Below are 72089 nucleotides of genomic sequence, written 5' to 3'. Positions count from 1 at the left end.
TCATTTCGAAAGTAGTCACACCAAGTGAAGACCCTTTTGCAGCGGTCTGGGACTTTTGACTCACAACGAAATTCTAACTGAACAAAAAAGCTTACTCTGTAAAGCAGTGTGCAATGCAGTGACACAAGGAAGCCACCGCATTTGTGTTTGTTATTTCTTTGAATGGAGACCATGACCACTCGTCTTGAATGAGGTCTGGCCTCTGTGCCGTTCACTATACCTACATCCACAGATGCTGAGAGAGAAATTAGTTCAGTTTGGTTAGATTAGAAATAGATTTGACTAAATGTTCTTTCAGATCAAGTTATTGAGTGTAGTGATAGCAATTCTAAAAACACATAAAATGCACATTAAAAGTGCACATTTATGGTAAATGTAGAAGACATGATGCAATAGAAGTTTGTCATTTTCCATCAGACTTAACTGGAAGGAAGGCTCAGATATGGTAGCAGGGTGAAAGCACAGAGACGATCATGCTGAAGTTCTCTTCAGTGTTGATGATGGCATTTCATGTCCCATACACAAAAGAAAAATATTTGAAATTGGCCCAATAAATATATTTTAGTTAAATATATGTAAATATATTTTTTATTTTTTTGAAAATATATTTTAGTTAAATATGTGAATATAATTATATGTCAATATATTTACTAACAACATATATATTCATATATGTTTTTAACTTTTGCAAATTGTTTCATTTGAAATATATTTAGAAATTTAAAAAGTTAACATTTTCACAAACAAACAACACATTTTCTATTTATTTTTAACATTTTTATTTATTTCATTTTAAATCTGAGTTCAGCTATTTTTGAGTTGACAGCTGTCCTCAGTTGAGTTCTATCTATTGTTTAAGTGTACTTCACTGTTGGAGTGTCACTGTTATACTTGCATCATAAATATTGTGCATATTTTCAATATTTAAATGACTTCAGGAAAGATGTCAATAAAACACAACAATAAATCTAATAATTGCACTTAGTGTTAGGTACGTGCCACCTAATATGGCCTAATAATCCTAGGAAAGCAACTATCTGTCATTTTACATTGCAGTCATTTAATTGTAAGTACAGTATTTATTATAGCTGTGTGTCATAATACAGTAGTGAAATATGGTAGCCGACTGTTGTGTATAGGGGAAAGGGAGAGGAATTACTATGATCAAAATACATTTTCGACCCTTCTTTAGCAAGCTAAACATTTTATGACCATATATTTTGTCATATATTTTACATTACATGTTATAAATGTAAATATATTTCACACTTAACATCATATATTTCAGAATATATTTCAAAATGATAAATATAAGTGAACAACAATGCAAATATATTTCATTGTATTTGGAATATATGCCACATATATTTTTGACATTTTAAAATATATTTCAATATATTCTTTTTCTGTATGGGGGTAAAGTGGGCTTTAATAACATCCCATTTTAGTCTGTAGGGTTTAATATGGAGTTGGCCACACAAAGTTTGGAGGTCTGTTATTGACTCTGAAAGTTGAAAGTTGGTGACTTCTGCGCACTGTGCGCCTCAGCATGCGCTGACCCCGCTCTGTGGTTTTATGTGGCCTACCACTTCATGGCTAAGTTGCTGTTGTTCCCAATTGCTTCCACTTTATTATAATACCACTAACAGTTGACCGTGGAATATATAGTAGTAAGGAAATTTCATGAATGGACTTATTGCACAGGTGGCAACCTATCACGTTACCACGCTTGAATTCACTGAGCTCCTGAGAGCGACCCATACTTTCACAAATGTTTGTAGAAGCGTCTGCATGCCTAGGTGCTTGATTTTATACAACTGTGGCCATGGAAGTGATTGGAACACCTGAATTCAATGATTTGGAGGGGTGTCCCAAAACGTTTGGCAGTATAGTGTAGGGTGTTATGTTTGTGCTGTTAATGGGAGTGGACTAATCTGCCATATGTGTGATGTAATCCATGCCTAATATTTCTTGCAAATTCTGTTATATGTGAGAAAACAGGCGTGAGCTTAGTAAAGTTGACTTGCCAAATTTTTAAATAACTGTTGTAGGAAGATTTCACAAAGCTCTTCATTTTACAACTCAAATCCTGGAGGCTTTTTCGAGACTTATTTTTTTATTTTGACCTGTCTGAATTTTTTTTTCATTTATAATGTTTTTTTTTTAAAGTTAAAGCAGCACAGTTTATGATATCATTCATGTTTTGAAATATGTTTTTTTTTTTCACTGTAATTTAGCAACAGTTTTGATTATTTCAGTTTTTCCCCATTCAATGAGACTGAAAAGTGAGGGTGTGGTTGTGACAATGAGAACACTTTGAGTATAATTGATGCTTGCCATGTGATATTTTTATTGAAAGAAGGTTTATAGAAAAATTAAATATATATATATATATATATATATATATATATATCTTCCTTTTTTATTTTCCATGTAGACACTTAACATGTCATTTGTTCATCGATCCATTGAAGATATTCTGAAATCTTAGTATACACATTAGGACGTTCAGGTGAATTACAGTGTTTAGAGTCACCGAAAGATGTGACACCAACTGCAGTGTTTCCACAAACCAAAGGACCTCCTGAATCCCCCTGTTAAGAAACACAGATCAACACGTCACTAGAAACCAGTCTGTACATTACCATAAAGTCTGTGAATATATATATATATATATATATATATATATATATATATATATATATATATTCTTTTTTTTTTTTTTTTTTACACATACGTTGCAGGATCCACCACTGCCATATGCACAGATCATCTGTGAGGCCAAGAAGCTCGATCCCCATCTGCATTGACAGTCTGCCTGATTTATTGTAGTTGTGTTTGCCTCCATTAGACGATAACTCTGTGGGCCAATAGTCATGGCTCCCCAACCGGCAACACTACAGAGAGTACCTGCTCCCACGTCTTCTCCTTTCTTTGGTAATGATATCCGTTTAACATTTTTGTTAACTTTGACTTTTTTCTCTAGCTGTAATTCAAAAATGCAACAATTTTAATAAACAGTCTTTTATAAGACTGAAGTTCAGTGGATTATACTGTTGTGTTGAGGTTAGTACAGAAGCTGTAAAAGCCTAGTTAATATATATATATATATATATATATATATATTTGCCTCTTCATGTTCTGCTGGGTGTAGCCACAAAAAATGCTTCAATGATTTTTCAGGGTTTCTGCCTTTTTTGCGCCATTAATTTTTCTATTCAGAGAAATTAATTAATAATACAGGGAACAGAGTCAAAGAGACACATGGCCATTTACATAGAAATTATTTAAATCACTTCAGTATTTTTTTAGAGATTATAACATAGTGTTTTGTTCCTGACCTGAGATATTATTTTGAACAACTAAATGTATTACAGGTTGTTACCCTCAAAAGCATGATGTCATTCTGAATAGGACTGGGTATATAGTCTGGATGCGAGATGTAGGACTTCACTCTGATGACACTCTTGCTGTACCTTAAGTCATGAGCACCAACCACAACCAGAATCTCATATCTGTATAAAGAGCATATTGGAAATGTTCATTTATGTCACACGATACACTGTATGGTTGCATTGCAGTCATTAACATTGCAGTTCACACTAAACAAGCTCTTACCCGTTCCTGCAATGTGCAGCAGTCAAGACAAACTCATCAGAAATGAGAAATCCACCGCAGTTATGTTCCCCATACGTCTGTAGAGAAACCATGTAAGGTCTGGAGTGGGGTTTGGCTTTCCTGCCGTTCACTATACCCACATTCACATGAGCTGACAGAGAGAGAGTGCTGTCAGTCAACTTATTCAGCACATACAAATTAAATAGGCTAATCTTTAAAATCCATCATCATAATATGCTGTTATATAATCAATCTCACCAGTGAAGGTCAGGTGTGGCAGCAGAGAGGCCAGCAGGAGCAGAGAGATGATGATGATGGTCATGATGAAGAAGACGATCTGTGAGTGTCTGCAGAAGAAGCTGAGTATTTATTGTTCTTTTCAGTGGGTGGAGACTCAGTTTTTTACTTTATGATGTCAGTAACACTGTGAGTAAATTCTTGCTTTGTGGTCTAATGTCTAAAACCATCATCTGGCAAGCACCAGTGCTGACATTGGTGTGAGGAAAAAAGCGAGGTCCAAAATATACCCTAAAACAATTTTCTATGTATACAATACTACACACAAATGCAAGTTAAGTATGTGAAAGACTTTGCATATGCAATGCTAATACAGGTCACATGACCCTAACTGCATTGATGAATGCAGTGTATACATCTTTTTTTCATATTAAATCTAACACATTTCCTATGATAACATTGCACTGAAGCCATTCAAAGCATTTTTTCCCCTAGATAAATTAGTTTCAGGTTTTGTTCTTTCTTGAAATAGAGTGCAGAGAAAAAAGAGCTAAAGCAATTTCACATCCTTTTGATGGACGCAGTAAAACTTCACACCCTTTGTAGCAAGATCTCTTATTCAGCTCTTCAGTGTCAGAAAAAAAAAAAAAAAAAAAAAATTATAAGATGAAATGTAGTGTCAAAATTAACACTTGCATGCAATATATAAAACACAAGTATGTTTGAATACTTGGACCGACATTAAACAGTTATGAGGCATTTAAACATGATAGGTTTTATATTTTTGTGGTCTTTTTAGAACTAATTTAATTCATTATTAATCACTGTAGGCTACTCCAAATCAAAAATAAGATTCATAATGGATATAAAACTGTAATGTCTACTGTGATATTGTTCTCAAACTGCAGAAGTGAGGCAGAAGTAAACCTCTTGATTAACTTTACGGGAGCTCAGGAAACAAATGCGAGGAATAAAAATTATATTTTGTGTGCGTAAAACATTTAGACAGGATGTTACTGCAGTTTCATGAGGTTGTAACATTGAAAACTATTTGACTTATTGTTAACACATGATACTTTTATGAGACAATTTTTTTTTGTTTACTAGTAATTACTAGTATTTGGGGAAGTTTTTTGACATTTCCACACATAATCCTACGGGGGGCACAATTTCATAGTGTGGTCTTTCTGTTGTAATACACTCTTTCTGTCAGAAGAGGGCTCTATAAACACATCTGATGTCAGTTTTGGCTTTGCCAACCCAAGAAAATGCCACAGAAAGTGACAAATTCAATATGGATGAAAATAAATTAAGAAATTATTTATATTTTATAAAAATATTGAACATTAAACAAAAAAAAAATCCTTTATTTGAACTTATTTGGATAGTTACTGATAATTACTTGGACTGGTAACCTACTGATCCTGATTGATGAAATGTGCTTCTGTGCCGTTCACTATACCTACATCCACAGATGCTGAGAGAGAAATTAGTTTAGGTTGGTTAGATTAGAAATATATTTGACTAAATGTTCCTTCAGATCAAGTTATTGAGTGTAGTGATAGCAATTCTAAAAGTACATAAAATGCACATTAAAAGTGCACATTTATGGTAAATGTAGAAGACATGATGCAATAGAAGTTTGTCATTTTCCATCAGACTTAAAGGGACTCTGTGTAGGAATTTCTCCCATCTAGTGGTGAAATTGTATTTTGCATTCAAACGAATAATGCTCTCCAGTGCCTCACTTTTTCAAATGCGCGTTGCATCTACGGTAGCCGTTATGTACCAAAAAGCTATGACAGGAAGTCTTATAATAGCACTTCGAGTTTTTCTTTGGGTGAACAGGTTTGTTATTTAAAACAAACTGAAACTTGAAACAACGAAATAAAGAATGTTACAGTATGAATTACTGACTGTGAAAAACATTAACTATGGTAATTAGTAGTAATGCCTTCTTTACTCGTTATATTTTTTGAAGTACGTGCATTGTTAGATATCATCATCATCAGAGCCTTCTCTAACGTTACTTTACTCAATAGCTGCTATTCATCAAAGAGTCTGTTTAACTTTTAACTATAAATGTTCTACTGTCTATATAATAAAGCTTGCAATTAAGACCGTAACATTGACTTACCTGTCGAGAAGAAACCAGGCAACTTCAGGGTCTCTTTTGAAAGCTTTCTCCTGCATTAGCTATCCCGACATTAACCCTTGTTTTTGTAATCTCCGGTCACGTTTCCTTTTTTAGTCTGTTTTGGACTTTTTCGATGACGAGGACTCCTTATCCTGTGACTCAGCATATGTGTGAATGGACGGTGTATAAATAACTGTGCAGTGTGCATCCTTTTAAACTTGCCGGGGCAGTGACAAGCGCCTCTCACTGCTCTGCACCTCCGCTTCTGCTGGTCTCAGTCACGTGACGCTGGCTCTGAACGAAAACGCGTTGGCCTAGTACTTTTTGTCCCTCTCTGCTATTATAGTTTTTCAAGATGGCGGAACTACATGGAAGCCTCCTTGGACCTACCCGTCCCATGTATATAAAGATAATAAATTCTTAGTTTACGAGGATTAGTCTGATCATTGGCATAGGTATTTGTACACCATTGAGGGCATATTTATTAATAAAAATATTGATTTTAGATAATAAAATATCTAAAAAGCTACACATAGTCCCTTTAACTGGAAGGCTCAGATATCGTAGCAGGGTGACTATCAAAAGCACAGAGACGATCATGCTGAAGTTCTCTTCAGTGTTGATGATGGTATTTCATGTCCCATACACAAAATAAATATATTTGAAATATATTTTCAGAATATATTTTTGGAATATATGCAAATATTTTAAATTGGCCCAATAAATATATTTTAGTTAAATATATGTAAATATAAGTTTTATTTTTTTTAAATATATTTTAGTTAAATATGTGAATATAATTATATGTCAATATATTTACTAACAACATATCATATATGTTTTAACTTTTGCAAATTGTTTCATTTGAAATATATTTTGAAATTTAAAAAGTTAACATTTTCACAAACAAACAACACATTTTCAATTTATTTTTTACATTTTTATTTATTTCATTTTAAATCTGAGTTCAGCTATTTTTGAGTTGACAGTGTAAGGCCCGTGAAATTGGTCCAATCTGCCGGTTCGCCAATACACGGGGAAGGTCTCACGTGTTCTGTCCTCAGTCATGCAAAGTATTGGTTGGTTAAATTTGTAATATATAAATCATATATTTACTTGTTTATTTCATCTGACTCCATAAATGAAAGGTTTTAATAATATCTGTGCCTCACTAAAAGTGAGCGAATGTTTGACTATTCCGTTTAACTCTTCAATGAAAATAATATCAAAGTCAGTTAGAATAATCAAATATAACAATTTATTATGTCAGGTAAATGTATCATGCCAATTTCATATTCAATTCAAAGATAATCGATACAAAACATCAAATGCTCTGGAATAGAGAGAAGATGCAAACCCAACTTTAAGAAATACATTAGGCTGAGAGATCTATATCTCCCAGCCTAACGGACCGATCTGAAGTACAGAAAAAGGCCCCGAACTCTCTGCTGCATCTCATTAAATAGTCAGATCTCTTTCACATGGAAACATGAGCTAACTAAAGAAATTTGCATGCAGTGGTCACACCTTCATGGGGGTGGGTGACCATTTGCTTGAGAGACCACCTTCCTTTGTAAGTCAGTTATCCATAAACTCTTAAAACCTTATTACCTTTTATTTTATCTATCTGGATATGAGATATCTGTACCACTCACTTTGAGACATTTCAAATGACACCAAAAACATAACAGTCAATGATAAACATTCACATTAAACCATATTTTTGTGTGAGTTCTTAGTAGTTTGCGGAAGTGAGGTCGTATGGGGGAGGTCAAATGGTAATTAGCCCTTTGTCTCAGACCAGGGCCTCAACCAGTATTTTCAGTCTTACAACAGCTGTCCCCAGTTGAGTTCTATCTATTGTTTAAAGGGTTAGTTCACCCAAAAATGAAAATTCTGTCAGTAATTACTCACCCTCATGTTGTTCCAACCCCATAAGACCTTCGTTCATCTTCGGAACACAAATTAAGATATTTTTGATTAAATCTGAGAATCACACTCCTCCATAGGCTTCTAAGTGATTGAAACTTGCTGGCCCGGAAAAGTTATTAAAGAGATCGTTAATATAGCCCAAGTGACTACAGTGGCTCAATCTTAAGTTTATCAAGCGACGAGAATACTTTTTGTGCGCAAAAACAAACAAAAATAACGACTTTATTCCACTATTCATTTCCTTCTCTTTGGGCCCGTAGTGTTTTTGCGTAGCACGTCTGTGTTGCACGTCATCACGCATCACACACATGACAAGCGTCGACCAATAGTGAGCCTACGTGGTGACGTGCAACACAGACGCGCAGCGCAAAAACACTACGTAAACTAACTCGAGGCTCAGAGAGAAGGAAATGAATAGTAGAATAAAGTCGTTATTTTTGTTTGTTTTTGCGCACAAAAAGTATTCTCGTCTCGGCACAATTTCATAGTGTGGTCTTTCTGTTGTAATACACTCTTTCTGTCAGAAGAGGGCTCTATAAACACATCTGATGTCAGTTTTGGCTTTGCCAACCCAAGAAAATGCCACAGAAAGTGACAAATTCAATATGGATGAAAATAAATAAATAATTTTTTTTTATTTGATAAAAATATTGAACATTAAACAAAAAAAAATGTTTCCTTTATTTGAACTTATTTGGATAGTTACTGATAATTACTTGGACTGGTAGCCTACTGATCCTGATTGATGAAATGTGCTTCTGTGCCGTTCACTATACCTACATCCACAGATGCTGAGAGAGAAATTAGTTTAGGTTGGTTAGATTAGAAATATATTTGACTAAATGTTCCTTCAGATCAAGTTATTGAGTGTAGTGATAGCAATTCTAAAAGTACATAAAATGCACATTAAAAGTGCACATTAATGGTAAATGTAGAAGACATGATGCAATAGAAGTTTGTCATTTTCCATCAGACTTAAAGGGACTCTGTGTAGGAATTTCTCCCATCTAGTGGTGAAATTGTATTTTGCATTCAAACGAATAATGCTCTCCAGTGCCTCACTTTTTCAAATGCGCGTTGCATCTACGGTAGCCGTTATGTACCAAAAAGCTATGACAGGAAGTCTTATAATAGCACTTCGAGTTTTTCTTTGGGTGAACAGGTTTGTTATTTAAAACAAACTGAAACTTGAAACAACGAAATAAAGAATGTTACAGTATGAATTACTGACTGTGAAAAACATTAACTATGGTAATTAGTAGTAATGCCTTCTTTACTCGTTATATTTTTTGAAGTACGTGCATTGTTAGATATCATCATTTACATTTACATTTACATTTAGTCATTTAGCAGACGCTTTTATCCAAAGCGACTTACAAATCAGGACTAAATTAAGCGAGTCATCATGAAGAGGCAAAAGACAACAACAACGCAAGAAGTGCTCAGAATACGAAGTTCATGCATTATTCAGAGTAGCATAAGCATGATAAGTGGGATTTTAAGGGAAAGGTTTTTTTTTTTTTTTAATTTTTTTTTTTTAATGAGTTTAGGTGCTCATGGAAGAGATGGGTTTTCAGCTGTTTTTTGAATGTTGTCAGGGATTCTGCATTCCGGATGAGGGTGGGGAGAGTGTTCCACCAGCATGGAACTGTGAATGAGAATGATCATCAGAGAAATGATCATCATCATCATCAGAGCCTTCTCTAACGTTACTTTACTCAATAGCTGCTATTCATCAAAGAGTCTGTTTAACTTTTAACTATAAATGTTCTACTGTCTATATAATAAAGCTTGTAATTAAGACCGTAACATTGACTTACCTGTCGAGAAGAAACCAGGCAACTTCAGGGTCTCTTTTGAAAGCTTTCTCCTGCATTAGCTATCCCGACATTAACCCTTGTTTTTGTAATCTCCGGTCACGTTTCCTTTTACAGTCTATTTTGAACTTTTTCGATGACGAGGACTCCTTATCCTGTGACTCAGCATATGTGTGAATGGACGGTGTATAAATAACTGTGCAGTGTGCATCCTTTTAAACTTGCCGGGGCAGTGACAAGCGCCTCTCACTGCTCTGCACCTCCGCTTCTGCTGGTCTCAGTCACGTGACGCTGGCTCTGAACGAAAACGCGTTGGCCTAGTACTTTTTGTCCCTCTCTGCTATTATAGTTTTTCAAGATGGCGGAACTACATGGAAGCCTCCTTGGACCTACCCGTCCCATGTATATAAAGATAATAAATTCTTAGTTTACGAGGATTAGTCTGATCATTGGCATAGGTATTTGTACACCATTGAGGGCATATTTATTAATAAAAATATTGATTTTAGATAATAAAATATCTAAAAAGCTACACATAGTCCCTTTAACTGGAAGGCTCAGATATCGTAGCAGGGTGACTATCAAAAGCACAGAGACGATCATGCTGAAGTTCTCTTCAGTGTTGATGATGGTATTTCATGTCCCATACACAAAATAAATATATTTGAAATATATTTTCAGAATATATTTTTGGAATATATGCAAATATTTTAAATTGGCCCAATAAATATATTTTAGTTAAATATATGTAAATATATGTTTTATTTTTTTTAAATATATTTTAGTTAAATATGTGAATATAATTATATGTCAATATATTTACTAACAACATATATGTTCATATATGTTTTAACTTTTGCAAATTGTTTCATTTGAAATATATTTTGAAATTTAAAAAGTTAACATTTTCACAAACAAACAACACATTTTCAATTTATTTTTTTACATTTTTATTTATTTCATTTTAAATCTGAGTTCAGCTATTTTTGAGTTGACAGTGTAAGGCCCGTGAAATTGGTCCAATCTGCCGGTTCGCCAATACACGGGGAAGGTCTCACGTGTTCTGTCCTCACTCATGCAAAGTATTGGTTGGTTAAATTTGTAATATATAAATCATATATTTACTTGTTTATTTCATCTGACTCCATAAATGAAAGGTTTTAATAATATCTGTGCCTCACTAAAAGTGAGCGAATGTTTGACTATTCCGTTTAACTCTTCAATGAAAATAATATCAAAGTCAGTTAGAATAATCAAATATAACAATTTATTATGTCAGGTAAATGTATCATGCCAATTTCATATTCAATTCAAAGATAATCGATACAAAACATCAAATGCTCTGGAATAGAGAGAAGATGCAAACCCAACTTTAAGAAATACATTAGGCTGAGAGATCTATATCTCCCAGCCTAACGGACCGATCTGAAGTACAGAAAAAGGCCCCGAACTCTCTGCTGCATCTCATTAAATAGTCAGATCTCTTTCACATGGAAACATGAGCTAACTAAAGAAATTTGCATGCAGTGGTCACACCTTCATGGGGGTGGGTGACCATTTGCTTGAGAGACCACCTTCCTTTGTAAGTCAGTTATCCATAAACTCTTAAAACCTTATTACCTTTTATTTTATCTATCTGGATATGAGATATCTGTACCACTCACTTTGAGACATTTCAAATGACACCAAAAACATAACAGTCAATGATAAACATTCACATTAAACCATATTTTTGTGTGAGTTCTTAGTAGTTTGCGGAAGTGAGGTCGTATGGGGGAGGTCAAATGGTAATTAGCCCTTTGTCTCAGACCAGGGCCTCAACCAGTATTTTCAGTCTTACAACAGCTGTCCCCAGTTGAGTTCTAACTTCTATCTATTGTTTAAAGGGTTAGTTCACCCAAAAATGAAAATTCTGTCAGTAATTACTCACCCTCATGTTGTTCCAACCCCATAAGACCTTCGTTCATCTTCGGAACACAAATTAAGATATTTTTGATTAAATCTGAGAATCTCACTCCTCCATAGGCTTCTAATGGCGCTTTTCCACTACACAGTACCAGCTCGCCTCGGCTCGGCTCGGCTCGACTCGACTCGGCTCTGTTTGGTTTTCCACTGTGTAAAAGTTGTACCTGTACCTGCTTCCAGGTACTTTTTTTCGTACCACCTCCGGCGAGGTTCTAAGCGGGCTGAGGCGAGCTGAGGCGATACTAAAATGTGACGTGAAATCATGGCAGACTGCTGATTGGTCAGAGAGAATCGTCACTATTCACTGCGTCATCATTGCACGCGCCAGACGCAGTATCCTGAATAAAAAACAGCAAAAACAAAAACAAAAACATCCAAAAACAGCATACACTCGATTTCCTCCATTGTCCTGTGTGTGTAGGTAGCGGGTGTGTCTCGCGCATCTCGCGTAAAAGATTAAGTCACGGCAGTTTCCTGCGGCGTCGCTATGACGACCAGGTACTATTGTGGAGGTACTATCTGCAATGGAAAACGGAGCGAAAAGCGAGCCGAGCCGAGCTGAGTCGAGGCGAGGCGAGCCGAGTCGAGCTGGTACTGGTAATGGAAAAGCGCCATAAGTGATTGAAACTTGCTGGCCCGGAAAAGTTATTAAAGAGATCGTTAATATAGCCCAAGTGACTACAGTGGCTCAATCTTAAGTTTATCAAGCGACGAGAATACTTTTTGTGCGCAAAAACAAACAAAAATAACGACTTTATTCTACTATTCATTTCCTTCTCTCTGAGCCTCGAGTTAGTTTACGTAGTGTTTTTGCGCTGCGCGTCTGTGTTGCACGTCACCACGTAGGCTCACTATTGGTCGACGCTTGTCATGTGTGTGATGCGTGATGACGTGCAACACAGACGTGCTACGCAAAAACACTACGGGCCCAAAGAGAAGGAAATGAATAGTGGAATAAAGTCGTTATTTTTGTTTGTTTTTGCGCACAAAAAGTATTCTCGTCGCTTGATAAACTTAAGATTGAGCCACTGTAGTCACTTGGGCTATATTAACGATCTCTTTAATAACTTTTCCGGGCCAGCAAGTTTCAATCACTTAGAAGCCTATAGAGGAGTGATCAGCTCTCAGATTTCATCAAAAATATATTAATTTGTGTTCCGAAGATGAACGAAGGTCTTACGGGGTTGGAACAACATGAGGGTGAGTAATTACTGACAGAATTTTCATTTTTGGGTGAACTAACCCTTTAAGCGTACTTCACTGTTGGAGTGTCACTGTTATACTTGCATCATAAATATTGTGCATATTTTCAATATTTAAATGACTTCAGGAAAGATGTCAATAAAACACAACAATAAATCTAATAATTGCACTTAGTGTTAGGTACGTGCCACCTAATATGGCCTAATAGTCCTAGGAAAGCAACTATCTGTCATTTTACATTTCAGTCATTTAAATGTAAGTACAGTATTTATTATAGCTGTGTGTCATAATACAGTAGTGAAATATGGTAGCCTACTGTTGTGTATAGGGGAAAGGGAGAGGAATTACTATGATCAAAATACATTTTCGACCCTTCTTTAGCAAGCTAAAAATTTTATAGCATACAATTTGTCATATATTTTACATTACATGTTATAAATGTAAATATATTTCACACTTAACATCATATATTTGTGTTATATTTCAGAATATATTTCAAAATGATAAATATAAGTGAACAACAATGCAAATATATTTCTATGTATTTGGAATATATGCCACATATATTTTTTACACTTCAAAATATATTTCAATATATTCTTTTTCTGTATGGGGGTAAAGTGGGCTTTAATAACATCCCATTTTAGTCTGTAGGGTTTAATATGGAGTTGGCCACACACAGTTTGGAGGTCTGTTATTGACTCTGAAAGTTGAAAGTTGGTGACTTCTGCGCACTGTGCGCCTCAGCATGCGCTGACCCCGCTCTGTGGTTTTATGTGGCCTACCACTTCATGGCTAAGTTGCTGTTGTTCCCAATTGCTTCCACTTTATTATAATACCACTAACAGTTGACCGTGGAATATATAGTAGTAAGGAAATTTCACGAATGGACTTATTGCACAGGTGGCAACCTATCACGTTACCACGCTTGAATTCACTGAGCTCCTGAGAGCGACCCATACTTTCACAAATGTTTGTAGAAGCGTCTGCATGCCTAGGTGCTTGATTTTATACAACTGTGGCCATGGAAGTGATTGGAACACCTGAATTCAATGATTTGGAGGGGTGTCCCAATACGTTTGGCAGTATAGTGTAGGTGTTATGTTTGTGCTGTTAATGGGAGTTGACTAATCTGCCATATGTGTGATGTAATCCATGCCTAATATTTCTTGCAAATTCTGTTAGATGTGAGAAAACAGGCGTGAGTTTAGTAAAGCTGACTTGCCAAATTTTTAAATAACTGTTGTAGGAAGATTTCACAAAGCTCTTCATTTTACAACTTTTTTCATTTAAAGTTAAAGCAGCACAGTTTATGATATCATTCCTGTTTTGAAATATGTTTTTGTTTTCACTGTAATTTAGCAACAGTTTTGAGTATTTCAGTTTTTCCCCATTCAATGAGATCTACAGTCATGACTGAAAAGTGAGGGTGTGTTTGTGACAGTGAGAACACTTTGAGTATAATTGATGCTTGCCATGTGATATTTTTATTGAAAGGTTTATAGAAAAATGAAATACACACACACACACACACACACACACACTACTGTGTGTGTGTGTATATATATTTCTTCCTTTTATATTTTCCATGTAGACACTTAACATGTCATTTGTTCATCGATCCATTGAAGATATGCTGAAATCTTAGTATACACATTAGGACGTTCAGGTGAATTGCAGAGATATCGATATACGAAAGATGTGACACCAACTGCAGTGTTTCCACAAACCAAAGGACCTCCTGAATCCCCCTGTTAAGAAACACAGATCAACACGTCACTAGTGAAACCAGTCTGTACAGACTGGAGTGCTACATATTTGATTGCTGCACGGCGAAATTTTGGAGTTTTTGTAAACTAGTCCTAGGTTTTTGGCCCGATCTTGCAGCAAGATTCTCTGGAGTCAGATTGTCAATAATTATATCAAAAAGTTTAAATTTCGATTAATGGTCTCTAAAATGGATAACTCGTGAACGGAATGAGATATTTTCACCAAACTCGGTGAAAGCACATGTGTATGGGCTCAATCTTTGGTCAAGTGAAAATAATCGTGGCGATCGGATGCTTGGTGGTGCTATAAACAGAAAAAAATACAAAAACCACAAACCAAAAGTGTCATGCAGTATCTTGGTCCAAGGTGCCATGGTTGTTTATGAGGACATTCGCGTATCTCGAAAAACATGGCCGCCATCGGCCAATGAAGTTTGAGCACCTATTAGATGAGGTTAATGTTGGCCGATCAGAACGAAACTTGGTGGGCATGTACGACTCATGGCCCTAGAGGCCTGTAAGAATTCTGAAAGAAATCACCACTAGCTGGTGCAAACGAGTTTTACGCCTCTGTAATCACATGGTGTTTCACATATCCCCACAATATTTATATCATTTGATAGATCTCCTCATACTGAACAACTTTTCCTCATTAAAATATTGCTGTCAATCAATTTTCTCATTAAATATTCACAATTTTGTTAAAAACTTATATTTGCTAACTAGTCTAGGTTTTTTGCTCAACCTCAATAAAACCAACGCAGTGAAATACTCTGGACTCTCTAGATCAATAATTATCAAAAAATGTTTAACTTTAACCTTTGAGGAGCTATAACAGGGTCATAAATAAAAATGGGCCAGGCAAAATATTCTCAAAAGCCTATAAATCCTATAGGAAAACTCAAAACTAGGTGCTTTTATAGAGATCGGACCATAGGTGGCGTTATAACTGTTAAAAAGCTTTAAAAACCATATATTTCCTATGGTAAATTGAATGTATTGGCTGTAAATGGTCTTTTCCATCTATGATCATATGATAATATTCATATAATTTGTTAGATCTGCTCATTTTGAACGACTTTGCCTCAAGAAACACTGCTGTCAAACAAATCGTTCATTAAATATTTTAGAATAATTTAAACAGCTATTGTAAACGGAGCGTTCTTTGATCGTTGACACATTCACATTGTTGAAAATAAATATCCACATGGGGATCCTTTGGAAGGTAATGTTATTTTTAGTTCTAGCAGAGAGACTCGGGAGATAAAATGATATAACGAAGCATATATTTATTAACATTATTTATAAAGTTCTTTGGTGTAGGCCCTGTCCGTAGCGCGCAATCCGAGGGTAGCGGAAACTGCATTTCCTGCCTGAAGATGAAGGCAGGGGCGCAGCCGACCCCTGGGAGGTATGGGAAGGGACCATCCTGGTGGTGGTGGGGAGGATGGAGGTAATTGTCAGCGTCAGCATCTGCGAACTCAGACATGTGTAAGTACCAATCTTTTATACTTAAAATATTAGCACATGATTGGTTATATGTGAAGGTAATAACTTAAGTGACGTAACAATTGAGTCTTCCTAGCAGAACGTCGTTCGCTGAGCCTGGTAACAATAAAAGCTGATTTTGGACTAACAAGGAAGTTTTCAGTTCTGAAACTTTCAGGATATTCTTATAATATGATAACCTCTTATATTATGTCAAAACCTCAAGGAAAATTTGATTTCTCAGTTCATGACCCCTTTAATATAATTTTATATAAAATGATTGTATTCGTCTGAAAGAAGAAAGTCATATACCTAGGTTGGCTTGAGTAAATCATGGGGCAATTGTCATTTTAAAGTGAACTATTCCTTTAAACACAGCTTCCTTCAGTCTGCCTGCTTCCACTACACGCTGCTTTGCAACCAAGAAGTGAAACGGTCTTTCTTATGCTATAACTATGCATTGTTGTGTGGTCTGCTTTATCAATTAAGCAGATAAAGACAAGCAGAAACAAATCATCATGAAGTAACCATACACAAGTTATTTACGAGTCCTGTTTTAATACTTAAATGAATTACTAAGAAACTAGCCATTATGAATGCTGAATTTATACAGCAGCAAGCAGGCAATGTAGTTACATGAAAATACAGAGAAAAAAGCTTTGCTGAACACTAAACAAAGTGAAATAGGCGTTTGCAGCGGTTGATCCTGAACGGTGGCCATCTGAGTTTATTATCAGTCAAAATCACTCACTGCTCAATGTACAGTAGTGTTTTTGCTCTTACAACAGAAATGGGAGATTCATTGCAGCATTGTCCTATTCGGACAGAACTAGTTTAACATGGAGAGGTGGGGTAACGTAATAATTACCAGAGCTTCTCTGTGATTTTAGTCCCATCTGAATGTGCCATCTCAGTAATCATTACGGACAATGTCAGTAAAGATTACGGCGACTTTTACCTTCAGTAAAAAGGTCCGGAAAAATTACCTCAGGTAGGCTAATACTAATCCCGTGCAAATAGACCCACTGTAAATACGTGAAATTTTGTACGTAAATACGTTTTTTCAAGTATGGAGACGCTTGAAAAAGCATTCAGTTGCATTCTAGATGCTGGGACAAGTCTGTGGCAAAAACTCAAGTGTTTTCCACATACCATTCAGATCAGAAAGAAGATCGAAAGCACTTGTTAGAGGCACGAAACTTCTTTTAGCGTTACCTATTACCAACACAATCCAATCTGAAGTTAATTAATACATCGTTCGACCGGACATAACTGTTTTATATAAATAAAATATAAGTTATATGTGTTTGCGCACGTGATATCAGGAAGCAATATAATATGCACATGACGACGGGAGGCGATGCGCAAATCGAGTTACCCCTCCCACTTCTGCTAGTTTTACTAAGGATATCTTATCCCGTGCGAATTGGCCATTAAAATTACAGACGTCCTGTGGTAAAATTACATTACTCCATCTACCCTCGTGGTATTCACTCTCAAATTGCTTGATTGACATAACCATTGCAAGAGACAGAGATATGCCAAAGTAGGAATGCATTAACAATGTAAAATAACAAATGAATATTTCTATAAGGCTATACTATTAGTCTGAGTTTAATCTGCGAATTGTCAAACGATGCTTGTTTGTTTTTAGAAGGGTGTTACAGTTTTGCATAGATGTTATGAGTAAAATACAATATAGCAGTGATGCATATTAAGTTTATAAAGCAGCAGCAAGCATTACGTGAAATTACTGTGATAAATAGTGGACATGAGAGAAAGTTAAGTAATGGGCTTTCTCATGTAGGCCTACAGACTTTTGTATTATTTTGTTGAACTTCCAACATCGCCCTTTTTATAAGGCTGATATTTTAATTTACCCATGTGTTTCAGGTGGGTTCAGCTGTACAAGTGTTAGAGTCAGGCTATCATGTGTTGTTCAACTGACCTCCAAATTTACAAATAGGAGTAAAGAGGGTTTTGTTGTGTTTTTTAATGGTTAGTGGTTTATGCGGCAATGAGCTACTCTTGCCAACTAACACTTGTCAACCTCTCTGTTGGAGTTGTATCCCATTGTGATGGCAGTGTTTTGTGGGGTAAATGCTGGTCTAAGCTATTGTTCTTTAACGACAACGAGGCAACCGTTAATATCATTAATAAGGGATGCACCTCTGTTTAGTTTATAAATTATTTGTAGGCACCTTACTTGGTTATCGTATCGAATGGTGTCGTCTTGGCGGCCCTAATTTAAAAACAAATGATCGTTGCGACGGAAGCGAATCAATCAAAACTAACTTTAGCTGGAAAATAACTTTATTAAAGAACCGCTATAAAGCCAAAACAATCTTACGTTATATTATACATTTATCTCTGTGAAGCTGCTTTGAGACAATCTACATTGTTAAAAGCGCTATATAAATGAAAATGACTTGACTTGACGTATCAGTCATGGGTGACTTTACCTTTCAGGCTGCTCACATTCTAGGCTTAAAGAACCAATTTGCTGATTCTCTGTCTCTGTTTGAATTTCAGAAATTCAACCGCCCTCCAAAAGGACGGGAAATTTAGAACAGAGCCAAGTTTTGTCTGTTTTTTTTTTTACTTAAGTGGTCCTGACTGAAATACATTTTGAATATAAGAAACACCTAGTGATACTTAATTTTATTTTAATCTTTTTCCAAACCTCTGTTATGTCACTCCTCTTACAGGCTGCTTGTAGGGTGTCACCAGGGCAATGGGCCTCTCCAAACAGGGACGTGTCCTCCATCACCCAGAAGGAAGTGTCCTGATGGTGGGTATGCCCCAATTGTGATACAGGGGGCTTTGTCAGAGGACTTTGGAGTTGAGCATAGAGCCAGGAAAACAACAAAGACATCAATAAACCTGACTTTGTGGTCACATACAATCCACAGTTTGAATGAGGGGAACATTTTTGCGGTTTCTATAGCACTTAGCATTGGGTTCTCCAGGTGTTTTGATCCGGATGTGACATCCACCAATAACACCCATTGCCCATTGAAAAGCTGGATGTCCTGCCAGCTGCCTGAAACCCTCACCCACCTCCCTTTGTTCATCCAAGGTTTTTGGGACGCTTATCGCATGTGGTGTCAGACGTGTCATTGCCCCTACCACTCGATGGATGAGCTGGTGAACAGTGGATTTGGGCATGTCAAACGCCCTGGATACCACACAGTAGGAGGTTCCACTGGCCAGCCAGAAAAGAAAGACCAGTACCTCAATGGTTGGACCCCACCCGTGAACCAGCATCTGGTCCAGGAGCTGGAGAAGGGCTGTAGGGACTGTTTGGATGCATATAGAATAAACTGGCTTGCTCAGTTGGGAATAGTTAATAAAATTGTAAAACTGCTTATTTGGGAATGTACAGTATAATAGTTTATAAAATATTATTATTGCTACGGTGTCATTTCTTTTATGATAATAGTCTAGGAGGTGATCTTAAACATAATATACAATAATGAACAGTAATAGTGTAATTATAAAATAAAACAGTATTGCTGTTTATAATATTAGTTTGTTTTACAAATTGAGAACAATTACCTAACATGCAATTAAGACTTGCCTCTGTTCTTCTATTTAAAGTCCCCATGAAATCAAAAAAGTTGCCCAAAGTTTTTTGGCTTTTATATGAATATGTTAGCCTTACTGTTATCTATAAGCTCCGAAACAATGACAAAATTCACATTTAAAATATTTAACCATTCAAAACTTACAGTCTCTCAATTCCACCATGATTTTGATGACATCACACTGCACTTCAGCTTCTCATCAGATTTTTTGTCCAATCTAATGCTCTCTAGAATCTAAAGCGTCCCTCCCCCTACAGACACTGAAGCTGCGACTAAAAGCAGTCATTTTTTCAAACATTTACCATTTTCAACATGGTGAATGGCACATAGTGCACTATATAGGGGACAGGGAATGATTTAGACAGTGTAAATATGCTTTACACTCAAGTTTGTTTTCATGTTAGTGTCATGTGAACCGCCGTCTGCTCCGGTCCAGAGACACGATAGCACAGAGCGGATCATAAGCGCGAGTCGGCTCAGACCAGAAAACTTATCTGACTTATTTGAATTATGCACAGAATGCTATATTTTAAAGCGATATGGCGGAGATTAGGAGGAAACTGCTGCTTTACTGAGCTCAACTGAGGCTCTGGCCAAGCTGTTATATAAACTAAACGCTATTGGCTGTTATTATTAGATGAAATCATACACCAAAATCCTACACTGAATACACCATGTAGCGGTAATGAGCAGCTGGTAACCTAGCAACGACATTACGTTACGCTACCTCAGAAGCCTGTACAAAATTGTATTCCGAGGTGCCTTAATGCGCAAACGCTGCCTTTGAAGTCATTGCCAGGTAGGGCAACTTTTACACTGGGCAACTTTGTTGGGCAATGTTGCCTGGGCACTTTCCCATTGAGAATGGGCAACATCAGAAACATAATTCTTTTCAGTTCTTCCCCCTTCAAGTACATATGAGCTGTACTTGCATGACTGAAAATTGAGGGTGTTTCCATGATGGCCACCAAGTGACCTGTTAAATTATTTTAAAGCGTGCAATTATTTATGGTTGCGACAATGAGAACACTTTGACTATAATTGATGCTTGCCATGAGATTGAAAAAAGGTTTATTTAAGAATTCAAGAAAAACATTTCTTCCTCTTTAGTTTACATGAAGTCACTTAATTTTTCCATTTTGTTGATCCATTGAAGATATGGTGAAATCTTAGTATACACATTAGGAAGTTGAGGTGAATTACAGTGATGAGGGTCACCAAAAGATGTGACACCAACTGCAGTGTTTCGACAAACCAAAGGACCTCCTGAATCCCCCTGTTAAGAAACACAGATCAACACCACTCTGTACATTACCATAAAGTCTGTGAATGTATATATTTATATATATATATATATAAATCTTTTTTTTTTTTTTTTTTCACATACGCTGCAGGATCCACCATTGCCATATGCACAGATCATCTTTGAGGCCAAGAAGCTCGATCCCCATCTGCATTGACAGTCTGCCTGATTTTTTGTAGTCGTGTTTGCCTCCATTAGACGATCACTCAGTTGGCCATTAGTCCACAGTGTTCCCCAGCCGGCAACACTACAGAGAGTATCTGTTCCCACGTCTTCTCCTTTCTTTGGTAATGATATCAGTCTAACTTTGTTGTTTAGTTTGACTTTTTTCTTTAGCTGTAATTAAAAAATACATTTTTTTTTATAAAAAATCTTTTATAAGACTGAAGTTCAGTTGATTATACTTTTGTTTTTGAGGTTTGTACAGAAGCCCTAAAGTTGATTTTATTTTTTAAATGCCTCTGCTTTTAAAAGTGTTTTCTGCTTATAACAGCCACAAAAAATGCCCAGCCTTTTTTGCCCATTTGTTTTTTGTTGCAACACAGAGCAATATATAAATAATGTAGGAAATAGACCTAAAGAGGCACTTGGCCATTTACATATAATGATTTAAATCCCTTCAGTAATTTTTAAGGCAAGAAATTGTAATAGAAAATCAAACATAGTGGTTTGTGTCTACTGTTTCCTGATCAGATTTTCTTTTGCACAACTAAAAGTATTACAGGTTGTTACCCTCAAAAGCATGATGTCGTTCTGAAAAGTACTGGGTATATAGTCTGGATGCAGGATGTAGGACTTCACTCTAATGACATCCGAATTCTGGCTGTACCTTAAGTCATGAGCACCAACCACAACCAGAATTTCATATCTGTATAAAGAGCATATTGGAAATGTGTATTTATGTCATATGATACACTGTCTGGTTGCACTGTAGTTGTCAATACTCAATATTGCAGGTCATACTAAAGAAGCTTTTACCTGCCATAGCAATGTGCAGCAGTCAATACAAGCTTATCAGAAATGAGGAATCCACCACAGATATGTTGCCCATACGTCTGTAGAGAAACCATGTAAGGTCTGGAGTGAGGTTTGGCTTCCCTGCCGTTCACTATACCCACATTCACATGAGCTGAGAGAGAGAGTGCTGTCAGTCAACTTATTCAGCACATACGAATCAAACATTCTTAAAAATCATCATAATTTACTGTAATATAATCAATCTCACCAGTGAAGGTCAGGTGTGGCAGCAGAGAGGCCAGCAGGAGCAGAGAGATGATGATGATGGTCATGATGAAGAAGATGATCAGTGAGTTCTCACTGGCTTAACATGGTATAAATATACTTTAAATATGGGTGGTGACATTAAGCGGCACGTTACTCCACCTCCTTTAAAAAACAAAAAGTGTAGTATGAGCAACACAATAGCCGCTTTCCGACCAAGTAGTTACAGGAACTTAGTTCTAGGAACTGTCCACTTCTAAACAGTTCTAAGAACTACTCTCCCCCAAACTCGGTTTTGCTGTTTGCGTTCGCACTGGCCAAGTGGCCATAGGAACTGGTAGGAGGGGTAAGGGAGTGACGCAAGCATGGCGACTTTTATTTTGTCGGCGCGACAGACCTTTATTTTGGCGGCGCTGAGAACGCCAGAGCAAACAATGCTCACATTCTCTGTGTTTATTAGTTAGCAATCTGTCTAACAGTACTGTTTAATATCTTATTAGATATACTGTCTACTTTCTATAACAGTTCTATGAAAAAAGGTTATTAGCCTATGCCGTGTGGTTGATGTCCAGTGTTGCTAGCTGGGCAGATAAACATAATCATGTTTGGCTTGGTCCCCTCAAAGTTGCGTTGGATTTTCTCTTCAGCATAAAGGTTTAGAGACCCATCTATCACTGTTTTCCATGTTTGTATAGTTAGTTTCTGGAGTAAATATAGGCTATAATCTGTGTGTTTACATTCTAGCTGTTTTAAAAATGGCGGGTGCTGGTGTTCCGTGTGCGTTCGGTCATCAGCGTACACTAACGTCACGGATAGTTCCTATAGCGCTGGTTTAGACCCTACTCTGAAGTAGGACCTAAATTAGTTCCTCCAAATGGAGTTCCTAGAACTAAAATCGTTCCTAGTTCCTGCGGTGCGAACACGCCGACATCCGGGTACTTTAGCCAATAGTTCTAGGAACTGTGAAAAGGTTCCTCCGGTCGGAAAGCGGCTAATGATTAGAAAGTACTGTTCTTGTTTATCCATGCGGTCTTGTATTGAAGCCACAGATGGTTTGAATTATTAGATTTAAGTTTTAAAAAAGCTGAATTTATTATACCATTTTTGTTTGATTTTATCCCAAATATTGACCAACAGTTGGCGTTTTCAGTCTTTGCCCATTCAAGTTTATATGACCCGTACTTGCATGACTGGAAATTGAGGGTGTAACCAAGATGGCCCTAAGTGAATTAATGTGAAATTACTTTTGTGCTCCCCATGTAATATTGCAATTATATATGGTTGTGACCATGAGGACACTTAGCAGTATTATTTAACAGATTGATCAATACTCTGTTCAGTTAGTCTCACCAGTGAAGGTCAGGTGTGGCAGCAGAGAGGCCAGCAGGAGCAGAGAGATGATGATGATGGATCAGTGAGCTGTCATGACAAAACACTCACTGTGTCTGAATATGCAATACTTGAACTTGAACTCTACCATCTATATGCATGGGCGTCAGCTCATGGCAATGCTCTGGCTTCAAGGGAGCGTACTTCGAAAATCAAAATGAAGTGAAGGTTAGAACTTTTCGCTCGACTCGAGCCATAGTGGTGTGAGGTAGAAAGATACAGAGCTGAAAGTGGAGTACTCAGAACTACCTTGTATTGAATTCCATAATATGTAGTAGGCGAAAAGCAGTATGCAGCCAAGTAGTATGTCTGAATTCAAATATGTATATATATATATATATATATATACATACAGTATATACACTGTATATATATATATATATATATACACACACACACACACACACACACACACTGTCACCAGCCACTATATTAGGTACACCTGTTCAACTGCCTATTAACGCAAATATCTAATAATCAGTCTATCACACATGGCAGCGACTCAATGCCTTTAGGCATGTTCAAGACGATCTGCTGAAGATGGGTATCAGGATGAAGAAGAAAGGTGATATTGGGGGTATGTTGAGAAAAAAAACAATATTTAGCTACATGGTACAATGACTGGTAGGCTACTGTTTTTATTATTGCTTTATTATTGCTTGTCAATATCGATTCATTTGGATAATTATTAGGTACAGTAGATACATGTTTATTTTTCTCAAGAAAAATATATATCTCACTAATGCTGCAAACATACAGAGAGCCCTGTCAGCTGGTATTATTAAAGGTTAAAAATAACAACTCAAATTAAATATAATGCGTTTTTATTAAAATAACAACTTTATAATATTTTAATGATGTAAGTAAACATATAATATGTTATATAGTGGACATCTTTAGCAAAACACTCCTCTCTATAGCTAATTTTTCTAGCCTATAGCCTGTATGGTCATTAAATGGCTTTCCATGAGGTAAATGTAACATTATGTGACATTGTTCTCAGCACATAGAGCACATGGCCTGCCTGGTTGGCAAACCAGGCTGTAGGCTAGATAAAACAGAGGTTCCGGGAGGGAACCAGTAGCAGAAAGTGAACACTCTCTGTTCACTTTCCTAGCACTTTAGTCGTGCTAGGGCGCAAGCTCGCCTTCAGAAGCTGCCTGCTAAGGCCAGCTGAACTGATAGCAAGCGGCCACTAGCTGCCAGAACCCAGTATTGCTGGGAAACCATTTACAGGGAGGCCTGGTGAGGCCTACTACCTGATAACCAGTTGGCTGGCTACCTAGTGCCCATACTTGGGAAATCGCCTATAGGTAGGCCTGGTGAGGCCTACTACCTGATAGCCAGTCAGGCTAGCTGTCCAGTTGTCCATATGTGAGAACTTGCCTTCAGGGAGGCCTGGAGAGGCCTACTACTTGATAGGAAGCTAGAAAACTGGTTGCTATGAACCCAGATTCCGGGTATCAGTCCCAGGGTGGCCTGCTAAGGCCCACTGCCCAGTCCTGGGGCTCAGTCTTGAAGCGGCCTGTCAAGGCTGGCCGCCTGCAAGTTTTCTTAGGTAATAAAACTGACTGCCATGGACCAGTAAGGTTGGGGACTGAGCTTCATGGTGGCCTGATAAGGCCAACCGCCTGACAGTGGTCTTACTAGCTGGCAAAAATTACCCACACTGTTGGGGGTTTGCCTTATGGGAGGCCTAAACGGCCAACCATACAGTGGCAAATCTTATTTGGCTGATCATGATCGGGCCTCACCTCCTGAGAGGCCCACTGAAGCCAACTGTCTGATTGGCCAGTGAATTTAACAGCCAAGCACCCCATGTTGGGGCTCAGGGTCAGGGAGGCCTGCTAAGGCCAGTGCCTGACCGTCAACACTGCTGGCTGTATACCTGTCACTCGAAAACTCATTTGAGGATTTGAGAGGCCTACTTGGCCTGAAGGACGCCAGTGCTGTCAGCCATCTACCCATACTGCTGGGGACTCGCTTTCAGGGAGGCCTGGTAGGGCCTACTAGCTGATAGCAAGCCTATTCTGCTACGAACACAACACCGTTGGGACCAATACTACACCAACACAAATATTGGGGCCACCCACAGGAGGCCTCTTGAGGCTGGCTACCTGGTCGCAGCTATAATGTATGTCCCACAACATTGGGACTCTCTTCTGAGGAGGCCGGTTAAGACTACTACCCGTCAATGAGTCTACTGCCCGAACTACTAAGGCCAACCACCTGAGGCAAGCTGACCTAAAGAGCCCTTTTGAGGGCTGCCCATCAAGGAGGCCTGCTGAGGCCTACTACTTGACAGCGCAGCCTTCATTGACAGATGTTTACACACCGCCCTACAGTATCCTGGTACCTAACCACATTGTCCATGGCAGTGTACTCAGCAAAAACGCAACAACCTTTAAGCAAGGGGAGTACAACATACGCCACCCTGCCTCAATGGAGGCCACAGATTCAGGGGTCTACCATCTATATGCATGGGTGTCAGCTCATGGCAATGCTCTGGCTTCAAGGGAGCGTACTTCGAAAACCAAAATGAAGTGAAGGTTAGAACTTTTCGCTCGACTCGAGCCATAGTGGTGTGAGGTAGAAAGATACAGAGTTGAAAGTGGAGTACTCAGAACTACCTTATATTGACGGGAGTACCAACCACCTGAGAATTTAACAGGGTGCGGGCCTGCCAGTGGCTCTAGAGATAACAGAATTTTTTCTGCGCCCAGCCTAGGGGAGTGGGGCCTGCTTGCAAGCAAACCACCTTCAACCCATCGCTTGAGCAGTAGCTCAGCGAGCTGAGTGGAGCCTACTCTGGAGGCCCAAGTCCATATGCTAGCTCTGCACGGCGGGGTCTGGCAAACCAAAAACGGTCCCTTCGCAGAGCGAAAGACGGCCTAACCCTGTCCAAAAAGACCCATTGTACTGGGGAGGCCTTATTGAAGGCCTAACCCTAGGTCTTTATCAATCATGCCTCTGCACCAACCTGCATTACTCTTCTCACGAGAAGGGGGCGGACCTTGGTCGAACGACTCCCACCATGGGAGGAGGCTGTCATATAGGGATGCTAAAAGCCTAGAGAGCTAAATGCTTTAGCAGAACGCCTCCACTATCCCTAGTATAGCCTAGGCCAGCCACCGAGGCGGCCAGCCTATAAGCATAGTAGATCTACCTGAGTGTTCAAAGGAGCAACAGCCTCAAGAGAAAAAAAAAAATCAAAAACTGCAAAAACACTCAGCCTGTATGAAAAACCAAACCGACCTCTGTACTCAGGATGATGTACTCTTTTTTTTTTTTTTTTTTAGAGAGGAGACAAACTATTCTACCCTGAGGTGGCTAATAGCCCAAGGGCTAAAACAGGTATGCTTAGAAATTAAACCAAGTGGAAGCATTCAACATTTCCATTCTTTTTTAGAATGACGTTCTGCCACTTAGTGCTCCGCTAATTCCAGTAGGAATGAGAAGAGGCCTCAAATGCTCTCATAAGGAGAGGAAGCCTAAGCTTTAAACATAGTTTACACCTAGAATGAGCGGGAGTCCCGTCTCTTCTGTGACCTACTCCTCCATGGAGAAGGTGCACGAGAGGCGACGCTGGCTCTCTGGCCCTGTCTAAGGTCCTCGGACCTCCCACCTGTCTGTGTGTGAGCACGGATCTCAGCGGTATACAGATTTTAAACGCCGCTGAGCGCGTCTTTACCTCTCTGAATTTTCCAACCACCGCCTCCACGGAGGTGCCGAAAAGTTCAGAGGGTGAAACTTATCTTTCTCCCTGATGTCGGCCAGGTTCAGCCATAAGTGTCTCTCTGTGGCCACCATCGCCGCCATCGATCGGCCGATCGCAGCAGCAGTTTGTTTAGTGGCCCGTAGAGCTAGAACTGTGGTGCGGCGCAGCTCAGCAACCGCCTCAGGGGACAGCCCCGCCCCCTGGTCGAGATCCCCCTGCAGATCGGTCTGGTATGCCTGCAACACCACCATGGTATGCAGGGCAGCACCGGCCTGACCCAGTGACATGTATGCTCTGCCATTCAAACGCGACGTTGTCTTCAGTGGTTTGGATGGCAGGGTTGGAGCTCTCAGTGTTGATGTCCGCCCAGACACGAGATAGTTCACAAACGTCTCGTCAATGGGTGGCATCGACACATACGCATGTTCTCCTATCCCCTCAACATCAGCGAAACTAGCCCGCTGATGTCGGTGGATACGCGGCACGTTCCATAACACTAACCAGCTCAGCATACACGGGGCAGGGTGGCTGAGAGGATTCAGGATCTATCTGATTATCACCACCCTCATCAGCCATTTCCTGCTCGTCCGAAAAAGCACTCGCTGCCGGATTAGGTGGAGAAAAATCATTGTCCACCAGCAGCTCACCCTCGTCAGCCGCCGAATTGTCTGAGAGGATTACACCCCTCTCAAGGCGATCGGCGAGCTCCATCTGGGAACCCCATGACACACATCGCCGCTCTGCCTCAGCATGAGCGGGACCTGAGCCACGAGGTCCAGACGCTGAACCCTCTTCTCTCTAGAAGAGGGCCAGACAAGAGCGGAGTGTTCTTAGAGAAAAAGGCTCACAATTTGCACAGACAGATCCCTCGAGAACTGCCTGTTGGTGTTGGTGTGTGTCACCCAGCGTTAAGTATCTTGGGCAAGGGTCTGCACACTTCTAAAAGCACTCAGCCCTCTCAGTGAGGAAAAAGGTGAATGTCATGTTTGCAAGGCGCCCTCATTTACTTCCAGGTCGCACGTTAATGATTCATGTCGCCGGTCAGTAGGATTGCCGTGATTTGATAGTAATTTCAGACACCTGTCACGCCTGAGGCGCTCCCCCAAAGCGTCAATCGTCGCAGTGCGAGTTCCCTTTCGAAAGGGAACTGAAACTAAGACTACAACTTTTGGTCAAAAAACATTTTCGTAAACTGAAATAAAATTTAACAGGTTGAAAGGTTCTGTTATTATCTTTGTTTTTACAAAACATTTACTGCTAATCATTTTATGATCCATGTGGAGACATTTCCCCACAGTGTAGGGAAAACAAGGACAACACACATGCATACACAGACAGACAGACAGACAGACACACACATGTCTGGTTTACTATCCTTGTGGGGACTCTCCATAGACATAATGGTTTTTATACTGTACACACTGTATATTCTGTCTCCTTACGCTAACCCGACCCCTAAACCTACCCATCAAACAAAACTTTATGCATTTTTACATTTTTTAACAAAAATAATAATAATTCTGTATGATTTATAAGCTTGTGTACCCATGAGGACCTCAATTTAGGTCCCCACAGTGACACAAGTCCCCATGAGCCAGTGTGCATTCAGGTTTAAGTCTGCATTAACTGCATTGATACTTCACACTGGCTTCACAGCAGGCTGTGTTGGCAGGTCTGTAGTCAGATGAATTGAACTGTTTTTTTTTTGTATTGTTTTTGTTTTTTGATGTACCAGTTGTCACACTGCTGTATTGTACAGCTGGAACTAGGCATGTTTAACAAGATTTCATCTTTAATATAAATTAGTTTGTCTGAATCTTTCATAGTTTTTACTTTGTTGCATTATTTTATTTTTATTGTCAAGATGTCTGCACAAGAGTTAACTGTAATCTGTGCAAACATTAAACTTTGCTTAAATTAAACGGCTTGCTTTGGTCTACACTTTTTCTACACAAAAAACTGAAAACAATATTAAAATAAAAACTAATTTAAAAATGCGAAACTATAATAACCTTGGGCGTGAGAGCGTGTGAAAAGAGTCAATCGCATGAGTCTCACACTCAATGCGTGAGAGTTGGTAACCCTGGAAGCTTCCACTGTGAATGATGTAAAAAGCTTGCTGGTTGAAGCCATCAAACACATGTTCCTCTTTCTCTTGAATGTAGGGTCAACCCAAGACCAACCCAAGTCATATAATCAATGCAAGGAAACTGACAAATAAGAAAAAGAGTTTACGGAATTGCAGTAGTTTATTTGAACTATGATAAAATGTTGATGCTACATGCTAAAATATTTTTTGTGTGTAAAATATCCTTCTAGCATATTCAGGTCAAATGTGTAAATGCTTTGTTCCTTCTATCAGGTCTTACTGAAAGTCTTTATCGGTATGTGAGCATTTTTCTCTGAAATTTTGCTGCCATTTCTAGTGTTAGGGGGTAACAGTTTAGGACCTAAGGACCAGATATTTGAAAGAAGACCCGGGGTCAGAATTATAATAAATTGAAGAAAAGTTTTACTGAAGATAGTTTGCAGTTTCATCAGCAGAAGTCAGCTTCAAGACTCACACAGGAGTTTGTAGGCCGCCCCGCTTACAGTTACAAAGATCACAGCAGTTACGTCATTGCTTACAGGTTGAATGATTCTCATTGGCTAATAAATAGATAAACATAGTAATTTTCCACACATACAGATAAACGGAAGCATATCTCCATCGATTATGCAGCTGACACTCGGACCCTGAAGTTAGGCACGTCGTGACCTTCCTGGTCTCAGATTTGGGTTGCTGGGCGCCAGCATGTCCAGAACAACAACTCAGTCAATCTCCAATAATGCCAGTGGTTCCTTAACCTGTAACCAAGAAGACTAACACACACACCGACACACAGCTTTTCCAAGGTTGGATTTGGCCAGGCTCTAACTATAAACAGGAGTCTCGTCTCAAAACATCAAGATAATAAGTTCTTTTTCTCAAGGATATAGGACACTTTAGTCTAAATGGAAAATATAGGCTTTAACTGAGAAATGGTCCCTTAAACTATAGACTTCAATGACCCCTATTTGTTTTAACACGTTGAAGACCTTTCTCAAACACAAAACATGTCCCTATTTCATTTCTGGAAGCCGGGATAAATAAGCTTGCACTGTTACTGCATTCAGATATCAAATACTGACATTAAAGAATACATGAAAAGAACATTTCAGTAATCACACTGGTAACTTCTATAACAAAGTAAAATTCAAGTTCAAGTTCCGTTTATTTATAGAGCACATTTACTACCGGCTGTCAACCGACCAAAGTGCTGTACAATAATTACGATCAAATACACAATAAAACAATCAATGATCACTTGTAATCAATAAATACAAAAATCCAATTACACTGTAAAAAATGTCTAACCCTCCCAAATCAAAAATTTCAAGTGACCGATAACATCTAAATTTTTCAATTGGCCCAAGTGAAATTCTTGTTGCAATAGTCTGTTAACATTGGCTCAATGAGAAATAATACGTCAGACTAATTGAAAACCGTAGATGTTATCGGTCACTTGAAATTTTTGACTTGGGGATGTAATTTTTTTTTACAGTGTACATATTAAAAGCTGAATCAAACAGATGAGTTTTCAGAGCAGATTTAAACTCAGATAAAGTGGAAGCCATTTTAATTTGGATTGGGAGTTTGTTCCACAACGTGGGGCCCGCCACTTCAAACGCTCTATTTCCCCTGTTTTTCAAGCGGGTTCTGGGAATCTGAAGGAGGAATTTGTTTTCCGATCTAAGCCCTCACTTCGGGGTATATAGGTGAAGTAGGTCCGACAGGTATAATGGTGCAAGATTATTTAGTGATTTGTAGACCAGTAATAGAATTTTATATTCAATTCTATGCTGAACCGGTAACCAATGTAGGGATCTCAGAAGGGGTGTAACATGCTCAAACTTTTTACATCCCTTCAGGAATCTCGCTGCTGCGTTTTGAACGACTTGTAGGCGTGAAATTTGAGTCTTAGCAACACCATAATATAGAGAGTTGCAGTAGTCCAGCCTCGATGTTATGAAGGCATGGACAGCGACCTCTAAAGAGGCGTTAGAGAGAAAAGATTTAATTTTAGAGAGAGAGCGTAGATAGAAAAAGCTAGAGCCCACTACAGAGGCAATTTGTCTGTCAAATTTCAGACTTTTATCGATCATCACACCCAGATTCTGAGAGTTTTGTCTACTAGTTTCGGAGGGGCTAAAGACAATAACTTCCGTTTTATCTGAATTTAAAAAAAGGAAATTTTTTGAGAGCCATGATTTTACGTCGTCCAGATCTGGACACGCGGATAAACAACTAAGAGCATGCTCATTTTCGGAGGTCAGAGGCAGATAGATTTGCATATCACCAGCGTAGCAGTGGAAAGAAACATTATGTTTCCTAAAGATAGATCCCAAGGGAAGCAGAGAGAGAAGAGAGTAGGTGCAAGAACAGACCCCTGCGGTACACCACAGGTTAGCTTGCGTGATGATGAATTAAAATTTCCTATTTTAACCGAAAAAGATCTATTGGTTAAAAAAGATTTGAACCAATTTAAGACCATTCCTCCAAGCCCCACATAGGACTCCAAGCGAGAGATGAGAATTTCATGATCGACGGTGTCAAAGGCTGAAGACAGGTCTAGCATAACTAACATGACAGAATCTCCCGAGTCAGTAGCCATTAAAATGTCATTTAGAACTTTTACAAGGGCCGTTTCCGTACTATGCAGTGTTTTAAAACCTGATTGGAAGGTCTCATAGATGTAATTGTTAGTTAAAAACGATTGTAGTTGCAGAGAGACAATTTTTTCCATCACCTTAGAGATGAAAGGTAGAACAGAAACAGGCCGAAAGTTTGCAAAAATAGAAGGATCCAGTGTAGATTTCTTTAATACAGGGGTAACTGTGGCCATTTTTAAGCTCTCAGGGATAACCCCTGCTTTCAGACAGTTATTAAGTAGAGATACAAGCCCTGATCCTACAGTATCAATTAATTGCTTTAAGTAGCGGGGGTGTATAATGTCATGGGGACTAGGGAAGATTTTTAACTTAGTAATTACTTCTTTAAGAGATTGCAGAGAGATGGAATTAAAAGTAGTCCAAGAGGCCAAAGGACTCTTTAGCAATGTCGTTTCACCCTTGGTCACTTGTATTTGAGCTCTAAGATTGGTAATTTTGGTCCCAAAATAATTAAAAAAATCTTCGCATAGTGCATTGGTCGCATTGTTAAAAATCTGTACAGAGGGATTAAGTACTGAGTCTATAACCGAAAAGAGAACTCTAGGAGTTTGATGGTGTTTTTCAATCAAGTTAGAAAAATAGAGAGACTTGGCTTTCTTAACAGCGTTCTGGTATATCAACAAACAGTTTTTAAGTATATTAAAAGATATTTGCAGTTTGTCCTTCTTCCATTTCCTTTCTGCTTTCCTACATGATTGTCTCAAGGCGCGAATGTCATGATCTATCCAAGGCTCTGATTTACGCTTCGGCTTTAGAGACCTATAAGGTGCAACATCGTTCAGTGTTTCCAACCATACAGTGTTTATAGATTCAAGATGCTGCTCAACATCTAAATCAGATAATAAAAACTCACGGGACAAAGAGAAAATATTTCCATTGTAGCGTTCAGTAAAAGCCTCGCAGAATCGAGGTGAGTACACACGGACCTGTTTAGTGTCAGAGACAGTTCTGCAAGGGATTGCAGGGAGAGACATTTTAAACATGATTGGAAAATGATCAGAAATCGGAGATTCAATCACTTCAGTATCAATTATAGACAGACCAAAAGATAGTATTAAGTCCAGCGTGTGGCCTTGATTGTGTGTAGGTTCTTTAACCCATTGTATCAGATTAAAAGAGTCAATTATATTCAAGAAGTCCACCGCTAAATGTTTGAAGCACAACATACATGAACATTAAAATCTCCCAAGAGTAGGATCCGATCATGTGCAATAATTAGATCCCCTACAAACTCAGAGAATTCTTCAATAAAGTTTTTCGTCAGATGTGGAGGTCTATATATTAGAGCTATGACAATAGGTTGAGACCAGTCAAGCAATAATAGCTGAACTTCAAAACTTGTGGGGTTAGTGGAGGGCAGCATTTGACAGCGTGCTCCAAAGCTTTCTTTAGTAATGACAGCTAACCCTCCACCCCTGCCAGCAGGGCGGGGAGCATTGTAAAAACAATAGTCAATTGGAACAAGTTCTGAATAAGGGCTCAGATCTCCTACCTTCATCCAGGTTTCGGTAATAAACATGAAGTCCAAGTTGTAGGATGAGATAAAATCCTTTAAAATAAATGTCTTATTAACCAAAGAATGTGCGTTGATCAGCGCCATTTTTGGAGTATGTAGAGTGCTGTATGAAGCCGAAGCTTTCATCAGAGGAAAGATTAGCAATGTTTACCCCCGTCGGGCGAGGTCGAATAATCATCCGTTGATCAAAATACTCCAGAAGTCGAGCCAGCGGATCGGGAGGAACTGGGAAGTCAGTCTGAATGTATGTAAGCCAGCGAGATGAAGGCACCGGCACATACCGAACCGCGAAGCCGATCCGCTCCTTGGTCTGTGGCCGAGACGTAGAGTTGAGTAGACGACCAGCTCGCAGGTGGATCCTCAAACTGACCATTTTCCCGCTCTGTTTCCTACGTCTTCTCCGACGTTTCCTCGGGGTAACATCCATTTGCCAGCGACGAAGAAAATCTGGGATGTCTCTTAGAGTGCTCCTGTCAGTTTTGTTTGCAAAATTTCCCAATTTTGCGTCAAAAACGTCCATGCAGCAATTGCGAATATCCAATAGTGTCTGACGATCGTAAACAATAGACTCAGCATAATTAAAAGGTATAAGAGCACATAAAACCAGCCAAATACAGGATGTAATAAGGAGTGTTAGACGGCATGCCACTCTCACAGGCGCCATCTTGACATTCATCTTGTCACACAGGTTCACGCAGAGGCGAAAATCTCCAGAGAAGTCATTCAACTCATTTGATATTTAGAAGGAAAAATATTGATTAATACCTTGATTATAATTACTCATTACATATACATTGAAGCAGCAGTGGATTCCAATCCACCCCCTTCACTAGGTACATGTTTTGGGCAGGAAATATTTCGCAAAATATCCTGAATCCGTGTGGTAAAACATTGTGGGCAGAGCATCTTGCCTACAGGAAATACACTATCTCTTTAAAAAACTTGATACAAAAATAAAATAGACCTTTACTGTATATTTACAGTGACCAAATGCCAGATAACAAAACTTGACTCATGCAGGATTGACATATTATGCATTTATTGAAACAATTTGGAGACATTCAAGACAAAAACAAGTAAATGTCAATAAACATTTCCAATAAACATATGTATCAATGGAAGATATGCTGAAACCTTCATATAAACTTCAGGTAGTTTAGGTGAATTACAGAGATCTGGGTCTCCGAAGGATGTTACACCAACTGCAGTGTCTCCACAAACCAAAGGACCTCCTGAATCCCCCTGTTAACAATGCAAACACAAAGTGGAAGTGAGGTGACGCAACTGACACCGTATGTCACATGACAATGACAACGTGGTGGATATAGTATGTCCAAATTTAATTCATACTATACACAATCATACTATATAGAACAAATTTAGTCACAAAACAAGTTTCAAACCAAATGTAGTATTTACAGTATGCGATTTCAGATGCATATATATATACACATACACACAACACACACATACACAGTCACCAGCCACTATATTAGGTACACCTGTTCAACTTTCTATTAACACAAATATCTAATAATCAGTCTATCACACATGACTCAATGCATTTAGTCGTGTTGACATAGTCAAGACGATCTGCTGAAGTTGGGCATCAGGATGCATCAGGTGATTTAAGTTACTTTGAACGTGGCCTGGTTGTTGAGTATTTCAGAAACTGCTGATCTACTTGGATTTTCACTCACAGCTATCTCTAGAGTTTACAGAGAATGGTTAGAGACATATCCAGTGAGCAGCAGTTCTGTGGGCGAAAATGCCTTATTGATGCCAGAGGTCAGAGGAGAATGACAACTGGTTCAAGCTGATAGAGAGGCAACCGAGAAGAGGAGCATCTCTGAACGCACAACACGAACCTTAAAGCAGATGGGCTACAGCAGCAGAAGACACACCGGGTGCCACTCCTGTCAGATAAGTACAGGAAACTGAGGCTACAATAGAAAGACAAAGGTGCCGAAGGTGCAGGTAGGTCGAAGGCTGACCAAGGCGGAGCCGGAGGGACAAGAGAGCCCAGAGAAGCTGTATGGCCGATGATCTCCGGTGGAGACGAGGGAGGGAGGAGCCCAGGTGGAGCGATGGGCACAGAGTCTGGAGGCGGAGACAGGGGTTCATCTGTGCTGGATGGAGCCGGTGCCCTGAAGACACTTGACAGATCTTTACAGCACGTGGGAGATGCTGAGGGGCTGAAGGACAGCAGCGGAGGAGGGGCTGAGGAACTGGCTGATTGAGGAGGTGGGAGAGGAAGGATGGGCGGGAATTCAGGGAATACAGGGGACGCTGGAGAAACTTGGAACTCTGAAGAAACAGGAAGCGCTGGAGATACAGGGGAATAATCTCCTCAAAAAATGGCTATTAAAACCTCCTCAAAAATGTCCTTAAGTTCATCAAAATAACTTCCAGAGGCCAATTCGTACTCACACTCAGCGGTGGGGAAGTGGACGGGGCTATCTTCCCAGCCTCTGAACTCCACAAGCACTCCCTCGGCGATCAGCGGTGTTGCCGGCTTGCGCACCTGGTCAGACTCGAAAGGGCTCAGGCTCCAGGGAGATGTCCTCTCCTGTCCTCTCCTCAGGTTCAGGCTCGTGCATCGCGGCAGGCTGGTCTCCCTTGTCTGCGGTGCCGATTGTGAATGGTGAGTCGTTTGTTCACCAGCACCCACTCCACGAATGCAGCAAAATCCTCTTTTGGACTGGTGATGTAAAAGACACAGAGTGAGCGGTCCGGCTAGTTTGTTTGGCATGCTAGCTGGATGAAATCCCGAGTGTGGCTTTCCTGCGGTCTTCCTGCTCCAGGCACAACAACTGAACGGTGGGAAGGTCCATGGTGAATTAGCTTCTGTTTAGGTTTGGTGTTCTGTTACAATCTGGTTGTACAAATCACACAAACGCAGGAGATCAAGGAAATAGAATAGTATTTAATAATAAATCCAACAGGGAACACTTGGAGAACACAAGCACAATCAAATATTGAAGACACCGAACAATGAACACAGAAAACACTGGGCTTAAATACCAAAGGAATACTAATGACATAATTGATAGAACAGGTGAATGAATTAAAAAATGTTTTATTTGTTTAACCTCCTATAAACTCTGAAACTGAATTAGATTTTTGGGTAACACTTTATTTTACAGTGTCTTTATTACATATGTTACATATAGGCTACTTACCATAGTAATAACAATAAATTATGCATAATTGCATGCAACTAACCCTCAACCAAATCCTAATCCTACCCTAACCCTATAGTAAGTACATGTAGTTACTTAATATTACACAGTACTTAAACTTATGATTACACTGTAACAATGACACCTTAAAATAAAGTGTAACCAATTTTTGTAAATGTAGCTTTATTACATAAAATGCATTATGTATTACATAATATACATTTTTCAATACAACATAAACAGCATAAATCGACTTGTTTTATTTTGAAAAGCAAAAACAAAACAAAAATGTTACGGTGAGGCACATAATGGATGCGAATGGGTTCCATTTTTGGAGGTTTTAAAAGCAGAAATGTGAATAATTTTATAAAAGCATTAATTACTCTCATGAAACTGTTGTATGATTTGAGCTGTAAAGTGGTTTAATACTAAAGTTCATCCATTTTACAGTCACTTAAGTGTTAACGCCATTGTCATCGTGGCAAAGTTGTAAAATCGAATATAACTTATTGACCCATATTGTTTGTCTCTTGTGGCTACACTATTGAAAAAGTGAGTATTTTAACATGTATGGATTCACTTTCATTATAAGTGTATTCATATAATTTTTTTGTGATAATCAACAATAATAACTGCTATCGAATGAGCTTAACTTGTACCGAACTCAGAATATAAAGCAGATGTTCAATAAATTATTGTGAAGATCTCATAATCTGCAAAGTTCCAGTGAATTCTTGCTTTACAATTCTGTCCCAATCAAAGATGGTTTGTGCTGTGAAGGCAGTGCAGTTTCACAGTGTTCAAGGCGGATGTGGTAAAACTTCACAATATGTTGAGGAAACCATTGTGGGGAGAGCATTTTGCCTACTGGAAATATTCTATATGTAATCTATAAATGTGATACAAAAAAAAAAAGCCACTTGACTCAAGGATGATTGATTTGATGCATTTATTGAAACAATTTGGAGACATTCAAGACAAAATCAAGAAAATGTTAATAAACATTTCCAATAAACTTATGTATCCATGGAAGATATGCTGAAACCTTCATATAAACTTCAGGTAGTTTAGGTGAATTACAGAGATCTGGGTCTCCGAAGGATGTGACACCAACTGCAGTGTCTCCACAAACCAAAGGACCTCCTGAATCCCCCTGTTAACAATGCAAACACAAAGTGCACAATTTTGGGCTTCATATCAGTCAGTGTTTGGATCAAATGACAGATGATGATCTTGTACTTACGGTGCAACTTCCTCCATCGCCATATGTACACATCATCTGTGAAGCTGAATAGTTGCCTTCTCCCCATTTATTTTCACAAATTGTGTTATTTATGATCTTCACATTTGTCTCCATGAGACGATTGCTAAGTGGACCATTAATATCCAGATTTCCCCAGCCTGAAACACTGCACACAGAATGCACTTCATTGTCCTCTTCTTTCATTGGTATGGAAATCCAGTTGACTTTCTCACTTTGGGTGACCTTTTTATCCAGCTGTTGTACAAAATCACATAGAAAGATTTAATCATATTGAATGACGGTTTTCCAAATGTTATTTTATTCTATTTTATTTTATCATAACAGATGTAACCCGTCTTAGAACGTTTCCCTTTAGTTGAGATTTGTTTGTCTGGTTTATTTTCTGATCAAGTATTTATGCATCTTTGTAAAGGTTCAGATACGCTGAAATATTGATGTATTAACAGCATCTAAATAAAAGCATTTACGTATGCAAAGCTTTAGAAACATGAATCCTTTATATTTAATGCTGGCTATTTGTACATTTTACTATTTGATATTTTTGAGCCCCTGCACACATACACTAACCTCTTCTAAAAATGATATACAAAATAATAATATAAATGTGCAAATTGCAACATAGAGTACAATTACAGTGACGCTGCACTCTGTGTAATACTTGGTTTTGATTGGCCAATCGTTGTAATTAGCGGTCCGTCATCCATCACAACGTTTTTTGTTTTGTTTTTTATGCCAAAAAAACTCAAAAATATAACAATACATAACAACAGGAACAATAAAGACCGAGACATATATCATGAAAGCAATACATTTAAAATAATTAAGAGCCAGAGAAGAGAAGGAAAACACGACGCTGCATGGCGAGGTTTGTTTATGTCTCTTATCACAAATGCAACTGGCGCCATCTTGCGTCTTAGTTATTGACTGTTATGGAAACGACTCAGTATTAATTACTTTAATATTGTTTAAGTGTTTGTCTTGTTGTCAATAGTTTTAGTGGGCTATTTTTTTCCTTGGCGGAAGTTTTAAAATACTGTACAGGTAAGATTATAAAATAATTTGCAGCTGTGTTAAAATATGGCCTATTTATCAGTTTAAAACATCTTTTTCACTTTAGAAATAATGGTCCAGATTATTAGTAGTTCCTGCATAGTGACTAGGTAACACGAACAATTAGTGATGCATTTTATGACTAGGGCCTATTCAGAGTAAAAATGATAATTACGTTTCAGACATGCTAATGTTCTTTATAATTTGTCGGTTAGTGATTAATTATTGATTACCTAATAAGGAGATATCTCCTAAATTTGATAATACTTACTGATAATAAGCCTGTTTCATTTTAGTTAATAGTAGCAGTGTTGGGCAAGTTACTTCGAAACTGTAATGCGTTATTTATTACTTATTACTGTCATTTCAAAGTAATTCGTTACATTACAATATTACTGTATTTAAAATGTAAGGCATTACACTACTATTGCATTACTTTTAAGTTACTCTCACCCAAATAACTGCAAATATGGATTTGGCAATCTAAATGTAGCTTATGATGCTCAATTAGCTCATTACACATCCAGTAGAAGGTGATGTGGTATCCGACTGAGCTTGGACCCATAAGAAATTTTACTATGATGTACTATAGTACATACCATGGTATACCATAGTAGTACCATGGTATTCCATAGTAGTACTATGGTAGTACCATGGTACCTTACATATAACCATGGTACTATATAGTACTTCAGATAGTATCATGGTACCATGGTACATTGCATGGTACTGTAGATGTTACTATGGTACATAGTATGGTACCTCAGATTTACCGTGGTACCTACCATGGTACATACCATAGTACCTCAGATATAACTATGGTACATACTTTATAGTACTTCAGATATTATCATGGTACCATGATAATATCTGAAGTACTATACTGTACAGTATGTTACTATGGTACATAGTATGGTACCTCAGATTTACCATGGTACATGCCCTAGTACCTCAGATATAACCATGGTACATTCTGCCGTACATATTACCATGGTACATACTTCCTCAGATATAACCTTGGTACCTCAAATATTACCATGGTACTTTGCATGGACGCATGGTACAGAAATCTTTTTACTTTAAGCCCGGGGTAAACTTTAGGGTTAAACTTTAGCAAAAATAAAAATAACTAATGAATAATAACTAAGCCAAATATTTTTATTTTATTTTAATTATTATTGTGAGTGACTGCAGTAGTGTGGGCATAGGCCATTTGGTCTATGAACGAGTCATAGATCTCCAAAATCAGTTTTAAATGTATAATGTAATATTAATGAGATTTTTATTTAAGTAATGTTCTAATTCTAGATGTTTGTAAATGCTGCATGATTTTGACGTGGTTTAATCAATGGCCGTGCGCGTGAACTTTGAACATTCATGTCGCTTTCAAACCCATACTGTCTATTTTTCAAACACTGGAGCGGCCGCGGCGCAGAGTTGCCATGGAAACGGAGTGAAACATTTTGCGCGGACGTTTCTCCTCTGCTGATCTCGCGGTGATTTTGGCGAATTTGCATGAAGGAAAAAAAAACTACCACTTTATTCCAGGTTAACTGCTTGTAACGCGCGTTACTGACATTTGTACCGAGTAAAATATTACATTTTTCCCCCCTGTAATGCCTTACATTACCGCGTTACAGCAAAAAGCAATGCATTACAGTAATTAATTACTTTTGTAACGCGTTACTCCCAACACTGAATAGTAGTAGATGAAGTGTTAATGTTAGTCCTGCATTACTTCCTGCTTAGTTACTTATTAATGACGGACCATTATTCTAAAGTGTTACCAGATATCATTTTGAACTGAAATGAGTACAGATTGTTACCCTTAAAAGCATAATGTCATTCATAACAGGTTCCACGGTAAAGTCTGGATGCTGGTGGTAGGACTTTACTCCGATGCGGACTGAACCCTCAGTCGTGTTTTTTAGGTCATGTGCACCAACCACAACTGTCAAATTCTCCAGTCTGTTAATATCAAATAGATTTTATCAATATAATCAGCCTTTTCTTTTTAGAGTATAGAAGCCTATGTCAAATGTCATGATAAACATTTCCAAACAATAGACTGTACTTGTTTCGGCAATGTGCAGCAGTCAAGAGAAACTCATCAGAAATTAGGAATCCACCACAGTTATGGAGCCTGTTCTTCTGAATAGAAACCATGTAAGGTCTGGAGTGGGGTTTGGCTTCTGTGCCGTTCACTATACCCACATTCACATGAGCTGAGAGAGAGAGAGAGAGAGAGAGAGAGAGAGAGAGAGAGAGAGGGGGTTAGTTGCATTATTAACTAGATGAATCAATATTCAGTTCAGTTAGTCTCACCAGTGAAGGTCAGGTGTGGCAGCAGAGAGGCCAGCAGGAGCAGAGAGATGATGATGATGGTCATGATGAAGAAGACGATCAGTGAGCTCTCATGATAAAACACTGTATAAATATAAGGGTGGGTGGAGACAATGAGCTTCTGGTAACTATGTATCAGACCAGCTTCCATGGAACCACAATGTCATATCTAATGATCTCAAACAAAATCAAGTGAGCTGTAGACATGACTAAGTGAATAATTAATAACATGGCATAAATAAATAAAATAAAATAAAAGTACTGAAATTCGTACAGAAAATGTAGATGGAAATTGAGAACTGTATTACAGTGCATGCAACTAAAATAATAAGTAACTAACAAAAAAAAAAGTTCACCATGGCCTGGGTGGATGTGGTTGAACAGATATGTGGCTAGAACCGCAGTTGAGCTCATAAGCTCCACAACTCTCTGTCAAGATGAAAAACAGTAAGGGACAGTAAATTTGCTGTTAAATTTGTACATGAAATACTCTCACTTGCGGAATGAACATACCTTAAAATGTATTAAAAACAACAGTTCAGGCAGAAAATCCATATCAGATTATACATTTAAGACATGGGCTGCATATGTTGTCAACAGGAAACAGCTTTTTTATCAGAATGTACAATCATGTTCATCTAATAAGGTTAAAAAAAGAGCAGATCTTATCAGCAAGAATTACAGCATTTTCCCAGCCAGTTGCAATGCTCATTTGAATGTTTTGATTTGTTCTTATGGGTTTTGGGGGCAACACATTACAAGTACATCTGGTAAAAAAATAAAAAAGTAACTATTAAAGTTATGCATTACTTTTAAATTAACAATAAGTTACTTTTCCAAATAAGCAACACTTTTTGCATCTCAGTTACTCAGAGACTATTTGGACTAGACCAACCAAATTTGTATATATTAAACTTGCATCTGTCTGCTAATTACCCATTCCATTTGAAGATGATTACATATGACATATCGTTTACAGTATTTATTTGAATGGAAGAAGCCAGATGTTGTAACTGACCCCAACCCAGGGACGGTTGCAACATGTTAAAAATACCTTAAATTTCACTAATTAACTTTAGCTTTTTGTCTCAATGAGCATAGAATTCTGAAAATATTAACTGTTTTAGGCCTAGGCCTACTATAATATTATAGTATTATTTATTTATACAATAATATTACTGTAGCCTAGTCATATTTATCAAATAACAGTGAGTTTGGTTTGTTTATGTGTAGAACATAGGCCTATAGATTCAGTGTGCAGGTGTTACAGATGCTATTCAATCTCTCCATATTTCAGTGTCAGACAGGAAGAATTGAACAATTTGCAAAGCAACAAACTTTTATTAAACATGCAATTTATAACTTGTTGCAACCGTCCCCAACCCTATCAGCCATGACCATCATATGCCTGTTAGACACACTGACTTTGACACATGCTAACCATATCACTAAGAAGTCAACAAAACAATAATTCAAACTAAGTAAGTTTTGTTTTATTCATACAAAATGTCAGGACATGCAGTATGAAAAAAATACATCTCATGAAAATTTTTACTTTCATACCTCCAAAACAAGTTTTGTTCAGTAAATGCAGCAGCAGATGTTGAATATGTCATTTGCATAGACTGTAAAAAATAGGTCATTTATCTTCTTGGTGGGGGGAGGGTCTAACTGTGCATGTGCAGTATGAGTGTCATCACTCTAGCTTGTTTCTGATTGGAGAAAAACGACATGTTGCAACCATCCCCTGTTGCAACTGTCCCCGCTCTCCCTAGACTAAATGTGAGCATGCATTTACTCCTCTCACTTGAACAAAAACAGATTCAGTTCTCCTCAAAATGAATAAAAACAGTGAAAAGTTTAGCAAAAAGGCAATATTATGTTAAATTGATAAATGTAATGTATGTACTTAATCTCACTTTATTATCCAGTTCTACCAGAAAGACTCGGGAGATAAATTGATATAACAAACGTATATTTATTAACAGCCCAGCAAGCATACATTTATAAAGTTCTTTGGCTAGGCCCCGTCCTTAGCGCGCAATGCAAGGGTAGCGGAAACTGCATATCCTGCCTGAAGACGAAGGCAGGGGCGCAGCCGACCCCCTGGAGGTAAAGGAAGGGACCATCCTGGTGGTGGTGGGGAGGATGAAGGGGAAGGTACCATCTTGGTGGTGGTTGGGGAGGATGGAGGTAATTGGAGGTAATAAGTCAGCATCTGCGAACTCAGACAAATGTAAGTACCAATCTTTTATACTGCGAGTGTTAGCACATGATTGGTTAGAAGTGAGGTAATACATGACGCGCTGATTGAGTCTTCCTGGCAGAACTTACGCTAAAACGTTCATTTTCTTTGCTGCTGACTTTCGTTGTTCCAATTCAATCAAGTTAAACATCACATTTGTGTTTCCTTTTTTACCCCTTTTTTATTGCTAAAGTAAAAGTGTTTTGCCTCTTATTCTTTTGCAATCCAGAATGGCAGCACAGCTGAAAGGTTTGTTTGAGCGGCGCCCTCTACTGTACAGATGTGAATCTGCATTTCCTTCATGATATTATGTTTCCCGAGTTTATGTTTTCTGCTTTATGACACAAGAAACAAATGATTATACAGTGTTAAAGGACAAGTTCGGTATTTTACACTTAAAGCCCTGTTTACAGATCGTTTATGATGAAATAGAACGGTTAAGATTAAAATTTGGACACATGCTGCTGTCCCGAGAATTTTAGGTTTATTTCGCTGTCCCCTCCAGCTACACAATGGTTGTCTAGGCGCACTGGAACATTCCTTCCTAAAACACATTAAACTTTCGTTTACAAAGACGTGAAACTCAACGAGTGGTCAGGGGTGTTCACTGATATGCCCACACAAAAATCGCTGAAAAAGATGCTTTCCAACAGGTGTTTTACCATTTGTTGTAAAACTGTGGACCTATTTTTCCAAATGCGTCACACCCGTGTTTCTTCCGTTGAGAGCTTGAATAATAGACACTCCAGCCCAGTTGGTGGCGATAATGCACCTTTGCCAATTGCAAGCAAACCACTGGCATTTCATTGAATACACAGAAGAAGCAGAAGAAGAAGCGGCGGAGTAATACCGTACCTCACACAGCTCGTCCAATACAAGTCAATGGAGTTGGACAAAAACTATGATAAAACCTGTTGGAAAGCATCTTTTTCAGCGATTTATGAGTGAGCATACCAGTGAACACCCCTGACCACTCGGTGAGTTTCACGTCTTTGTAAACGAAAGTTTAATGTGTTTTAGGAAGGATTGTTCCAGTGCACCTAGACAACCATTGTGTAGCTGGAGGGGACAGCGAAATAAACCTAAAATTCTCGGGCCAGCAGCATGTGTCCAAATTTTAATCTTAACCGTTCTATTTCATCAGAAACGATCTGTAAACAGGGCTTTAAGTGTAAAATACCGAACTTGTCCTTTAAGGATCATTTGTTTATTTTGTTATTGAGATGAAAGCGCACTGTACATATTTATATATATTGCAATGTATATTATGTTTATTGAAAGAAGTTTTGAGGGCAAATTAACTTAACTTTAAAAAAGCAAAATCACCCCATTTCCCCGGCAATTAATTCAATTAACATATCCAATAATGCTCTTTATCAATGGAAGATCTGAAAAATCTGAAAATAAACTTTTACAGTTACTGCAATTTCATGAGGTTATAAAATTGAGGACCATTTGACTTGTCCTGATAGTTTTATTAGAACAAGATGTGGGAGAAAATCTGTTAAACATTTGGAAACATATCTGATTAAGAACTAGTACAACACATCTTTTTTATTATTAAAGTCAATTATTTTTAATTATGTCTTTGATCCATGGAAGAAATGCTGAAATCTTCATATAAACTTCAGGATATTCAGGTGAATTACAGCGATCAGGGTCACCGAAAGATGTGACACCAACTGCAGTGTCTCCACAAACCAACGGACCTCCTGAATCCCCCTGTTAAAAAAACAACAACACTCTCTTCAGCACATTGAGACTGCTTCATGCATTGTAAAGTGTTAAATAAATCAAAATAATAATTAATTTATTATTCTATAGATATATTTATTTTATATGTTAATCACTAATATTATTATTATTATTATTAAAAAAAAATTAAAAAAGTTTACATACATCACAGCTTCCTCCATGGCCATATGCACACATCATCTGTGCAGCTGAGAACGCCATTCCCCATCTATTTTCACATTTTCTGTTATCCATGATCTTCAAATTTGTTTCCATGAGGACTGGGCTTACAGGGCCATTAGTTGCTAAACTTCCCCAGCCTGCAACACTGCAAACAGAATCTGCTGGGATGTCTTCTTCTGTCTTTGGTATTGAAATCCATTCAACATTTTTGTTCTTTTCGACTTTTTTCTCTAGCTGCAATCATAAAAACACAATTATACGTGAATAGACAGTTTTTAAATGATTAGCTATCATTTTGAACAACTGGTATAAATGCAGTATGTTACCCTCAAAAGCATGATGTCATTCCGATAAGGTTTTTCACTATAATTCAGATGTCTGTAGTCGGACTTCACGTTAATGCGGGCATTCTTTATTTGTAGGTCATGTGCACCAACCACAACTGTCAGCTCTTCTGTTCTGTTAATGGCAACATTCATCTTAACTTCAGCTTTTAGATTTCTTTATTCTCTCAGAGAAGATTGTGAAGGATGAAACCATGATTGAGATTTTACTTTTAATTTAGTTCAGTTTGAATCTTACGAAGACTTCAGATGACGCCAACTCTGAATCAACATGCACCACTGCCAAATTTTCTAAATATTGTAATAATTATGATCACAACTTGTACACTGTAAAAAAAAAAAAAAAACGTTGCTTTCTTAAATTTTTAAGTACAATCAACTTAGATGTTTATGTAATTTCAACTTTACAAAAATAATTGTTGAATCTTTTTTTTTATTAAAATTGCTTATTTTTATTATAACTGCATAATTTGTATTATCTTAGCACTGTATATTTTTGTCATATGAACATTACTTTCACAGTCACCTCTGATAACAGATTACTCTAAATTGTAATGTAGAAACATGTATTTTTCTATAAAGCTGCTTTGAAACGATAATGTGTTGTGAAAAGCGCAATACAAATAAATGTGAATTGAATAGAAAATTCATGATTTTAGCTTAGTAAAAAAATTACAGTCTTACTTCATTCGGCAATGTCCAGCAGTCAAGACAAACTCATCAGAAATGAGGAATCCACCACAGATATGTTGACTTTTCACTTGGATAGAAACCATGTAAGGTCTGGAGTGGGGTTTGGCTTCTGTGCCGTTCACTATACCCACATTCACATGAGCTGAGAGAGAGAGAGTGCTGTCAGTCAACTCATTCAGCACACACAAACATTTTTAAAAATCACTATAATATGCTGTTATATAATCAATCTCACCAGTGAAGGTCAGGTGTGGCAGCAGAGAGGCCAGCAGGAGCAGAGAGATGATGATGATGGTCATGATGAAGAAGATGATCAGTGAGTGTCTGCAGAAGAAGCAGAGTACTTATAGGTTTTTTTTTTCAGTGGGTGGAGAGTAATGTCTAAAACCATAACTTCTTGTTACCATCATGTAAGCACCTCATCTGGCAAGCACCAGTGCTGACATTGGTGTGAGGAAAAAAGCGAGGTCCAAAATCTCTGTATAAGGCAATGTCCACTTTTTGTAAAACCCTAAAACAATTTTCTATGTAGGTAACACTCTATTCAAATGCAAGTTAAGCATGTGAAAGACTTTGCATATGCAATGCTAATACAGGTCACATGACCCTATAACTGCATTGATGAATGTAGTATAGGCTATACATATTTTTTTCATATTAAATCTAACACATTTCATATGATAACATTGCACTGAAGCCATTCGAAGCTTTTTTTCCCCTAGATAAATTTGTTTCAGGTTTTGGTCTTTCTTGAAATAGAGTGCAGAGAAAAGGCTAAGTAAAAGCTAAGACGCAGTAAAACTTCACACCCATTGCAAGAGCTCTCATTCAGCTCTTCAGCTCCAACCACAGTGTCAGACGACAAAAAAAAAAACTGTTAAAAGATGACGCATAGTGTCGCAATTAACTCTTGCATGCAATATATAAAACACAAATATGTTTGAATACTTGGGCCGACATTAAATAGTTATGAGGCATTTAAACATGATAGGTTTTATATTTTTGTGATTTTTTTAGAAGTAGACCAGGGGCCGTCAGCCATTTGACATGAAGTACTAATTGTCATCTTCATTATTAATCACTCCAAATCAAAAATAAAATTCATAATGGCTATAAAATTGTAATGTCTACAGTGATATTGTTCACAAACTGCTAAAGTTTTTTTTGTTTTGTTTTACATTTCCACACATAATGGAAAGAGTTTCTGGTCTCTTTATCAGATCGGTTTCCAGTGCACCACAAAGTCATATCTAATGATCTAGAACAAATTCAAGTGAGCTGTAGCATGACTAAGTGAATAATTAATAACTGGTTCATTTTCACTCGTTAAAAAGAAAAAAAAAATGACCTTAGTATATTTCTTTACTTCTTATTTACTTCTCCGGTGCTGCATCTCTTGTCACATCTTTAATGAATTACTGAAATTCGTACAGAAAATGTAGATGGAAACTGAGACCCGTTTTATAGGGCATGCAACTAAAATAATGAATTTAATAATAAAACTTTTTTTTTTTTTACTCATTTTGATAACATTAAAAAAATGTTTGGAGTGAAAACGAAACATCTTTTTTTTATCAGACTGTATCATGTTAAACTAATAAGAAAAAAAAAGAAGAAAAAAAAGAAGAGGTAGCAGATCTTATCAGCAAGAATTACTCATAATGAATACTGTGAGTGTGAAACAGCATTTTCCCAGCTAGTTGCAATGTTCATTTGATTTTTTTGATTTGTTCTTATTGGTTTTGGGGGCAACACTACAAGTAGGCCTACATCTGATTCTTTCTTTCTTTCTTTTCACATAACTTGTAAAGTTACACATTACTTTTAAATGAGCAACAAGTTACTAATTCCAAATATCCCTTACGAAAAAGAAGTTTATTCAAGTGTGCTATTAGTATACTTCTTTTAAACTAAAAATAAGAAAGTATACTTTCAGTCTACTTTTTATATACTTCTCAGAAATATACTTTATGTACTTCTCAGAAATATACTTCAAATTCCACTTAAGTATACTTGACTTATACTGAGAGAAAAGTCTAAGTATATTTGGCCTATACTTGATGATCGAGATATACTTAAAAGTATAATTAAGTATTCTAAGTATTCTTGGCTTGTACTTGTGTTTACTATTTTGATTGAGTAGCTTATTAAATACTTCTTTTTTTTAAACATAATATTACACACCGTCTTATAAACTAACATGTTCAGCTTTATATAGTAACAAACTTTCAGGTGGAATAGCGAGTAAATAAAATAAGCATGGAAAATAAGTTTATTCAAGTGTTCTATTAGTATACTTCTTTTCAACTAAAAAGAAGAAAGCATACTTTCAGTCTACATTTTATATACTTCTCAAAAATATACTTAATTACACTTAAGTGTACTTGACTTATACTGAGAGAAAAGTCCAAGTATATTTGGCCTATACTTAAAAGTTTAATTATTTAAAGTATACTTGGCTTGTAGTTGTGTTAACTCTTTTGATCGAGTAGCCTAAAATATAAAAAATTTACATCGTTTTTCGTATACAGTCTTATGAAACTTTGTTTGAAAATATTGATTAAAATATTGATATAAAACAAATATGTTTCTAATGCTGCATATCTGAATTTTTGTGTAGGCTATAGTCCACTGGAGTACATAGGAATTTACTTTAATTCAACTTTTCCCCACCATTGACTGAATTTTCCAGCTATCCATGTTTTCACTGGTATACGGTAGGGCTATGACACATCTTCTAGTACAGAATCTCTGGATCAAAACACAGGAGAAAAAGAAGCTGAAACAAGTGATAGAAGATTGCTCACTCAAATGTAAACTAATGTGGTCATCAAACATTAAACAGCTTGTAACTCAAAACTGCTTAATGTTTCCAAATGAAATGAAGCGTAACCCATGAAGAGAAAACGACTGAAGCTGTGGGGGTGTCTTTGACAAAAATGTGATTTTCTCAACTATTTTGTTTAAAATGTTGCCTTTCTTTATGAAACTTACCGACATTCAAGTGTTGATAAAAAAGGATTTATGAAGCTAATAAAATGTTTTTAAAATTAAAGTAGAGTTAAAGGTATTTTTCAAGTATAAAAATTAACATTTGAACATAGTAGTATAGACTAGGCCTACTGCAACTGCAAAAATTTTATGTAAATAGTAAACTATAAGTATAATGTTAAGTTCACTTAAAGAAAACTTGTAGTTTACTGAGAGTACATTAAAAGAAAACTTGTAGTATAAAACTACTAAACTAGTAGTTTACTGAGAGTATACTTCAAAGTTGCTACAAGTATTAAAATAGTAAACTACTAGTATACTCATAAGTTCACTTGCAGTACAAATGAGAAACATAATTATGAACTAGTTGTGCACTTAAAGTTTACTACTGTTACACTTATAGTACACTTAAACATATACTTTTATATACTTCAAGTGGGCCAATTTAGTCCCAAGCGGTATTAAAATAGTACACTTACAAGTTTACTACTAGTACATATTGACTAGTATACTTACTACATAAAGTATACTTAAAAATATACTTGAACATTACTCAAGTATACTTCATAAAATTACTTTTTTTTCGTAAGGGATGTAATGCTACTCCGTTTTCCCATTTATTGACCAACATCTCTCCTGTCCCCATGTTGAGAGAAATCTTGAGAAACGCCTGTTTCACACATACTCCGTGTGTTGCAGTGCGTATGCGGTGCAGGAAGCAGCATGCGCTATAGTGCTTTCACATAAGCTGCGTTTGCAGTGCGTAACTGATATGCGGCTGTACCACAAACTGAGTTTATGTTTGGTTGTGCAGCTTCTAAATCTAAATCACTTGATGCTAATGTCTGAATCAGACCCACTTGATTCATCATCCTCCATGTCTTTCTTGCTAAGGGTGTAATCAGGGTCATCAATGTCTTCTTCCTAGTCACTGTCACATCCCTCATACTCACTGTCATCTCCCTGGATAATTTTCAGCACATTCTGAACATCAAGTTGTTTCCTGAATCTATTCATATTATTCTTACTACAAAAAAGTTAAAATAACCTAAATTAGGACCAACATATGATAACAACATCTTGTTTTAGTTACAGGTATGCAAAATAGTTTCAAAATACATTTCATTAACAATGTACACTCACCTAAAGGATTATTAGGAACACCTGTTCAATTTCTCATTAATGCAATTATCTAATCAACCAATCACATGGCAGTTGCTTCAATACATTTAGGGGTGTGGTCCTGGTCAAGACAATCTCCTGAACTCCAAACTGAATGTCAGAATGGGAAAGAAAGGTGATTTAAGCAATTTTGAGCGTGGCATGGTTGTTGGTGCCAGACGGGCCGGTCTGAGTATTTCACAATCTGCTCAGTTACTGGGATTTTCACGCACAACCATTTCTAGGGTTAACAAAGAATGGTGTGAAAAGGGAAAAACATCCAGTATGCGGCAGTCCTGTGGGCGAAAATACCTTGTTGATGCTAGAGGTCACAACCTTGAGGCGGATGGGCTACAACAGCAGAAGACCCCACCGGGTACCACTCATCTCCACTACAAATAGGAAAAAGAGGCTACAATTTGCACGAGCTGACCAAAATTGGACAGTTGAAGACTTGAAAAATGTTGGCTGGTCTGATGAGTCTCGATTTCTGTTGAGACATTCAGATGGTAGAGTCAGAATTTGGCGTAAACAGAATGAGAACATGGATCCATCATGCCTTGTTACCACTGTGCAGGCTGGTGGTGGTGGTGTAATGGTGTGGGGGATGTTTTCTTGGCACACTTAAGGCCCCTTAGTGCCAATTGGGCATCGTTTAAATGCCACGGCCTACCTGAGCATTGTGTCTGACCATGTCCATCCCTTTATGACCACCATGTACCCATCCTCTGATGGCTACTTCCAGCAGGATAATGCACCATGTCACAAAGCTCGAATCATTTCAAATTGGTTTCTTGAACATGACAATGAGTTCACTGTACTAAAATGGCCCCCACAGTCACCAGATCTCAACCCAATAGAGCATCTTTCGGATGTGGTGGAACGGGAGCTTCGTGCCCTGGATGTGCATCCCACAAATCTCCATCAACTGCAAGATGCTATCCTATCAATATGGGCCAACATTTCTAAAGAATGCTTTCAGCATCTTGTTGAATCAATGCCACGTAGAATTAAGGCAGTTCTGAAGGCGAAAGGGGGTCAAAGACAGTATTAGTATGGTGTTCCTAATAATCCTTTAGGTGAGTGTAATTAATTTTGACATTATCTTTATGTTTACGTTTGTTAAAATATGCTTTGAAATAAGCAGCAGAAAATATATAACAATAAAATAATTGAATCAGATAAATTAATTGAGCAGCTCATTACCATTTTTCTTAATGTGACATCACATCAAAATTCCACCTACTGTTTTAAGGTTAACAATATTTTCACAACTGTTTTTTTATCAATTTGTTCAAGAAATGTATTAAAATCAGGTTAGGTGTAATTTGCTTCACTTTTCTCCGTTGAAGTCTATGGGGTCACTGTGTCCATTTATTTTACTGTCTATGGGTGTTCCTTATATGTCACTAAGGGACTTCCTGAGTTGAAAGTCAGGGATAATGCTTTAAAAAGACCTTTCCAGATAATCACCAGTGTTTGTGACAGCCGTGTCACTGCGGGTTCTTATGGGTTAAATGCATTTATGATGCAATCTGGTCAATCTGTATTCATTTTGACCACGAACCATGCGCTGTCACTTTAATTCAGCGCGTGCAGCACAGCAAAAATAGACTCGGTGTGGAGTTGCTGCACTGCTACGCACAGCAACTAGAACGGATCGACAACCGTGTGCATTGTGAAAGCTCTAACCTGTTAACATGGGTGCGGAAAAACAATACGCACGCACTGCAAACTGAGTATGTGAAACGGGGGGTCCGTTTATCCGTTCCAGGAGCGGTGCATATACAGCAGTGCAGCGATCGTTTCCACACCGAGTCTATTTTTGCTGTGCTGCACGCGCTGAATTAAAGTGACAGCGCATGTTTCGTGGTCAAAATGAACACAGATTGACCAGATTGACATGAAAATGTAGTAATTTCATCATAAATGCATTTAATTAAATAAAATGTAGTAATCTCACCATAAATGCATTTAATTAAATACTACTATTTTTCACAGTCATCTTTTTACTTTAAGACCGGGGTAAATCAAAGAAAACTACAATTACGAACAACACTCGTCTCATTCGTGGATGTGGAAAAACAAGTTATTTGTGACATGCAAGATTTATTGTATAAAGATTCAAATTATGCAAAAGAAAAGGGTATGAGTCTTAATTTTAAGTTTTAATTTAAAATGTATGCGATTTTAATATAAGTGCATGGTTAAATATTTTACCACTTGCTTGAGCAACTTAATATATAATTATATGGAAGTAATGCATTGAATAATACGTTGTTTATATTGTGTTTAAACGTGAATACGTCTATTAAAGAGAGTATATGTGTACAAAGAGAATCACAATGCTGACAAACCTTTTTTTAAATAAAAGTTGCTGATAACTTCTGGATTTGTAATACAAATAGTGAGTATGTGTTTGTAGTACAGCCGCGGATCAGTTACGCACTGCAAACGCAGCATATGTGAAAGCACTATAGCGCGTGCTGCTCCTGTGCCGCATACGCATTGCAACACGCACCGCATACGCACTGCACACCGTCACCGAGTATGTGCGCTGTGTGTGCTGTGTGTGAACATGATGGTTATTGGGGGAGACCGGGGACGGTTGCAACACTTTTTGATTTTCTCTCAGTTACTCAGAGACTATTTGGACTAGACCAACCAAATTTGTATTAAACTTGCATCTGTCTGCTAATTACCCATTCCATTTAAAGATGATTACATATGACATATCGTTCACAGTATTTATTTGAATGGAAGAAGCCAGATGTTGCAACTGACCCCAACCCAGGGGATAGTTGCAACACAACCCAGGGACGGTTGCAACATGTTAAAAATACCTTAAATTTCACTAATTAACTTTAGCTTTTTGTCTCAATGAGCATAGAATTCGGAAAATATTAACTGTTTTAGGCCTAGGCCTACTATAATATTATAGTATTATTTATTTATACAATAATATTATTGTAGCCTAGTCATATTTATCAAATAACAGTGAGTTTGGTTTGTTTATGTGTAGAACATAGGCCTATAGATTCAGTGTGCAGGTGTTACAGATGCTATTTAATCTCTCCATATTTCAGTGTCAGACAGGAAGAATTGAACAATTTGCAAAGCAACAAACTTTTATTAAACATGCAATTTATAACTTGTTGCAACCGTCCCCAACCCTATCAGCCATGACAGAACATCATATGCCTGTTAGACACACTGATTTTGACACATACTAACCATGTCACTTAGAAGTCAACAAAACAATAATTCAAACTATGTAAGTTTTGATTAATTCATACAAAATGTCAGGACAGTATGAAAAAAATACATCTCATGAAAAAATTTACTTTCATACCTCCAAAACAAGTTTTGTTCAATAAATGCAGCAGCAGATGTTGAATATGTCATTTGTCTTCTTGGTGGGGGGAGGGTCTAACTGTGCATGTGCAGTATGAGTGTCATCACTCTAGCTTGTTCCTGATTGGAGAAAAACGACATGTTGCAACCATCCCCTGTTGCTACTGTCCCCAGTCTCCCCCTAGTTTTATACTAAATGTGAGCATGCATTTACTCTCACTTGAACAAAAACAGATTCAGTATTCCTCAAAATGAATAAAAACAGTGAAAAGCAAACTCAGAATATTATGCAAAAATGCAATAATTAAATATGTTACATTTATTTCTTTGCTGCTGACTTTTGTTGTTCCAATTCAATCAAGTTAAACATCACATTTGTGTTTCCTTTTTTACCCCTTTTTTATTGCTAAAGTAAAAGTGTTTTGCCTCTTATTCTTTTGCAATCCAGAATGGCAGCACAGCTGAAAGGTTTGTTTGAGTGGCACCCTCTACTGTACAGATGTGAATCTGCATTTCCTTCAGCCTGAGGCTTATTAATTTCACCTTTGGTCTGAAAGGGCCTTTACATTTGCCAAAAATAATACTTTTTCTTCCAGCCCAGCTTAGAAAAAGTAATATAACACATTACTTTCCATAAAAATTAGGGATTGCACAATATTGTAATGCATTACTTTTAAAAGTTAACTTTCCCCAACATTTCCATGTACTAATCGCTTTGTTATTGCCAATGTGTGAACAGTTTAAGACACTTTAAAAAACGAGAATGTAGACTGATTTTTATGTAAAGGACCCTCGTTCCAGTCTACTTCGAGTGTCAACTAAACGAGCCAATGCACATTGGCGTGCAATCATTTGCAACAGCTGCTCTGCCTCACAGCGTGCGACAGGTGCGATTGCACTTTAGTTTTTAGCTGAGCAGCCGAGCAATGACCGAGCGGGGTGCAGGAGCTGTGGTGAGGGAACGAACGTCTCTGTTCCCTCCTTCAGGGAACGAGGGTTACATAAGTAACCGAGACGTTCTCTTTCAGTCGCTTCACTCTCAACATTCACGATGAATGACTGAGGGGATCCTTACCAAAGCGCCACAGCTGCTGCTCTCTTCCAGTGCCCTATGCAAGCCAGCTGCCCCTTCTTACCTGGAAGACGATGGGAGAGGGCTTGCACAGAGAGATCAGTCACTGCTATTCCGTGGTAACCCAAACAGTGAGATTATTGGATAACACTGGGAAAGCGTGCCCTTTCCGTTAGAAAGTACAACACTGCAGAAGCCACATTCTTCCCGAAGTATTTATGTGGAGATGTACATAGGACTAACCCTGTAGAGCTGTTCCGTATAGAATACTGGGGGACTTGGCTCCAAGGGAAAGACACGTGCTTCTGTTTAGGAGCAGCCATGGAATGTTACACATATAGAATCCCAATAGGGTCACACATATGGCACCCAGTCTAAACCCGGTTCTCGAGGATTCAGCTGAATATAGGCCTGGTGCCAGACACTCCGCTATATGTCCAGCAGCCGATGGTGACTCACAGGGTTTACCCCTAGGAACTCTCTGGAGCACTAGCGCATGTCTTAGCACAGCAAGCTAACACAAGCCGGGTCCACTCAGTGTCCTCTGCCAGTTTGAGGCGAGAACACAGGAGGAGACCGGCTCTACACGTAGGCTATAGAATCTAGCAAACATGTTAGGTGTCGCCCAGCCCGCAGCTCTACAGATATCTGTCAAAGAGGTGCCACGTGTCAGTGCCCAGGAAGATGCAATACTCCTAGTGGAGTGAGCTCGCAACCTGAGCGGGCAAGGCACGCCCTGTGCTTGGTAAGCCAGGGCGATGGAGCCCACTACCCACTACCCATCCTCTGCTTAGACACAGCCTTTCCCTTCTGCTGGCCTCCGTAACAGAAGAAGAGCAAGTCTGAGGTCCTGAAGCTTTGAGTTCTGTCAACGTACCGTCGCAGAGAGCGGACGGGACAGAGCAAAGCCAGGGCTGGGTCTACCTCCGCTGAGGGCAGCACTTTCAGGTTCACCACCTGGTCCCTGAAGGGAGTGGTGGGAACCTTGGGCACATATCCGGGTCTGAGTCTCAGTGTAACCTGGGAATCACCCGGCCCGAGCTCTAGGCATGATTCGTCGACCGGAAAAGCCTGCAGGTCCCCTACCCTCTTAATGGAGGCCAGTGCAACCTGGAGCAATGTTTTTAGAGACAAGATTTTCAAGTCTACTGATTGCAAAGGCTCAAATGGGGCATTCTGGAGTGTTCTGAGCACCAGAGACATATCCCAAGAGGGTAAAGAAGGGGTGGATTTAATCTCCTCACCCCCCTAAGGAACCTGATGACCAGGTCATGCTTCCCAACTGACTTACACTCCACCAAGTCATGATGGGCTGAGATGGCGGCAGCATAGACTTTCAGGGTGGAGGGAGACAGCCTTCGCTCCAACCCCCTGCTGCAAGAAGGAAAGCACGTCCTCCCTGACCTTGCACAATGTCTGTGCTAGTAGGCTCACTGGGGGAAATGCATATTTGTGTAGGCCTCGGGGCCAGCTGTGGGCCAGCGCATCTGAACCGAGTATTCCCTCGGTCAGAGAGTAAAACAACTGGCAATGGGTGGTTTCTGGAGAGGCAAAGAAGTCAGCCTGTGCGGCTCCGAAACTACGCCAGATCAGCTGGACTGACCGGGGATGGAGTCTCCATTCTTGATCACCCCCAGAATATGAACAGCACAAATCGACCTCAGATGCTTCTGCCTCCAAAAGAGGGGATGGCTGGCGAGAAGCAACATGCGACGGGAGCGTAGACCACCTTACCGGTTGATGTACGCAACAGTCTCAATTGGAAAAATTGGTCTGTGCGATGAATAAATTTACCACTGTAGCACGCGAGCGATACAGTTTTACATGTTCATAACACAGCCGCTTAATAGTGTGAAGTGATTGTTGTGCTTGTTTGCGTGTGAGATTGATGGTAAAACTCGTTTAAAACATTAAAACTCGTGTCCCGGCTGCATTGAGTTATTTTGTCCACCTCCATTTTGCGCAATTCGTAAGTAACGCGGCCATTATTTCTATGCAGCTGCTAGTTGACGAGAAAATGAAGCACTATTTTCAAGTGATCCACGAAAACCCCAAACGAGCCTGCAAGGAAGAATTGACAGAAGCAATTTGACCAAGTCAAAGTAAGGGAGAAACAAAAATGAAAATTTATAGATATAACCCCGTGTGGAAAAAAGATTTTCCGTGGTTAACTTTCGATTCTGACCAACAGCTCTTGTTTTGTAGCTGGTGCAAGGAGGCTCCAGAAAAGATTCAAATAGACAACCCCTTTGTGATGGGTAACAGCATTTTGCACTAAACTAAAGAAAAGATGCAACTATTGACAGTATTAGTCTCATAGAGGAGTGTCATGGGATAGGTTAGTGCTAGTTTGAAGACAAGAGTTTTTATTTAGTGATGTCTTCCCACAGATCTGTTCTACTTTAATGTGTAATGTTGAGGTGTAAGAGGTGTTATGATTTTGCACTCTTCCATTTTTAGCAAATAAATAAAAAGTGTGTCTAAAAACAATTTTTGTGATGTTCTGTATTTTTTGTGCACTTTAATGGAACATCAGTGCCTCTTTAAATGATGAACTCCATTACTTGTGTTTGTTTTCAGGGATGATAACAGACGTTTTATACTTGTGCTACAACTGTTTGGCCTGTGCTACAAAACGTTCAACCTCTGTAGCACCAGTGCTATGTGCAAAACAAGTTAACGTACAGCCCTGAATGTATATTATATTTATTGTAAGAAGTTTTGAGGGTAAATTAACTTAACTTTAAAAAAGCAAAATCACCCCATTTCACCGGCAATTCATTAAATTAACATATCCAATAATGCTCTTTATACATGGAAGATATGCTGAAATCTTAATATAAACTTCAGGTAGTTTAGGTGAGATACAGATATTGGGGTCTCTAAAGGATGTGACACCAACTGCAGTGTCTCCACAAACCAACGGACCTCCTGAATCCCCCTGTCAAGAAACAGATCAACACATGAGTCTTGTGTTGTCATATTTTTAAACTTTGCTAACACATTAAGATTTGATTACTCATTATTTTATTTTTTTTATACATCACAGCTTCATCCATCGCCATATACACACATCATATGTGAAGTTGAATAGTTACAATATACATATATATATATATATATATATATATATATATATATAGTTACAAACTAAAAACAGTATCTGCTTCAAGATTATCTTCTTTCATTGGTATGGATATCCACTTGATATTGTTTAGTTCGCTTGACATCAGGGGAGTGAGGTTTACCTGCACAACTAGCTGGCCACCATTACACTGACAGTGCACAGAGTCTTGAATGTAAAGAAGGAGCATGTAAATCTAGCCATTCAATGAAGAGTTTTTTTCTCTCATAGCATGAGATGAAAAGAAAGACGTTTCTGTTCAGTTTGATCTTACTGAAACCAAGACATGTACATAGGTTTTTGCAGTCTACACCGCTAGAGGGCACAATGAGCACATGTAAACAAGCTTCACACACTATGTATCTTTATCTTCAACTGACAGGAAGCCAAAAGATAAGGCAAATGGGTGATGAAGAGGGGGAGAAGTACATTAACATATTCTCCTCAATGCATGTTAAACAATAATACCTAGATTGTATGTTACTATCTCTATTAGGTTCAGCTGTCAGATGAGACCAAACAAGACATAGTTACATGTTAGAACACACAAGTAGATAAATATGAAGTGGAAAGCACATGTCCTGTGAAGTAAATGGTACAGATGTGTCATTGAGGTGCAAACTACTCTGTCTCTCTGTGCCTTTCATGTGACATTATTAAAAATGTGTTGAGGCCCTTGCTGTCGTCTCTTCCTGTTTGAAAAATGCATCGTAAATCAATCAGCGATTGACAAATTCAGATTAGCTTTATTGGTATGGTAAAACGGCTTTATTTGCAGGGCTCTGATCCTTTGTGCATTTTCAGATTAACCGTACCTGTTCATGACAAGCGCGAGTTTAGAAAACCCACTATTGGTGACCGGTGTGGCGTAAATTGTAGGGAGGGGTGATATAAGATTAGTCCATCATGGGCGATTGTGCGCTCGTCAATTGTCTGTTATTTTAAAACCTCCGTCCAGTAACACCAGTAATTACTGTAGAAAAAGATTAATCAGAAAATATTTTCATAACTACTGAACAGAGGCACCCTGATCACATGGGCTCCGAGTCTACAGCCCAGGCACGTGCACAGGTAGGGCTCAACCTGTGCAGAGCACATGCCCTTTTTGCCCTTACACTCCGAAGTGCCCTTTTTTGGGTGGTGTTTTTTTTTTTTTTTTTTTTTAAATCAATGCTATTGGTTACCATTTACGTCTGTCTGTCTGTTTTACAAATATTTAGCCAATGAAAGTTCTTAAAATGAACTCGTGTAAATCGTATTCGATCCTCAAGCTGTCAGTATGCTGATAACTCCGCCCCCTCTATATTCACTGAATCCTGAAGTTCCACAGCAGCCGCACAGTAGACAGCAGCTGAACGAAGTTTTGCGAAGGGTAAATAAATATCTTGTTGTTTGAATAAGTAGGCTACTACTAAACACTATGTCTATAAAGGCTAGTATTTAATTTATTTGATATATAAATCAATAACTCACTGAGACTCACTGAGACATGTGGGACGTCGCCTGAGACTGAGAGGTACGGCTAGCATTTGCCATCTAGTCATAGCCAATACATAGACACTTAAATAGCCTGTGCATACAGTAGCATTTCATCTTTTATAAAATGCGATTTTGGCCAAATTTATTTTACAGCAGGAAAAACTGAGCGCCCATATAAGGATTGCTAATGTGACGTCATCATGACATATTCCCAGTGGTGAACGCAAAGCATTTTGGGAATCCGCGGCACAAACATAAGGCGCCAAACTTCATTGCATGGAGGGAAGAACGCAGTGTTCAAGATGCCTGCATTTTGTAGGATTATATTCTGTTTTTCACGCTAATTTTTCATTATTTTCATGCCAGAACACTTGCCTGCTATGCCAGCCTGGCCAAACATACCCATCATTCTTTGCGTTCTGAAGAGGTTGCCGCCCATTTGGTCACATGTCTTAGCGATCTCTATAGGTACAACAAACTAGTTTGTAACCTGTTGATGAAAATGTAATACCGCCGGCGCCGTTTTAATGACGGACAAAAAATGCACATTTGCACACATTCGCTGGTCAAAAACTATATACTGATGATAAGTAATACAACAACATATAATTAGTTTTTACCATCGGAAAAATAACAGGTGCGCCCCCGCGCTGTTTCGTACTGGAACTTACACAAAGCTACGAGTGCTCCTCGTCACCTAGGTAAATTATATTTCTAAGAAATTTCTTCTTTGATTTATGATTGTTGATACACTTAATTTATTAACATTTAGACTAATCATGTTATGGTTAATTCAAGGCTGTTAATATGCACGTATTATCTAGCTAATTTTTTAATCTATAGCCTATTCTATACTCTCCGCTCGTCCTCACATGGTTTTACTACAGTAATATTGTATATGTGACTTAATAAAAAAAACATTACAGAAGATCACTGTGAAATCTTTATATTGTATCATGCACAATGTAATTCATGATTTAATTCATTCCAAGGCTTCATTTATTTGATCCAAAATACAGCAAAAACAGTAATATTGTGAAATATTTTTACAATTTAAAATAACTGTTTTCTATTTGAATATATTTTAAAATGTAATTTATTTCTGTGATCAAAGCTGCATTTTCAGCATCATTACTCCAGTTCAGTACTCTTCAGTGTCACGTGATCCTTCAGAAATGCTTTTCACTGCAACTGTAGGCCTACTTTTCAAACTATTTTTTATTTTATTTTTTTATTGCTGGCTTATTTTAGAGAAAGTGTAGTGAATAAGAGACCAACATCCCTGGCTCACAGAAGGTTGCTGTTAGGTTTAAAGAAGCCCTTAAAACATGTTTATCTATATTATCTATATTATTATTATTATGGTTGTTATTAATCGTGAATAAATCTAAAGCTCTTGAGACTATTATTTTGTGTTATTGAAAATGGGAGGTGGGGTGCCCTTTTTTTAGTTTCAGCACATGCCCCTCAAAAGGTCTGTGCACGGCCCTGCTACAGCCTATAGTCTGCGTTAATATGCCCCAATGGATTTTGTGTGTAATGTTAAACAGGATGTTGTTACTGCAATTTCATAAGGTTGTAACATTGAGGACGATTAAACTTATTTTTGATCCATGGAAGAAAATCAGAAATTTTAGTATACATATTAGGAAACTGAGGTGAATTACAGAGATCAATGTGATGAAAAGATGCGACACCAACTGCAGTGTTTCCACAAACCAAAGACCCCCTGAATCCCCCAGTTGAGAAACAAGATCAGGGAATAGATGTAAGGAAGAAAAAGTATATTTTATTTGTGTAATGCATTTAGACTGGACATTACTCAATTTCATGAGGTTGTAACATTGAGGACCATTTGACTTATTGTTGTTAACACATGATAGTTTTATTAGAACAAGATGTGGGAGAAAATCTGTTAAACATTTGGAAACATTTTTGATTACGCACTAGTACTACACATCTTTTTTATTATTATACTGTAAAGTCAATTATTTTTGTTCAATTATATTTTTGATCCATCGAAGAAAGGCCGAAATCTTAGTATACACATTAGGATACTCAGGTGAATTGCAAAGAAATTTATATCCAAAAGATGTGATACCAACTGCAGTGTTTCCACAAACCAAAGGACCTCCTGAATCCCCCTATTAAAAAAAAAAAACAAGGATCAGCACGTCACTATATCAGTTATCACCTTTCTCTCTATTTGTTATATAAATTGAAATAATAATTTGGTTATTTATTATTGTGTATATATATATATATATAAAAAAAATTTTATGTTTTACATACTCGGCAGGTTCCTCCACGGCCATATACACACATCATCTGTGCAGCTGAGTAAATCGATCCATAAATATTGTTACATTTTTTGTTATCCATGATCTTCACATTTGTTTCCATGAGGACTGGGCTTACAAAGCCATTAGTTGCTAAACGTCCCCAGCCTGCAACACTGCAAACAGAATCTGCTGCGATGTCTCCTCCTGTCTTTGGTATTGAAATCCATTCAACATTTTTGTTCTTTTTGACTTTTTTCTCTAGCTGCAATCATAAAAACACAATTATATGTTAATAGACAGTGTTTAAATGATTAGGTATCATTTTGAACAACTGGTATAAATGCAGTATGTTACCCTCAAAAGCATGATGTCATTCCGATGAGGTTTTTCACTGTAATCCAGATGTTTGTAGTAGGACTTCACTTTAATGCGGACATTCATTTGTCGTACGTCATGTGCACCAACCACAACTGTCAGCTTTTCTTTTCTGTTTATGGAAACATTCATCTTAACTTCAGCTTTTAGGTTTCTTTATTCTTTCAAGAATTCTTTTTTAAGGTATGATGAAACCATCTAATTGAGATTTTAGTTTTAAAGTTTAGTTAGATTTCAGATGACCCAAAACCTGTGAAGAGATTACGACAGTCACCTCTGATAACAGATTACTCTAAATTGTAATATAGAAACATGTATTTTTCTGTAAAGATGCTTTGAAACGATAATGTGTTGTGAAAAGCGCAATACAAATAAATGTGAATTGAATAGAAAATTCATGAATTTAGCTCAGACAAAATTACAGTCTTACTTCTCTCGGCAATGTGCCGCAGTCAAGACAAACTCATCAGAAATGAGGAATCCACCACAGATATGTTGACGGTTCACCTGGAGAGAAACCATGTAAGGTCTGGAGTGGGGTTTGGCTTCATTGCCGTTCACTATACCCACATTCACATGAGCTGAGAGAGAGAGTGCTGTCAGTCAACTTATTCAGCACATACACGAAATAAAACATTCTTAAAAATCATCATAATTTACTGTTACATAATCAATCTCACCAGTGAAGGTCAGGTGTGGCAGCAGAGAGGCCAGCAGGAGCAGAGAGATGATGATGATGGTCATGATGAAGAAGACGATCTGTGAGTGTCTGCAGAAGAAGAAGAAGAGTATTTATTGGGTTTTTTTTCAGTGGGTGGAGAGTAATGTCTAAAACCATAACTTCTTGTTACCATCATGTAAGCACCTCATCTGGCAAGCACCAGTGCTGACATTGGCGTGAGGAAACAAGCAAGGTCCAAAATCTCTGTATAAGGCAATGTCCACTTTTGTAAAACCCTAAAACAATTTTCTATGTAGGTAACACTCTATACAAATGCAAGTTAAGTATGTGAAAGACTTTGCATATGCAATGTAGGTCACATGACCCTATAACTGCATTGATGTATACATATTTTTTTCATATTAAATCTAACACATTTCCTATATGCTTACATTGCACTGAAGCCATTCGAAGCATTTTTTTTTTTTTTTTCTAGATACATTTCTTTTAGTTTGTTTCAGGTTTTGGTCTTTCTTAAAATAGAGTGCAGAGAAAAAGCTAAAGCAATTTCACATCCTTTTGATGGACGCAGTAAAAGTTCACACACATTGTAGCAAGATCTCTTATTCAGCTCTTCACCTCCAACCACAGTGTCAGACGACAAAAAAAAAACTGTTAAAAGATGACGTATAATGTCACAATTAACACTTACATGCAATATATAAAACACAAATATGTTTGAATATACTTGGGCGACATTAAACAGTTATGAGGCATTTAAACATTAGGTTTTATATGTTTGTGGTCTTTTTAGAAGTAGACCAGGGGCCGTCAGCCATTTGACATGAAGTACTAATTGTCATCTTCATTATTAATCACTCCAAATCAAAAATAAAATTCATAATGGCTATAAAATTGTAATGTCTACAGTGTTATTGTTCACAAACTGCTAAAGTTTTTTTTAGGTTTTTTTTTGGTTTTTTTACATTACCACACATAATGGAAAGAGTTTCTGGTCTCTTTATCAGATCGGTTTCCAGTGCACCACAAAGTCATATCTAATGATCTAGAACAAATTCAAGTGAGCTGTAGCATGACTAAGTGAATAATTAATAACTGGTTCATTTTCACTCGTTAAAAAGAAAAAAAAATGACCTTAGTATATTTATTTACTTCTTATTTACTTCTCCGGTGCTGCATCTCTTGTCACATCTTTAATGAATTACTGAAATTCGTACAGAAAATGTAGATGGAAACTGAGACCCGTTTTATAGGGCATGCAACTAAAATAATGAATTTAATAATACATTTTTTTTTTTACTCATTTTGATAACATTAAAAAAAAAATTGGAGTGAAAACGAAACATCTTTTTTTTATCAGACTGTACTATCATGTTAATCTAATAAAAAAATTTAAAAAATTAAAAAAGAGGTAGCAGATCTTATCAGCAAGAATTACTCATAATGAATACTGTGAGTGTGAAACAGCATTTTCCCAGCCAGTTTCAATGTTCATTTGAATTTTTTTATTTGTTCTTATTGGTTTTGGGGGCAACACTACAAGTAGGCCTACATCTGATTCTTTCTTTCTTTCTTTTCACGTAACTAGTAAAGTTACACATTACTTTTAAATGAGAAACAAGTTACTAATTCCAAATATGTAATGCTACTCGTTTCCCATTTATTGACCAACATCTCTCCTGTCCCCATGTTGAGAGAAATCTTGAGAAACGCCTGTTTCACACATACTCCGTGTGTTGCAGTGCGTATGCGGTGCAGGAGCAGCATGCGCTATAGTGCTTTCACATAAGCTGCGTTTGCAGTGCGTAACTGATCCGCGGCTGTACTACAAACAGAGTTTATGTTTGGTTGTGCAGCTTCTAAATCTAAATCACTTGATGCTAATGTCTGAATCAGACCCACTTGATTCATCATCCTCCATGTCTTTCTTGCTAAGGGTGTAATCAGGGTCATCAATGTCTTCTTCCTAGTCACTGTCACATCCCTCATACTCACTGTCATCTCCCTGGATAATTTTCAGCCCATTCTGAACATCAAGTTGTTTCCTGAATCTATTCATATTATTCTTACTACAAAAAAAGTTAAAATAACCTAAATTAGGACCAACATATGATAACAACATCTTGTTTTAGTTACAGGTATGCAAAATAGTTTCAAAATACATTTCATTAACAATGTAATTAATTTTGACATTATCTTTATGTTTACATTTGTTAAAATATGCTTTGAAATAAGCAGCAGAAAATATAAAATAACAATAAAATAATTGATTCAGATAAATTAATTGAGCAGCTCATTACCATTTTTCTTAATGTGACGTCACATCAAAATTCTACCTACTGGTTTAAGGTTAACAGCCCGATGTGACGTATGTCACCACAATATTTTCACAACTGGTTTTTTTATCAATTTGTTCAAGAAATGTATTAAAATCAGGTTAGGTGTAATTTGCTTCACTTTTCTCCGTTGAAGTCTATGGGGTCGCTGTGTCCATTTATTTTACTGTCTATGGGTGTTCCTTATATGTCACTAAGGGACTTCCTGAGTTGAAAGTCAGGGATAATGCTTTAAAAAGACCTTTCCAGATAATCACCAGTGTTTGTGACAGCCGTGTCACTGCGGGTTCTTATGGGTTAAATGCATTTATGATGCAATCTGGTCAATCTGTATTCATCTTGACCACGAACCATGCGCTGTCACTTTAATTCAGCGCATGCAGCACAGCAAAAATAAGGCTTGTTTGAGATGAGCAAAATCTGCGCAGAATCGATCACCGGTGATCAGCGCGAGACGCATGCCGGTTAGAAATGTGTCCGAGTGCGGTCCGCCTTGCTCTGATGTCATGCTGACATATGTCAAAAAACTCTCGCGACCGCAAGGCGCACGTGTCGGATTCTGCAGTCGAGCGCAGTTGCTCTCCACCGACTGCGCTGATCAAAAGCATGATGGGAAACGACTTACTGACGACCAGGGCCTGAAATGAACACCCGACCACACGCCAAATGCGGGTGAATTCTGCAATTGGCGGGTAACACTGTCAATCTACCTGCCACATTGGCAGGCAGCCAATGAGAATCGACCCTTCGCGGGGAGTTTGATTGATAGGCGATCTGGCCAATCATAATCCGCCGAATCCGCCTTTTTTTTTTTTTGGTCCGACAAAGCAGTCACGAGAGTTCAACGTTGGAGGATTTGAACTTGAAAAAACGGAGTGTACTGAGTAGGCCTACTGACATCTTTCCGCAGTTAAAACTACATTCCTTCTTATGTTCATTCATGTTTATTTGATGCAATAAATTAACTAGAAGGAAGAGATGATCGGTTCACAAGCAGCTTTAACTTGAGGCACCACAGCGATCTGTCAAGATACATTACAGAGCCACAAAACGGTATTGTCTAAATTTCTTTAAAAATGACAAAATTTTAACGTTGAGACTTTGTTTAATATCAAAAGTAACCACTGTCTTGTCTGTCAGCGTGTTGTCACTCTGCTGCGCGATGTGTTTTTCATTGCGTGAGATCATGGTTTGGCGTGAGCGCGGTGTAGCTTGTCGGACATAGCAACAGTAACTAAAGTGGCGAAGGTTTTATTTTTGTTGTGTTTTTTTATTTTTTTTTTGCAACTGTTGTTCTTTGACATTCAAACGAAGTTGTATGTTTCGTTAGCCTGGCTAACGTCAGACCACTTTCTCTTTGAGATGTGGTCTGGATACTACATGTTCATTTTCTCGTATTTGAGGCGTGGTTTACGAATGCCCAGAGCCGTTTATTGGGCGCTACAAATGTCTATCAAATGCGCCTGTACGTAGCTTATAGCCAATCGTTTCAAATTATACCAGATGACGTAAGTAGAGCGACAGATATTCAACGAAGAAGACGACGATGGGTCAGAGATTTATGTGTACACCAGAGAGTCCTGCACGGGTCCGATTTTGTAAATCCGCACCCGACCCGTTTTCCAACAGCAGCACTAATAAAAATCTGCACCGACCCGCTTAAAATAGAACCGACACCCGACCCGCACCCGAAATAAAATCAGTTTAGACTATCACATTATAGACACTTACAAAAATGTTTATTGCCAGGTCATACAGAAGTTATTACACGACAATTAACACAAGGACAACTTCAGCCGAAGCTGTCAAAAGGCCGGTACATGAAGAACATGGCTAACGTTACCACACAAACCGAACAGACGCGGCTACACCACTATATGCCACGCAATTTCGTCTAGCCTACATCTGACAATTTTGGGTTCAAACACGCCCTGCACACCACACATACTAACAGTGTTAAATATGAAAAATACCGTTCGATAGAACGGCTTTGTTACCAGTTATCTGCGTGCTTCCTCAGGGATGAAGTTCCACATTTGCGGCTATCCAACACGAAAATGTTTGCAGCAAAGCTTTTTACAATATTTTCTTCAGATAACTCCAAATTTCTCCCACGCACTGGACTTGATTTTTGATGACGTATTGTCGACAACTTTACAATCTCCACTAGCTATTCTTTTCTTCAACTCCTCAGCATCCATCTCGACGACTGCAAGCAGATCGCGCGCGCGGTTATGATGAATTTTTAAAAGTGGAAGTAGCCTAGGTAACGTTATAGATCCTGGGAGGGGTGGCGCGTCGGCACAAATAAACTGATGTGGATTTTAAATTATTTTATCAACTTGAAATACAGGCATATTTTTGTGTTTGCTTGCTAAACTAAATATGCATATATTTTTCATCTGTCATGTTGGATCCATAGATAAACAAACTGCTTCGGTGTGTCGCATATACTTCGTCATCGTCTTGCTGCTCCCTCCCCGTTCTGTGATTGGTTCCCTATTTCAGGGGAAAAATTAGCCCATGGTAGCCAGACTACCTTGCAGCGTGAATAAAATCGCGCTGCTCAAGGCAGTATGGGGAAACCCAGGCTAATGTTTGGATTTTAGCTAAAAATGTGGCGGCACATTACTGGAGTAAAGAAAGCATCTGTGAAAGCAGCGCAGTTTGAGTGTTTCGGAACGTATGTGATCGGAGAGAAAGATGCGTCTTCTCTGACTATGTTTGAATGTGTGAGTTGTATTAAACTGTTGGTGAGATGAGATGAGATAATGCAACGCTGACATAGGCTACAGTACAATGACAGTTGCACAGATGTTGTGTCCAAATGTCCGGTAACTTTACCAGTAATAACAATATTAATTTAGTTCTGCTTAACGGTTCCTGAACGCTGTAACTAACAGCTGCCCAGCCATCAACACAGCCGCGTGTGATTTGTTTACATACGAGCTGCACTAGGTCTAGCTGCTATATGTATTCTAAGAGTTATTATTACTTGTTGTATGGGTCTCGTTAATAACTTGACAGCACTTAAATGTGTATTCTTACAAGTTAAAGAACAAATGTTTGTGCAATTCCTTTTTTTTTTCACCTTTTATGAGGCCAAAAAAAAAAAACCTGGCTGGTAAAAAGTCACTGTGGCGGGTGGATTTTTAAATCCACCTGCCACAGTGGCCGGTGGTCAAAAAAGTTAACTTCAGGCCCTGCTGACGACACAGCTTCATGCTCATTGGTTTAAACAACCGTGATGTATTGTTCTCTTTTAAAATGTTTGATTTTAAAACTCTGATATCATGTTTTTTTGTGTATACGTTATGTGTGAATATTCCCAAACTATCCGACAGTGCGATTTCTATGGGTTATGCAATGTAATTTTTATAAAAAAATAAATAAATAATAATAATAAAAAAAAAAACACATATGTCTGTATTAAAGAAAAAAAGATTGATAAACATACTTGGAATGGAATTAAGTAAGTAGGCTACTTTGGGTGTCTTGTTCATTATATTTATTTTCATATAAAAGCAACAGAACGTCTCGGTTACGTATGTAACCCTCGTTCCCTGAGTAGGGAACGGAGACGTTACGTCGGATGACGACGATTGGGGTTTCGCTTAGAAGCCTATCACCTTCGAGTATATAAAACGAGCCAATGGCAATGAAATGCCATGGGTCTGCGGAATTTGCATAGCGTATCTCCGCCCACCGCAGGGGGTATATAAGGAAGTACGCTGGCAACATGCAGATATGTCTTCGCTGAGGAGTCGAAACTGGACCCAGGCGTTTTTCAGCGATACAGCGGAAGTGGCAGGAAGACGTAACGTCTCCGTTCCCTACTCAGGGAACGAGGGTTACATACGTAACCGAGACGTTCCCTTTCGTGGTCACTCCGAGTTACGTCGGATGATGACGATTGGGGTTCCAGCCTAATCACGCCACCTCGGCTGTCATCCACTGCCCTGCGTAAGTCTGAGCTCCCTGTTGTGAGACTAGCACGAACGAAGGAGTCCTAGTTAACACAGGAATACCAAGGTACACTGGGAGCATATCTCAGGAGAAATATGCAATTATGCCCAACCATTAAGGGGGGGACTTGAGAGACACATATGACCCAGAGGGATGCATACGGAGTATCACTGAGGTGTCCAGCCGCAGGTGGAATATTTAAACCCCAGGGGTGGCAAGGTGGCTTGCCAAGGGAAAGACACACGCTCAAAAGAGACTTACAGTGGAAATACACATGTGGGGGTCGCCCAGAGGGGGGACCATGCACATGGAGGCACCTAGTCAAGTGCAAAAGCTGCGTTATGGCAGACTGGCATAACTCAGGCGCTGACGTCACCAGTGCTGGAGGAAACTCAGAGCTTATCAGACTCACCTGAGAAGAAAATCGCACGTATCCCGTCCGTGGAGAGGAATGGCGAGCAAGCGAAGACACCTGAGCAGAATCTAGTACCGGCTGGTTGAAGCGAGTACATGAGAAGAAACTGGCTCTACTCGGAGATTATAGAATCTCGCGAATGTGTTGGGTGTCGCCCAGCCTGCAGCTCTACAAATGTCTGTTAGCGAGGTGCCATGCGCTAGAGCCCAAGAGGAAGCCACACTACGAGTGGAGTGGGCTTTCACACCAAGGGGGCATTGACGACCTTGCTGCTGGTATGCCAAAGCAATGGTATCCACTATCCAGTGAGATAACCTTTGCTTTGAGAGAGCATTTCCCTTCAGCTTCCCACCATGACAGACAAAGAGCTGGTCTGAGGTCCTGAAACACTGTGTTCTGTCTACGTAAGCACGAAGGGCGCGTACTGGACAGAGCAGTGCCAAGGCTGGGTCTGCCTCCTCCAAGGGCAGCGCTTGCAGGTTCACTACCTGGTCTCGAAAGGGTGTGGTAGGAACCTTGGGCACATATCCAGCCCGGGGTCTCAGGATCACGTGAGAGTTAGCCGGCCCGAATTCCAGGCACGCTTCGTCAACCGAAAATGCCTGCAGGTCCCCTACCCTCTTGATGGAGGCCAATGCAACCAGGAGCGCTGTCTTCATAGACAGGAACTTAAGCTCTACTGATTGCAAAGGCTCAAATGGAGCACTCTGCAGGGCAGTTAGAACCACTGAGAGGTCCCAAGAGGGTACGAGGGGAGGACGAGGAGGATTCAGTCTCCTCGCTCCCCTCAGGAACCTGATGATCAGGTCGTGCTTTCCCAGAGACTTACCATCAACTGCGTCGTGATGTGCGGCAATGGCGGCAACATACCCTTTCAGGGTGGAGGGAGACAGCCTTTGCTCCAACCCTTCTTGCAGGAAGGAAAGCACGACACTGATCGGGCATTTCGTGGGTTCTTGATGTTTAGAAGAACACCAGTTGACGAAGAGGTTCCACTTCAACGCATAGGCATTTCTCGTGGACGATGCTCTAGCGGAAGTGATGGTAGCCACCACCGCAGGTGGTAGGGTACTCAAACCTGCCTCGTCCCGTCCAGGAGCCACACGTGGAGGTTCCAAAGATCGGGACGAGGGTGCCAAAGGGTGCCCCGTCCCTGAGAAAGGAGGTCCTTCCTCAGAGGAATTGGCCAGGGAGGTGCTGTCGCGAGGAGTACTAGTTCGGAGAACCAGGTCTGGTTGTGCCAATATGGGGCAACCAAAATGACCTGCTCCTCGTCCTCCCTGATCTTGCACAAAGTCTGCGCAAGAAGGCTCACTGGGGGAAACGCATACTTGCGTAGGCCCCGCAGCCAGCTGTGCGCCAGTGCATCCGTGCCGAGCGTGCCCTCGGTCAGGGAATAATACAGGTCGCAGCGGGACGAGTCGTGGGAGGCAAACAGGTCTACCTGTGCGTCCCCGAACTGATCCCAAATCAGCTGGACCGACTGGGGATGGAGTCGCCATTCTCCAGCGAGAGGCCGAACTCGAGACAGCTCGTCGGCCGCCTGGTTCAGGTGTCCCGGGATATAAATGGCTCGAAGCGACCTCAGATGCCTCTGACTCCATATGAGGAGGTGGCGAGCGAGTTGCGACATACGGCGGGAGCGTAGACCACCTTGACGGTTGATGTACGCTACTGTCGCGGTATTGTCTGATCGGACTAGTACGTGGTGACCCTTGAGCAGCGCATGGAAGCGGTGCAGGGCGAGACGCACAGCCAGCAACTCGAGGCAATTGACATGCCAAAGGCGCTGGGGTCCTGTCCAGGAGCCCGCGGCAGCATGTCCATTGCACATGGCGCCCCAGCCCGTGGTGGAGGCATCTGTTGATACAACAACATGCCTGGAAACTCGTTCTAGGGGCACTCCGGCCCGTAGAAACTTGAGGTTCGTCCGCGGGGTGAAGGTTTGACGGCAGGCTGGAGTCACTGGGACTCTGAGCGTGCCGTGTTGCCATGCCCACCTCGGGATAGAGCTTAGATTCTCTGCCCGAGCCCGAGCCCGGACTCGACCCGACCCGACCCGCGGGCCGGGCCGGGCCGATATTTCCCGCCACTGTCCTCGGGCCGGGTCGGGTCGGGCCCTTGAAAAAGCACGTCACGTGTCATGCGCAGGCAGCGTCTCG

The 72089-nt window shown here is 38.8% G+C and overlaps 4 protein-coding genes across 5 annotated transcripts; all 4 read right to left on the bottom strand.

Annotated features, from left to right (window-relative positions):
• Window positions 1-1917: 1917 nt before the first annotated feature.
• On the bottom strand, window positions 1918-3940 carry LOC311295626 (mast cell protease 1A-like; the record flags this gene model as incomplete). The annotated part of the gene is made up of 5 exons (XM_084417094.1): window positions 1918-2594; window positions 2738-2986; window positions 3386-3515; window positions 3619-3769; window positions 3877-3940. The coding sequence occupies 5 exons, from the start codon at window positions 3938-3940 to the stop codon at window positions 2442-2444; spliced, it is 747 nt and encodes a 248-aa protein (XP_084273220.1). The 3' UTR covers window positions 1918-2441.
• Window positions 3941-20796: 16856 nt separating this feature from the next.
• On the bottom strand, window positions 20797-22345 carry LOC311295625 (granzyme B(G,H)-like; the record flags this gene model as incomplete). The annotated part of the gene is made up of 5 exons (XM_084417093.1): window positions 20797-21029; window positions 21141-21392; window positions 21789-21924; window positions 22035-22185; window positions 22282-22345. The coding sequence occupies 5 exons, from the start codon at window positions 22343-22345 to the stop codon at window positions 20865-20867; spliced, it is 768 nt and encodes a 255-aa protein (XP_084273219.1). The 3' UTR covers window positions 20797-20864.
• Window positions 22346-37766: 15421 nt separating this feature from the next.
• LOC311295767 (mast cell protease 1A-like) lies at window positions 37767-43111 on the bottom strand. 2 transcript variants are annotated; one of them, XM_084417272.1, is made up of 7 exons: window positions 43055-43111; window positions 41848-41920; window positions 41474-41575; window positions 41223-41373; window positions 40975-41116; window positions 38078-38332; window positions 37767-37987 (listed from the first exon to the last, which is right to left on the bottom strand). In XM_084417272.1, the coding sequence occupies exons 2-7, from the start codon at window positions 41903-41905 to the stop codon at window positions 37829-37831; spliced, it is 867 nt and encodes a 288-aa protein (XP_084273398.1). In that variant the 5' UTR covers window positions 41906-41920; window positions 43055-43111; the 3' UTR covers window positions 37767-37828. The 2 variants fall into 2 exon arrangements, with proteins under 2 accessions (XP_084273398.1, XP_084273397.1); XM_084417271.1 differs by lacking the exons at window positions 41848-41920; window positions 43055-43111 and having other exon boundaries at window positions 41474-41829.
• A 1817-nt stretch (window positions 43112-44928) lies between these two features.
• On the bottom strand, window positions 44929-47115 carry LOC311294893 (mast cell protease 1A-like). Its single transcript, XM_084415958.1, has 5 exons — window positions 46926-47115; window positions 46682-46832; window positions 45980-46112; window positions 45636-45887; window positions 44929-45458 (listed from the first exon to the last, which is right to left on the bottom strand). Exons 1-5 carry the CDS (start codon window positions 46987-46989, stop codon window positions 45303-45305), a joined length of 756 nt encoding a protein of 251 aa, XP_084272084.1. The 5' UTR covers window positions 46990-47115; the 3' UTR covers window positions 44929-45302.
• Between the last annotated feature and the right edge of the window lie 24974 nt (window positions 47116-72089).

Source organism: Rutilus rutilus, assembly GCF_951802725.1.
Source record: "Rutilus rutilus genome assembly, chromosome: 8".
In the NCBI taxonomy this organism is placed as follows: domain Eukaryota; kingdom Metazoa; phylum Chordata; class Actinopteri; order Cypriniformes; family Leuciscidae; genus Rutilus; species Rutilus rutilus.
This window is presented reverse-complemented; position numbering and strand designations above follow the sequence as displayed.

What these genes read in the sequence shown, in the direction of transcription:
- LOC311295767 (XM_084417271.1), bottom strand. Translation starts at nt 41,642, where the DNA reads ATGGAAGCTGGTCTGATACATAGTTACCAGAAGCTCATTGTCTCCACC. An exon ending in ATGACATTATGCTTTTAAGG is followed by an intron (nt 38,333 to 40,974) that starts GTAACAATCTGT and finishes TTTGTACAACAG; the next exon opens with CTGGATAAAAAGGTCACCCA. An exon ending in GCGATGGAGGAAGTTGCACC is followed by an intron (nt 37,988 to 38,077) that starts GTAAGTACAAGA and finishes CATTGTTAACAG; the next exon opens with GGGGATTCAGGAGGTCCTTT.
- LOC311294893 (XM_084415958.1), bottom strand. Translation starts at nt 46,989, where the DNA reads ATGACCATCATCATCATCTCTCTGCTCCTGCTGGCCTCTCTGCTGCCA. An exon ending in GCCACACCTGACCTTCACTG is followed by an intron (nt 46,833 to 46,925) that starts GTGAGATTGATT and finishes TCTCTCTCTCAG; the next exon opens with CTCATGTGAATGTGGGTATA. An exon ending in GCTGGACATTGCCGAATGAA is followed by an intron (nt 46,113 to 46,681) that starts GTAAGACTGTAA and finishes TGCCATTAACAG; the next exon opens with AACAGAAGAGCTGACAGTTG.